Source organism: Diabrotica undecimpunctata, chromosome 8 (genome assembly GCF_040954645.1).
Source record: "Diabrotica undecimpunctata isolate CICGRU chromosome 8, icDiaUnde3, whole genome shotgun sequence".
NCBI classification, from domain to species: Eukaryota; Metazoa; Arthropoda; class Insecta; order Coleoptera; family Chrysomelidae; genus Diabrotica; species Diabrotica undecimpunctata.
This window is the reverse complement of record NC_092810.1, coordinates 48,355,705-48,427,793: the sequence shown is the minus strand read 5'-3', so window position 1 is coordinate 48,427,793 and position 72,089 is coordinate 48,355,705. Positions and strand designations below refer to the sequence as shown.

Here is a 72,089-nt window from a genome sequence, read left to right as displayed (position 1 = left end):
TCAGATCATCTGTCCATCTCATAGGAGGTCTGCCTCTGGGTCTTTTGTGTTGGTATGGTCTCCAGGTTAAAATTGATCTGTGCCATTTGTTTAGATCGCTCCTAGCTACATGTCCAGCGTATTCCCATTTCAACTTTAATGATTTTTGCACGACATCGGTGATTTTGGTTTTCTGTCTTATCCATGTGTTTGTTTTCTTGTCCTTAAGTGATATACCTAGCATTGCTCTTTCCATCGCGTGTTGAGTGACTCTAAGTATATTCATATTCTCTTTTGTGATTGTCCATGTTTGTGCCGCATAAGTTAATATCGGAATAATGCATGTATCAAAAACTTTAGATCTAAGATGTAATTGAATTTGTTGATTTCTGAGTATATAGTTCAGTTTACCGAATGCTGCCCAAGCTTACTTTCTTCTTCTTTTTATTTCTTCAGTTTGAATTTCCCTATTTAGTATTATTTTTTGTCCTAAGTATATATATTCTTCAACTTTTTCTCTCCTTCTAGAGAAAGTATTTTGTAATTTTTTATTAGACTGACTTTATTTAAAGATGTATAATACTAAATTTTTGAGAAAATCTGGATAATTTTACAGTTTTTACATGACTTTATATACTATTTTTCTTTTTGTAGGTGTTTTATATGGTGACTCTAAAAGAAACAGAGGTGGCAAAAAAGAAGGAAAATCTGTTACCAAAAACGACAATGCCGAACAAGAAATTAAAATAAAAACAGACAAACTGTACTCCAAGTCAGGAATATATATTCCTGTAAGAAACTTGTTTTACAAAAATGATCACACAAAACCAGAAAAGTATGGATACAGAAAACTATTTTCGTGGGAAGACGAAACTGAAATCATGCAAACTTGGACTTTGGACGACACTCTTGAAAAACCTGTTTATACAATAAATGTCACGGACGAATTATTGCTATCAATTAAAGAGTACGTGATGAGTAAAAATCGTTTCGAAGAAGCCATATTGGCGAGACAAAAATTGAGTGACGAAGCAAAGGAAGATAGGCAACAAAAGCATGAAGCAGCATTAACAATGCTTAAAGAATGTTATGATAAAATTATAAGTGAATTAGAAAATATACAGCAAAAGACTCTTGACATGTTTAAAGAAAGTACAACTTTAATGGAAAAAGTAGTTGAAAATCAAGAAGCAGACAAAGAAACTAAAACAGTAATAATTACAAAACTAGAAAGTGCTCACAGTGATATTTTGGATACTAAAGGAAAACAGGAAGACATTTTAAAATCAAACGAAGATATTAAAAATAATATAGTTGCAATAAGAACTAACCAAGAGGAATTAGCTACCAGTACACTTAAACATGAAGATGTTGAAAGCATTGTTAATGTTAAAGTTAAGGAAGGTGCCAAAGATGGCGTTAAAGAATTCATTAGTGAAACGTTAAGGAAAAATGATCCTGGTCCTACAATTAAACGAGAAGTGGAAAGAAGTTTGGGCAAGACTAAAAATGAATTAAAAAGGTTCGAACAGAGAATAAGAAAGTTTAAGTGGTAGTTAGAAAAATTTATACAATGGTAATTTATTATATTAAACTTTAACAACCTAGCATTTTGTCTTTTATTTTTTCCTATACTAAATAATGAATCAATCTCATTGTTCTTTCCATCAAATATCCTTATTGGACCTTGGCGATCATCCTGACCCACATTAGTTTGTCTACAGCAGTTCTAAGAATATTTGACCCGTCCACTCTCTCAGATTTGTCAGCAAAGAGATTCGTCGTTTACCTGGCCCACTGCCTACTTTTAATTTACCCTGCATGATAACTTGTAGAATGTGCTATTTATCGTTTCTCATCATATGGCCAAAATATGAGAATTAATAAATGGTAGTGCCACGTATGTCTTAGAGTTTGGTTGGCCTTCTACTTCTAGATTCTATAGGGCTTCTGCTACTAGTTTATGGTTAACAGGTCGGCTGGGATCCTTTGTTTGAGCCTTCGTTCGTTTGGTTGTGTCGTTACTTTTTGGGCTAGATTATTGGAATGGCCATATTTGCATATTTTGGATAAATTGTATAAGTGCATATGCATTTATTAAAAGTGCATATTTTCGGGTATACCACAATATATACAAATATCTGAGAACGCAAATAATACAATTTAGTGAGGTAGGTAAAAATATCCCTCGGAAATACTCCTTGGTATTAGCATAAGAATACGGCCGGTTTGCGCTCGACCGTTGTGCGCCCTTATCTGAAATCGACCGGTTTGCGCTTTGCAATTTTCATAATAGAAATATCTAACTACTATAGTTTCCTTAATCGGCCGATTTGCGCTCTCTTGCATTATAATTTTAATTTCATTGTACAATAATAATCTGGTGAACCTGCAATGAACAAACTAACATGTCAAATAAACAGAAACATCTTTTTCCTCTAGATTTGAAAAAAAAATGTCAAATCAAAACTAACAAAATTATTAAATTTTTCTAATACTGTCGAACAACAGAGTGTTCTTTAATCTTTAATACCTCTAATTACTATTTAAATGGGAATAAGCCACAATTAAAGGTTAAAATACGTTTATTGCCGTTTCAATTTCCACTTCGGAAATCGTTCTCAAAATACAAACATTAGTAAATTGTATTTTGAGAACGATTTCCGAAGTGGAAATTGAAACGTCAATAAACGTATTTTAACCTTTAATTGTGGCTTATTCCCATTTAAATAGTAATTAATTTAAAATGCCACAAGAAAATAGCTTCAGAACAATTTTAATACCTCTGTTTATAATCCTTCTACCTGGAAGTTAATTGTTTAGATATAATTAGTAACTAGAATTTTCAAAATGAGAGATCGCTGGAACTGGAAAAATGTCGAGGCCACATAATTATGGATAATAACACAATAATTAAGAAAGATGAACATCTGTGTAAGCCGAGTGTTGCAGCGACAGAAGTAAAGCAGTGTGTCTTCAATGCTCGAAAAAGAGCTAGGGAAGACAATAGTTATTTGCCGATATCAAAAATATATCAAGATAAATCTCAAAGATAATATAGTCAAGGACTGGATTTCGAGCGACAAAACGAAATTTTTATTTATCGACAAGACCACTCCCTCGGGATACAGAATCTTGGTGTTTGCCAGCAACAAAGCTAGGCAGATTTTGGTTAACAGTAAGGGCACTGTATTTATGGATGGAACATTCAAAAGCTGCAGTAAGCAATTTAGTCAAATATATACCGTTCATATCGATATTAGTAGTACGTCAGAGGAGACAAATACAATTCCATTGATATTTGCGTTACTTCCTAACAAAACCAAAGAGACATACCATATGTTATTTTCATCAATGAAAGAGAAACTACCAAATTGGAAACCATCTCTTATAAAACTGGATTTTGAACAGGCAGTGATTGGTGCCTTAGAAAATTATTTTCCCGACGCCAAAATTACTGGTTGTAATTTTCATTTCAATCAATGTATATGGAAAAATGTTCAAAATATTGGACTTATTTCTGAATACACTGACAACGAAGAGATACGTTTGCACATAAGAATGTGTGCTGGGTTAGCGTATCTACCCATAGAAGATATCGATGATGGCTGGTTATGCATTCAAGAAACCTCTCCTATTTCTGAAAAAATGGAACAGTTTTATGACAACTTTGTCAAACAATGGTTAGAAAATACTCACATTACCAAGGAAATGTGGAATTGACATGATCAAAGACATCGCAGTAATAACGTTTTAGAAGGTTGGAATCATCGTCTGAATACATTAATAAGACCACATCCCAATGTATTCCAATTAGTGAAGTGCCTGGTTAAAGAAGCAGAATATTGTGATCACCTTTATGATTGATTTACTTTCAATCTAGAAGGAAAGCGGTGCAAGAAAACATATATTAATCTTGATGAAAGATTATCCACAACTTTACTGTAATAAATAGACAATTTTTTATTCCCAAAAATTTTTTATATTTTACTGTATAAAAAATTTAAAAAAAAAACAAAAAAAAACAAAAAAAATTAAAAAAAAACAAAAAAAAAATTAACAAATTAAAATAAAAACAAAAAAAAAATGAAACAATAAAAAAAAACATCTTCTAAACACGCCAATGTTTATAGTATGTATAAACTATGACAGTCCTAAGCCTGAATGAAAGTATAAAGGGAAGATGGTTTATTTTTATTTTTTTATAAGTTTTATGATTTTTTAAAACTAACTTTACTAACCTAACCGTTACCTGATCGTTATGGTAGAATAAAATAAAACGTCGATTACAAGAGAGCGCAAAACGGTCGATATAAGAAAATAATTAGCTATACACGTTGATTATACATCTCCATTAAGAAAGTGTAAAGACTTGTTTACACGAGTAGAGTTGTGAGGAGAGTAGAGTAGCGAGTAGAGTCGACTCTACTCGCTACTCTACCAAAAATGGCTTGATACCGTTCACACGAGGAGAGTTACAAGTATAGTACTTATGCTAGTATACTGTGGAGTAGGTGTTTGTTTAGTACAAAATGAATTCAAGAAAAAGAAAATTGATTCAAAATTGTTTAGCTACTGTTGCAAATGCATTTGTAACTGAGGTCGCTTTGTAACAAAGAAAAGAGTGGATGAGAGAGTGGCTTAAAAGAAGGAATACACACGGGGCCTCAGCTCTTTTATCTTGATAAGAATACATTTTTTATTTTTTATTGTATTTTTTATTAACAAGTAATAAAAACCTGTAACTTGCCCGTGAGCCTTCAGTTTTCTTGTTTCTTTTTGCACCTTTCATGATTGCTTCCATAGGAGTGAACCATTTCACGTTCGGAACGTATACATCGGCTGAACCTGAACCCCATTTTTTTGATTTTTGTATTTTTAAACACTCTTGATTATAAGTGCACCTTATATTCTTAATTTTTTGCTTGAGCTCGTTTACTCCAAAGCCACCTTTTGCCATTCTTTCGACGATTTCATCCTCCGCAACTTGCCTCATACTTTTATTTCTGTAGTGTACACTACCTAAATTCCATAAACACTGGTATTCGCCATACATCTCTACAAGTTTTAAAGTGAAAGTGAAATGAAGTTCATCTTCGGTGAACTTTATTTTCACTATTTACACAAAACACAACTCCAGACGGAATGACAGCGTCCCTATGCACTCTCCTACCTACTCTACTCTACCAGAATTGACAGCGTTCCATGGGTAGAGTGCGCAGACGAGTGGATATTTTGGCGGTGGTGGTGGTAGTAGAGTTACTTTGCCTTGCCACATGTTGCTAGTCACTCTACCACGTACTATGCACTCTACTTGCTACTCTACTGCGCTGAGCGTTTTTACGGGTAGAGTTACTCTACTCTACCAAGTACTTGCATCATTACTCTACCCGTGTAAACGGGTCTTTAGAGCGCAAACCGGCCGATTTCAGGTAAGGGCGCAAAACGGTCGAGCGCATATCGGCCGACACCTTAGCATAATATGATAATGTGAACAGTAAAACGCGATAAACCGGTTGCCAGCATTAAATAAAATCATAAATCAATATGGTTTTCCCCGAAAGCTTAACAAATAACAAATTAGCTGAATTTGTATTAGCAAAAGACAAAATGCAATTGGCATTCTTCCATAGTTAGAGTTAGTTCAGTTTGGTGTATTCTTTGGTTCAATAAAGTTGTGTTTAAGTTTTTAACAAAAGTGTTTGAAAATGTCAAAACAAAGTGCAAGTATATCAATTCTTCTAAAAAAGTGGATTAATAGTAAAAAAGAGTTCAAATTCATTGATGACAACCATATATTTTGCACGGTTTGTAACAAACCGGTATTATGTTTAATTTAATTATTGTTTTAATTTTTAACTATTTTTATAAAATTATAAGCTAAATATAATTTTACTTTAAAATCTAAGTTTTAGAATAGGAGTGTATAGGATTTCAATATGAAAAACTTGTTTTAAAATTATTTTTAGCAAAGGTGTAAACATGGTTTTGACACTGACTTTTTCATCATAGATTAATATGTTATTTTTTACTATAAAAATGTAACATTTCACGAAAATCTCTGATATTTTTGAAGAAAAATTCTTTCTTCTTCTTCTCATTGCGCCGTCTCCTTTCGAAGGTTGGCGATCCAAATGGCAATTGTAGTTTTGGAAACTGCTGCGCGAAAGATCTCTGCGGATGAGCGGTCGAACCAGCTCCTCAGGTCTTTCAGCCACGAGTTCTGGCGTCTTCCTACTGATCTTTTGCCCTGTACTTTTCCTTCCAGTATAACTTGAAGTAATTCATATCTTTCGCCTCTCAGCACATGACCCAAGTATTGCATTTTCCTCTCTTTGATTATTCTTAGTAATTCTTTTTGTTTACACATGCGACGAAGTACCTCAACATTAGTAACTCTTTGTACCCATGGAATCCTCAACATTCTTCTGTATATATACATCTCAAAGGCATCTATTCTTTTTTCTATTTCGGAGTCCATTGTCCAACTTTCACAGCCATACAGTAAGACAGAAAAAACGTAACATCTGATCATTCGGATTCTAAGCTATAGACTAAGGTCTGATCTTGTAAAAAATGTTTTAATGCTCATGAATGTTTTCCTTTGCTTGTTCGATTCTTGATAGGATTTCTTTTTTTGGATTACACTGGCTATTGATATTTGTTCCCAAATATTTTATGGAATTTACCTGTTCTATTATTTGACCCTTGGTATACACCTGTACGTTTATTGGTGTCTTTGAAAATACTAAAGTTTTAGTTTTGGAAACGTTTAGATGTAAACCGAACATTTCGCTGTGGTGAACTACCGCATTTATTATATTTTGTAGTTCTTGTGCGTTGCTTGCTATTAAGACGGTATCATCAGCATATCTGATGTTGTCTATGCTGATTCCGTTAATCCTAATTCCGCCTTGGACCTCGTCTAATGCTTCTCTGAATATAGACTCCGAATACAAATTAAAGAGTAGCGGTGATAAGACGCAACCCTGTCTCACTCCTCGTCGGATTTGTATGTCTTCGGATGTTGTGTGCTCTATTTCAATTGTTGCCGTTTGGTGCCAGTATAGTTCTGAGATAATTCGCAAGTCTTGTTCGTCAACTCCAGTTGTTCTCAGAATTTCGATCATCCTTTGATGGTTAACGCAGTCAAATGCTTTTCGATAGTCAATAAAACATGCATATACATCTACATTCATGTCTCTGCATCGTTGCGTTAACACATTTAAAGCAAAAAGAGCCTCTCGTGTTCCCAATCCGTTCCGAAATCCGAATTGAGTGTCGCTCATCTGGAACTCGCACTTCTTGTAAATTCGTGTATGGATAATTCTGAGAAAAGTTTTAAGGACATGAGACATCAAGCTTAATATTCGATAATCATCGCATTGTGAGGAATTCGATTTTTTTGGTAATGCTACGAATGTTGATTTTAGCCAGTCTGTTGGTATTTTACCTGTGTCATATATCTTATTTAATAGTGCTGTTATTAAATCTAGGCTTTTACTTTCGTTATCTGCCATTAGTTTAAGTATTTCGACATTGATATTGTCTGGACCGGTGGCTTTTCCATCTTTCTGAGATTTTACTGCATGAATTACTTCTTCTTTGGTTATTTCTGGGCCTTTTTCATTTATTCGATTATCTGTGGATGGTGGAGAACAAGGTCTATCGTCGTCAAAAAGAGTTTGTATGTATGCTTTCCATCTCTCTAGTTTGTCTTCTGTACCCATAATTATTTCGTTATTATCATTTTTTAATATTGTTTCTTGTCTCTTTTTGTGTCTACCTGTCATTTCTTTTACTTTTTTATGGATATTAAAGGTGTCGTATTTTTCCTGAAGTTGTTCAATTTCTAGGCATTTTGTTGACATCCAGTTTTCTTTCGCCTCCCTGCACTTTTTTCTAATGATTTTGATGATTCGCTTGTATTCTATTGGGTTAGTTTTATGTTTTCGTCTTACGTCCATGAGGTCCATGATCTCTTGCGTTATCCATTCTTGTTTTTTGTTGTGTTTTATGAACCCGATGTCTTCTTCTTATATCTTTGTTATTTTTGTTTTTAGAGCAGTCCATGTTACTTCAATGTCTGTCTGTACCAAGTTTTCGATCGTTTTTATTTCTTTCTCAATCTTGATACTTATTTCTTTTTTCTGTTCAGGGTTCTTCAGTTGTGAGATGTCTATTTTTCTTGTCACTGTTTTCTTTTTGACTTTGAGAAATCTTTTTAATCTAAAATCCATTATAACTGGATTGTGATCGCTATGTATATCAGCTCCAGGGTATGTTTTCGTAGATTGTATGTACTTCTTAAAGGTGTTATTGAGCAAAATGAAGTCAATTTGATTTCTAACAATTCTGTCTTTTCTGTCTGCAGGTGATTTCCATGTGTATAGCCTTCTAGGATGTTGTTTGAAGAAGGTATTGGCAATTAATAGATTGTTTTCTACGCAGAATTGTACAAGTCTATCTCCTCTATTATTTCTGGTACCTAGACCGTATGCTCCTATGTGGTCTCCTTCAGCACCACGACCAATTTTAGCGTTAAAGTCACCCATCATCATCGTTATCTCACCTCTTTTTGTCAGTCTCATTATTTCATCTATGTTGTTATAAAATTTTTCGATTTCTTTGTCTGACTTGTCACTTGTTGGAGCATAGACCTGAATAATATTTAGTTTTCTGTGAGTTGTTTGTAGTTTTAACATTGCTACTCTATCATTTAGAGGGATGAAGTCTATGACTGATTGAGCAATTTTGTTCGACACTAATATAGCAGTTCCATATTGATGTTCTGGGTAGGTTCCACCTGAATAATATATGTATCTATGTTTTGTTTTTTGTATTCCTGATCCAGGCCATCTTACTTCACTCATCCCCAAGATGTCTATTTTCAATCTTACCATCTCGGCTTCAGTGTTTGCCAGTTTCCCGGACATAAATAAGCTGCGTACGTTCCAGGTGGCAATGCGTACTATTCGGTCGTATATTTGTATTCTCTGTGCACTTTCTTGGGTAGTTGACGGTCATGCTTGTGGTAATCCAGTTTCAAGCCGGTCCAGGATCATTTCCTCTACGCCTTGAACTGGTACTGATGATCGCTGCTGCCCTTCACCAGGGAGGGATAGGAAGTAGGTAACTAGATTTTGGAAGGATAAAGGAATGGGACATGATTTCTCTCAGTAAGGAATTGAGAGCAAAGCATGGCTCGCGTGGGCAGGGATGCTTCCCTGAAGTAGACCTATTTTCTACCAGGATAGTAGAAAAGTGTCTACCCGCTACCCTTAAAAAAATTCTTTGATCAAAACTTAAAAAATAGTGTGAGTTAGGTACCGTCCAGTGACGGTTCTCTATTGCGGTAGGTCTTCTGGCCATACCCTCCTCAATCTTCTTTCGGCAAGTGGTTGGGTGAATAAATTATTTTTATCAGTTCGTTGTTGTGATCAGTGGTGCGATTTTTATATTTTATTGAGTGATTCTTCATTGTGTCCTTAAGTAATGGGATGTCCAGATCATTGTTAAGTGTTTGGTTAGATACATACCATGGAGCTTTACTTATCATACGAAGTATTTTGGATTGGAATGATTGAAGTATTTGAAGGTTTACTACAGCCCCATAGTTCTATTCAATATAACCAAACTGGTATTAGAATAGCTTTGTACAGAAGCAGTTTCTAATAAATAAGATCAATATAATGTAATTGTTGTACAGTGTGTAAATATTTGGTGATATTATGTAATACTGAGTCAGTGACAGCTAAGTAAATAAAACTACCAAACGAATAAGTTCATATTTAGTACAGTTCGTTATACCATTTATTAGAATTGCACGTAGTTCTATTTACTTACCCACCCTTCATTTTCTAAATAGAATGTGGAAATTTAGATATTCTTAGAAAGCAAGTAAAAAAATTATTTTACTTGTATATAGTGACGAATGGGTCACAGCTGATCTAAAAAGTCAGGCAGCTGTGCCAACAAATCCCACCTCCTACGCCCACAAATACATAATGTAATTCCCGGTAATATATGGGGTATTACTTTATGATAACAGGATTATAGCGGCAATGTCATGATTTTGATTCGGTTAGGAAACCATGTTGGAGTTCTATTACCCATGACTTCCACCTGAAGAGCATTTGGCTGATATTTGTGCCTGTTTGGAATTCACGGACAATAAAACAAAGTAGCAACATTGTGCGCCAAACTCGGTACCAGCGTTTTGAAGCGACGCAACTGCGACCGGCGAAGGGGAAGGAGAGATAATCAACAACCATAGACAATACACAACGCCTTTCATTTAATTTCAGTTTAAATCAGTTTTTTTATGTAAATATATCAGAAATAAAGTTTATTTTATAATCACTTCTCTTCTAAAATTAATAACTTCGAATATTTTGTCAACAGTGCCCTTATCGCGCATCAGAGTACTACAGGGGGAAAGGGATGGTCTGGAGTATTGGAGCACTGTGGAGTGACTCCTGTTTTTACTCGAGTTAATACATCTCGCCCCAGTGAATTGTTGCATCCGAACGTAATTCTTACACACCAGCCAATCCTTACCAACACCGACTGAGGCAGCGTGGTGAGGTACGTCTCATAACTCCTAACATAAAAGATACATTTAAATCATGGCTCTCATTCTCCATAGACTTTAATGGCCCTGAACTGGGTAACTTTCGGGATCCAGCCAGCAGGGCAGAGGTTGCTAAGAATCTGCGGATTCTAAACTGCTACCCAAATAAAACAACTACGCTTTATATAGCGACATATAACTGCCACTCGCTATCAAATTAATCCATACTTGTAAAACTGGAAAAATAAACTGAAAATATAAAATTGAACGTCATAGGAATCAGCGAAGTAAGACGGAAAGATGAAGAGTTCAACGAGAAATGGAAATAAAGAGTAGTAAAAATAACTATTATTTTGGATACAGTAGCTAGCCTAACCTTAAAAACTATCAAAGAGATCTTCTTCTTATGGTGCCTATCCGTTACGAATGTTGGACACTAACATGGCTATTCTGACTTTGTTGACTGCTGCCCTGAAAAGTCCGGTAGTGGTTAAGTTAAACCATTGTCGCAGATTATGCAGCCAGGATATTCTTCTTCATCCTGGACCTCTTTTCCCATGCACTTTACCTTGAAGTATGGCCCGAAGTAGTTGTATCGTTGCTCATTGCGCATTATATGGCCCAGGTATTCTAGTTTGCGACGTTATATGGTTATGACTAGTTTGAGCTCTTTACCCATTCTATGTAGTACTTCTTCGTTGGTAACTCTGTCTATCCAAGAAATCCTCAACATGCGTCTATAGCACCACATCTCAAATGCTTCGAGTCTCTTTAGTGATGCTTCAGTTAAAGTCCATGACTCCACGCCATATAAAAGAACGGAGAATACGTAGCATTTTAGTAAACGAATCAAACGAATCAAAGAGATATAAAATACAAATTATACAAATATACACCCCAACTATTACTTACACTGACGAAGAAATAGAGGAAATCTACAGTAACATAACTGAGGTATTAAATAACAATTAAAGTCACTTCTAATATTTAATCGGTGGCTTTAATGCCAAAGTTGGAAAGAGAAACGGCAACGAACAAGTCATGGGAAAGTATGGAGTCGGTGACAGAAATGAAAGGGAAGAAAGACTGGTTTAATTTGTGTACTACCAAAACATTCCTATTGCAAATACATTTTTTAAGAAACTTTACAGAAAATAGACTTGGTAGCACCAAATATAACCACTAAGAATGAAATGTACTTTATTCTAACCAACAATATTTGCTACAATAAAAGATGTTAGTGCAATAAATAAATTTTAAACTGGCATCGACCGTAGACTAATTAGAGCAAAAATTGTTCTAGATCTGAAATTAGAAAGAATAAAATTAATCATAAAACCAACAATCACCGGTATAAATACTAACAATTTAAAAGAAAACTCGAGTTACTACCAAAGGGCAATTGATGAAAGATAACATGAACAAATGGACAGCTTTCAATTATTAGAAATCGTCGTTAGTGCCAAAGAAATCGGACGCCTGTAACAACAAAATGAACATAGTAAACTGTCTAATATACCAAAATAATGACCAAACAAAGAAGAGAAATAAAGTAAGTAGCAACATACAGAGAATACAATACACAAAATGTTGTCTCGGTTGTCAAAAGTCAATAAGGAAAGGTATTACGGAAGACATAAAAAAATACAATAAAAGACTGGTAGAACATGCAATCGAAAACAGAAAAAAACTATAAGAAAATAAGAAAAGCAATAATCATTGGAAAAAAGCAAATCGTCGCTCTAAAAAACTAAAACACCAGAATTACAGACAGAAATAAAATAATACAGCTACTGCAAACTATACAAAATCCTTGAAACACTTGAAGAAGTAAACAGTAGCCAAGAAGATGTACCAGAAGTCCTTCTGGAAGAATATGAATCGATAATTGCAAAAATAAAAAGCGGTAAAGCCCCTGAAATAGATGGAGTAACAGTGGAACTGTTTGAATACACTGGTAAAAAAACCTGCAAAATCTTAACAGGAATATTTACAAACGGCTTAAGATCTAGATGCATACCAGACCACTGGAAAACATAATTCTAATTCATAAGAAAGGTAGCAAAGAGAAGATCAAAAACTATAGACCTATATGTCTACTACTAATCATATGCAAGATATTTACAAAAGATCACAACAATAGATTAACAAATGCATTACATGCTGCACAGACAAGAGAGCAAGCTGACTTCAGAAGTGGATTAAGTACCCTAGATGATATCTCTACGCTGCGAGAACTAATGAATAGAGCTAAATAATATGAAAAACGGATAGCATTAACCTTACTATATTTCGAAAAGGCACTGGATTCTAAATATCATAAGTCAGTAATAAAGGCTTTGACCAACTAAGGCATTGACAAACTGTACATAGAAACTTTAGCAAATATATTCTTCTTAAAGTGCCGTCTCCCTACGGAGGTTGGCAATCATAACGGCTATTTTTATTTTTGAACTTAGTGCTCTAAACAAATCAATCGATCTGCATTGATACCAATCACATAGATTCTTCAACCATGAGTTCTGCCTTCGGCCAACAGATCTTCTTCCTTAAATCTTTCCCTGTATTATGAGTCTCAAAATTCATATTTTGGTCCCCTCATCAGTATAGGTATTCCAGTTTTCTGGTTTATATTGTGGTGATTAGTTCTGTCTCTTTACCAACCCTCTTCAGTACTTCTTTATTTGTAATTCTATCAGTCCATGATATTTTTAATACTCTACGATATAACCAGAGTTCGAAAGCCTCGATTATTTTTAAATTGCATTTTTTTAACGTCCAAGTCTCAGCTCCATATAATAATATTGAAAGTATATAACAGCGAATGTTACGTAGTCTGATCTCCACATTTAAATTTTTGCACGTTAGGAGTGGCTTCATTTGTATAAATGCTGATCTAGCAATCTCTATTCGCCTGTTTATTCCTGCAATATGATTATTGGTTTCATTGATCAAAGTTCCCAAGTACTGATATTTTTCTACTTGTTCTTTCACGTTACCATTGATTGTCAATAGGTGATTTATATTTTTTGGTCTTTTTGTAATTAGCATGTATTTCGTTTTTTTAGCGTTTATAGTAATTCCCATCTCATCTCAGCAAATTTATACAGAAAAGCAAAAACTGAGGTAAAAATTTACGAAAACATTCCAAGATTTCCCACTACCAGAGGAATCTGACAAAGAAACACAATATTACCAAAGCTCTCTTCACTGCAACTCTACAAAATATATTCAGCAAAATGAACTGACAGAACAAAGGTCTATCCATTGATGAGAAATAGCTCAGCCATCTAAGGTTTTCAGATAACATTGTTCTGATCCCTAATAATTCTCAGCGTATTCGATAGAATACGCTGAGAATTATGATTAAGTTATAATAGTGAAATTTGGAGGGAGGTAATAAACAGACGTAGGCTTCTCAACTAGTCATAACCTGTGACGTAACAGTGACAGATAAGGTTACAGCGCCACTGTGACAGATAATTTTTAATGGGACCTTATGGCAAGTAATACCTCGTTTGAAAAGTTTTGAAAATCCCTATTCAGTCATTTTGTATGAGGTTAAGCTCATTTTGATAAATAAATTAAATAAATACTAAAATTGTAGCTTCTTATTTAATTAAGAAATATTTAACAACCAGTTCTTATAGTAAGTGTTTAAAATGTGCTCTACTTCCTGACAGTAATGCATCCTATTTCTAAACTCTTACCGTACTCGTTCAAATGTGTCGGGGGAAATTGCCCAACATTCTTCAACAATTCGTTGTTTCAAAATGTCAACACTGTCGGGTGCTGTAGCGTAGACTTTAGATTTCAAGTATCCCCACAGAAAAAATCTAATGGTGTGAGATCTGGTGACCGAGCTGGCCATTTTGTCGTATCTCGTCGTCCAATCCATCTACCACGATATTCCTCATCTAGGTAACGTCTCACTGCACCATAATGGTGTGCAGGAGTACCATCTTGTTGAAACGTTATTTCCAAGTTGCCGAATTCATTTGGATTGTCCTCAAGAATTTCAAGTATTACGGTTCATCATTCATACATTCATTGTTCATACAATTGCATTTTGTAACATCTTCAGATACAGTTTACCGGTAAAGTTAGTATTCAGAAAAGCAGGCCCAACTATGTGGTTTCCCAAAATACCTGCCCAAACATTTATTTTTTTTGGAAATTGAGTATGTGTTTCACGAATGACGTGAGGATTTGTGTCACTCCAATAACTCACATTGTGTGTGTTAACATTTCCATTGAGAGAAAATAAAAGAAATTATTTTTATCTAATCAGGCCGTTGGTTAATGTTATTTAACATATTTTCACAGAATTCTAGTCTTCGGTCGGGGTCATCATCTGAAAGTTGGTGCACAATTTTTAATTTGTATGGATGAAATTTGTTTTCATCCAACATTCAGCGTACTATCTTTTGACTGATTCCATAGATATATGCGACTTGTGCTGTAGAAGAAATAGGGTTCACTACCATTTCTGAAATTATGTAAATTTTTTTTGTCATCACTAATTGTTGGTCGACCAGAACGTTTGACATCTTAAACACTAGCTCTTTGTTTAAACTTCCGAAGAAGCTTCTTCAAATAAGCTCTAGATGTAGGGCGATCGGGGTACCTCTCATTAAAAAGACGTTCCGCAGGATGGAATTTATTTCCACATTCACCAATTATTAACACAGCTGCTACTTTGTCCGCTACAGTACGTACCATTCTGCCTTTGTAAAAATGTAAACGTCTCGTTAAACAATAATTAAGCTAAATGTTAACTAAGAGCAACTAACTAAAAATAACTTGCCTAAACTTGAATTGACTAAACTAAGCAGAAACGAATACTAAATATTGAGCTATAAACGTTTTTACAAACTAAACACAACTAGAAAATTGAAAAATGTCAACTTTTTTGACAAATAACTAAAGGCAGACGTTGGAATTTTTATTAATTAAATGCCAAACTAGAATTTTAGTATTTATTTAATTGATTCGTTAAATCCTCTTAAATCCAAACAAAATTAGTAAGATTGAATAGGTATATTAAAATAATTCTAATATATTCTATAAATATTCTAATGTTTGCCTCTGATTGATTAGGGAGTTTTTGTAACTACTTAACGTAACGTATCTCCCTATACGTAAAGAACTAACGTATCGAAGAAGATGAACGTTAAATTGAGAGTTAAGTTCTGCACGCAACGTAACGGTGGTGTTGCCCTCATCGAATTAGTGATTAACTAATAAAATTGTCAGTGCCAGTCTTGTCCTTGTCATTTAACCCTATTTTTGATATTCAAAATAAATAACAAATATTTTTTTAAACAATTTTTAATTCTTGAGATGGACGCGATATTAAATGTAGGTGCCTTTATGGATGATAAAGAAGACGAAGACATAGAAGATGCCCTTCTTCTCCACATCTTACACGACTATACGGCCGCCTTAATTTTGATACCATGTCTGATATAAAATGTAAAAATATTTTTCGCTTTTGGATTAAATTTCACCTTTCTGGATGGTCGTAAGGGTTCTTGTCTACGACTTCCTTCAACAAGAATAAATCATCTTCAATGCTGAAGTGAAGTCGTTTTCTACTGCTCTCCATTATTTATAAAAATCAAAACAAATATACTTAACCACAAATGTGAAAAAACACGTACCACAGGTGCTAATGAAATGTGGATGTTGAAATTTTGGTAATCGGGTAAGATCCCCTTGTGCATTCGGTTACCTTCGGTTCGATAGGGATGCGTATCAACGTAACGTACCAGCCCGTTACGTTAGGTAATACGTATTGTATCTAGATACGTTAGTTCAACCATTAATGCGCATGCTTATATGTCAAAAAGATACGTTACGTATACGTATTTGCTTGCACAAAAACTCTCTATTGTCAAAAAAGTTGACGTTGACGTAAAAACAAGCAATTAGAGAATTGAAAAACGTCTACTTTTAACCACAGGCAGATGTTTTAATATTTAGTCATTAAATAAGCATAAACTGAAATAAAATAAGTATGGTTGAATAGGTATTTTCAATACCTTTCAAACGAGGTATCACTTGACATAAGGTCTTAAAATTACCTGTCACAGTGGCGCTGCTACGTCTGTTTATCACCTCCCTCAAAATTTCACTGTTATAAGTATAACTATTTAAAAGATACGAGGGGGGAAACGGATTTTTGACTAGCACTGTATATGTATATGTTTTTTCATCATTGATAAAGAACAAAAATAAAATAGAACCAGATTTTTCTCTAATTTTATTACCAAATCATTACCTAGTACCACGTGAGTGAATCATTGTAAAACTTAAATCAGTTATTTACATCATTGTTCTATTGTAGCATACCTCTGAAAATGGCTTTGTAAGCCGAAAGCGCTCAGCTAGGATTAAAATTGATTACAGACTTCAAAAATACTTTCCTTTTTCCATCTTTTGATTTGTCATAAGTGTGTACAAAAATATATCAGTCTTTTCATTTACATAAATAAAATTTAGGGGTTTGATGTCCTCCCCCCCAAGTAAAAGCAATCCTGGGCTCAAGTCAAAAAATGAAATTAAGGTTGAGAGGAACCTAAATTCAAATTTTAAAGCAAATCATGTTGCAAAACAAATTTATGTTGAGGATTTTACACTGATTATCTTTTAGTAGCGGAGTCATGATCTGTCAATGACTTCTAAGTATATATAAAATTCTAAATAATCTGGCTCCATCTTATTTTTAATTCAGATTTGCATGAACATTTGACTAGGTCAATAAACCAGATACATATTTACAGAACCAATAGGCATAGTTCAATGAAATTTCTTGTTTTTACTAGTTTTAGTAACTTTAACTAATTATTTAGCTACCATACCATATTAAACACAACTACAAATATTTTTATTTTTTAAGAAAAAACTCATTAACTATGTTAATTAAATGATTTTATCTTATATGTTGCAGATTTTATGTATAATTCGTTTTTTCTTACTTTAGAATTATACTGGTATTGTATACTTTTTGCAAATTCTATGTAGTGTTTTAATGTTTCTAATATTTTAATATTAACGTCCATATTGTGTGTAATGATAACGTTCATATAATGTATTACTTACTTGTACCAATTGCGAAATATTAGGGTTTCCTAAAACTATATCTTTATATTCATAGAAAACTATATCTCTATCTTTACAGTTCAATTAAGATTTCATTCAAAAAAGAAATCGGTATTTGATCGCTAGCGCTGACTACCCGACAAATATACACATGGGAATACCTACAATGCGCGTGTATATAATAATTGATGTTGCGTTCTTTTTGCTTAGTCACATTTTATATATGGTTTGTACAAGAACGATATTTTTTATATTTTGTGACTGGAAGTTATTTAGTTAATTTTGTTTTTATTTTCGCATCTATCTGTGATTATTTATCAGGTGAGTTTTAGTAATTATAAATATATTTTAACGCTTATTCAAGGGAATTATGTACATATTTCAATAGATTATGAACAAATATAATTATGTATGCATATTTTTTAGTATCTGACAGCCATCTCAATAGTAAACTTCAATATCTCTTGTAAAATAATCATAATCATCATTATTCTCTTTGCCTTTATCCCTATGCGGGATTGGCTACACTAAATTAGATTTCTCCGTAGGATTCTATCTTGGGTCATATCAATATCACTCCCCGTTAGCGACATGGCATGCCTAAGTCTCCCCCAGATCTTCTTTGGTGTTCCTCTTCTACTCCTTCCCTAGGAACCCGCAGATCCGCAATTCTTTGTGTTGGGTGATTAACGTCTTGTTAGGATGTTCTTCTTCGGCCTGGGCCTCTTCTTCCGGCGATCTTGCCCTGTATTATGAAGTGTAGAGGGTTATATCCCTCTGGATGTCACATTACATGGCCAAAATATTGCAACTTAACTTACTTAACAACGATACTTAACTGTTCTGATGTTATTTGCACCTCTTGTGCTATAGTTATGTAAGTCAGAGTGTTTAATTAAAGTATCATAATGTTGGTAAGGGAATTATCTTATATTTAATAAACAACGGTTTGCACGATTCCAAGTAGCTAACTTTTGCAATTATTCTTATTGCTTTTTTTTGCAATTTAAATATTGTTATGGCATTGCAAGAATTTCCCCACAGAATAACACCATAGCTTAAAAATGAATGGAAAAGAGAAAAGTACGTTATTTTCAAGGTATCAACACTTGTAACAAGTTCTAATTTTCTGAGTAAAAATAAGGTACTACAATAGAAAGTTTACTAATGTTCTGAAGCTATTTTCTTGTGGCATTGTAAATTAATTACTATTTAAATGGGAATAAGCCACAATTAAAGGTTAAAATACGTTTATTGACGTTTTAATTTCCACTTCGGAAATCGTTCTCAAAATACAAACATTAGTAAATTAAACAAATTTTGTTTTTTGTTACTTAAAGAAAAATTCTTCTAATAATTTAATTTTATCTGACTCATCTATATTGACAATTCAGACATATCTTATACATTTTAAAGTAGACGACTTTAAAATGATATTGCCAATATTGTTGAGTTGCGTTCCTGGGACGACTTTACTTATAAGATAGTTCATTCGATTAGATGAAATCAACTTTAACTTGAGAATATCCGTCAGAAAAGATCATAACATGTAATTCGTCTTTAAAAAGACAAATACATGCCATGATGACAGTAAAACCTCATAATACTATCCCGACATGGTAAGTATTTGATCGTGCATTTAGTTTACCTTCAATAAACACCAAATTCCGATTTTATATAAATTAAATATTTAAATACCAGTATTGGTAAGTCAGTAACATATAGAGAATACATCATTTATGTTTTTTAAATAACAAACATATAAAATCGGAATTTGGTGTTTATTGAAGGTAAACTAAATGCACGATCAAATACTTACCATGTCGGGATAGTATTATGAGGTTTTTTTCCTGGTTTTTCCCTCATAATTTACTATGGAATCACTAACAGGAGAATTTTACTGTCATCATGGCATGTATTTGTCTTTTTAAAGACGAATTACATGTTATGATCTTTTCTGACGGATATTCTCAAGTTAAAGTTGATTTCATGTAATCGAATGACCTATCTTATAAGTAAAGTCGTCCCAGGAACGCAACTCAACAATATTGGCAATATCATTTTAAAGTCGTCTACTTTAAAATGTATAAGGTATGTCTGAATTGTCAATATAGATGAGTGAGATAAAATTAAATTATTGGAAGAATTTTTCTTTAAGTAACAAAAAACAAAATTTGTTTAATTTACTAATGTTTGTATTTTGAGAACGATTTCCGAAGTGGAAATTGAAACGTCAATAAACGTATTTTAACCTTTAATTGTGGCTTATTCTCATTTAAATAGTAATTAGAAAGTTTACCTTTGAGATGGTCAATATGGTTATACCAAGTCAATGTGTTGTCAACTGTTATGCCCAACAATTTGACATTATTTTTTTCAACACTCACATGGAAGGTAGACGAAAAAATTAAATTTTGAGTTTTGTTATCATTTAGTTTAAGTTTATTTGCTAAGAAGCATGATTGAGCATTGGAATTTTTCTCAAACCGCAAGATTTTTATCAGAAAAAATAAAAGTAGTGTCATCTACAAATAAAACTGTTTTAAATAGAGCCATGAAATTGGGCAAGTCGTTAACATATATTATAAATAATAGAGGGCCCAGAACTGTTCCTTGTAGAACTCCATTCTTTATCTGCTTAAATTCACAGAGACAATTTCCGTAGTTGACTGCTTAGTATATATCCTTTAGATACGATGAAATTAGTTCCAAAGGAGTACCTCTTATATCGTAAAAATGCAGTTTTTTAGCAAAATATCATGAGAAACACAGTCAAAGGCCTTTGGAAGATCACACAGCGTTATGGCAGAGTAATTATGCTTCTCAAGGCCATCAACTATGGCACTCATCACATCTAAAAGTGCATGTGTTGTGGAACGATCCTTTCTAAACCCATATTGTAATCTAGTAAAAAAGTTATTTGTTTCGAAGTACGATATAAGACGTTCCTTCAGAATTTTTTCGATTATTTTACTGAATATCGAAACGGTGGAAATTGGTCTATAATTGTCTACAAGGTCACGATCGCCTTTTTAAAAAATAGGAACAATCTTGGAGTATTTAAATGAAGTTAGGAATATCCCGATTGAAAAATACTATTAATGAGATGTGTTAAAGGTTTAGTAATTATTTCACTAGTGCTTTTGATAAAAGATGCGTTTAGCTCATTAGTATCCAAACAATTTGAATTTTTTAATGCTTTTATAACCGTTGATACTTCTTGTTGATTGGTTGGAGACAGAAAAAATGAATTCGATTGAGCTGGAGAATTTTGATAGTTCAAAATTGTGTCGTTTGGTGTATTTGGAAGAGATTTTATAATATTCTTAACAATTCCAACAAATAAGTTATTGAAAAAGTCACAAGATATGTTGGTTGTTGAATTATGTAAACCATTTGTTTTATTTCGCTCATAGTTAATTACCTTCCAACACATTTTGGATCCACTCTTTGAAGTTAATATTAATTGATCATATGCCAGCTTTTTCGTTCTTTTCAACTCAGCATTGTAATGATTTTTATATCTTTTATATTCGCTGTAATGTATTGGGTTTTGAGTAGAATCAGCACGTATTTTATATGTTTGCAAATGATTTCTCATATTTTTTAAGTTGTCATTGAACCTGTTTACCGGACATCTTCTGTCTTTGATAACCAGTTTTTTAGTGGAAAATATTGCGATACTGCAAGATTTTAATTATCTATTAGAAACTTTGCTGGGTAATTTACATCAAGATTTTCGTTAAAAATGTTCCAGTCTAATACGGATGAAAAGTTCTGCATTTTTAAGATACTCTTTTGCGTAAAGGCTCTAGTACAAACACTTGACTTTTGCTGAATTGATGCTAAGCTTATACTGATATACTGGCCGCGATGATCAGAGAAACAAGGTTCAAGAACATTTGCCCGAAACTGATCTTCTTCAACATTTGTCATAATATTGTCTATACAAGTGGCAGATGTATCAGAATTCTAGTATAGTCATGGATTGTTTGTTTTATTCCAAATGATGATATTATAGAAGTCAGCTCACTAGTATTTGCCGTTTTCGCAATAAAATTAATATTAAAATCTCCCAAAATTATTACTTTTAAATTTGGCCTCATAATGGAACCTAATAAATTTTCGAAATTTGTAAAAAAAAGACTTAAAATCGTTACATTTATTCGATCTATACACTGCCAATACAACCGTGTTAATATCTTGTAGAACAATTAAACAAAATTCAGATGTTTGTTCTATAATAAATTTATCACAGTTAATAGCTTCGAATTTTAAAGTATTTTTTACATATATTACAGTACCACCGTCCTTTTTATTTTTCCTACAGAAACTGTTAGCAAGTAAATACCCAACGATGTTTATGTATCGGAGATTTGCTTCATTCACTCTGCCAGTGCTCTGAGAAGCAAACAACATCGATGTAAATTCCAACAAAAATAAATCTATCATTTGTACTTTATTTTCTAAACATTGAACATTAACATGGAACATACTCACCAGGCTTTCGCTATTCAAAATATGAATTAGTTTTTCAGGAACTTCTAAACTTCCTACGCCTAGATCTAGATTGTTTCCATTTGTGTGGACTGCTGCATTTTCACTACAGTTTTGTAAAATCTCGATATGTTTCATTACAAAGGAGTTTTCTTCCCGTGTCTCTGCTGCAGGCACATTTGTAGCTGTAGTCAAAGTTATGAATTGTCTGCTGACTGCGTTCTTTCCCGAAAATGTTTAATGAATTTGAATCTTCTTACGACAGATCCACTGGGCCATATAGATGGGTTGTATACATTGTCTAGACTTTCTAAAGGGAAGGACACTTTATAAGATGATTGCTTATCAGTTCTATTCCATTCCTCACAATCAAAACATATTTCAGACGCCGCGCCGTTTCTTTTAAAAAATCCTTCATATCATTTGAATTCATATCGGCACCGACACGTAAAACGTGCAGATGCATCCGTCGAGGATGAGAAGAAATTTTGCTACCGAAAATCGGTTTGTTGTATTTATTTATTTATTTTATTTTGTGTCGGGGAATTCCTTTAGGAATCTCCTACCGGTTTTGCATTTGAACCAATATTTTGTTCAGTAGCTTTTTGTTCAGGTTCACTAGCCGACACAATTTTTTGCTCGTTTAATTTATATTTACTTTTTCTAGAATTTGTATTTGTTGTTGATGTTTTAATAGAATCTGATATTTTACTAGTAGATGGCGGTACATGTTGCAAAATTGAATTAGTATTTTGTAGTTTTAACACTAATATTAAATCTTCTTGTTCTTGAGTTCTTTTTTCAAGGTAATAAGAAAGTCTACTTACGATTTCAAGTTCTTTTTTAATAACGTCTTAATCTTTCGCAAGTCTTCCAGAATCACAAGATAAATTTTCACTCGTGTCATGAAATTTGTCTTCTTTATGACTGTTTATTAAGTTCGTAGCTTTATCACTAAGTTTATTTACATAATTTATTAACTGAATGTTTGTCACTGTCACTGGTAACTTAAAATTAACTAAAATGTGCACAAGTTCGTTCTTTTTCAATTTATTTAATTCCGTCGTTATGATGACTGTTAAACTACTGCCGCCATTTTGAAACGAATTTGCATTCCACAACATTCCTCCTCATCTAAGGAACGCCGTTCTGTTAGATGTAGCCAATTGTTGAATGGCGACTAAGGACAAATAAGAGAAGTAGAATTAGACCTTCAAGCAGATGGGCTAATGCCATTTAGGGGACGGCTGGTCACGAATGGATGCAAAAAACAACGAACAAAAATAGATAAACCTAAGGAGGCTTACATCCGACGATGGATGCAATAGCTGTTAATTATGATGATGATGATGTGAGATTATGAGATATGTAAGATGGAGAGTAACAAATTGAATTCTGATAGATCTGAGAGAAATTTATATTAAAGATATATTAAAGTGACCAGAAATAGAGATTTTTTAAGACGAACAATACATGACGATGTACCCTCACCCAAGGAAGTGTAGTGATCATCACGATGATCACTACACTCCCTTGGGTAGGGGGGGGGGGAAGGTCAGGACTGAAGAGAGATATATGAAATTTATATAGAAAATTAATTAAATTCACTTATCAATATAAATCTCTGAGTTGTAAGTTATTGGAAGGACTAGGAGAGAAAGACCAAAGACCACCTTACTTAGTGGTAAGTGCTTAGCCAAAAAAATCCGTGAAAGTGATCATTGACCGAAAATGGTTATTGGTATAATCAAAGACCAAAATTTATGGAAAATGTAAATAGAGAAACCGACTTTGTCTAGATCTAAAGTATCCGCACTCTCACCAATAACCGACCATTACCATCGATGTGTATTGGAAATAAAACACCGACCAAGAGTATAAAATGCCATGCAGATCGAACTAAGGTCGATTCGAAGAATTGATCTGGCAAGAACTTCTACCCTAATCTCTGGGTCAGAGCACATCGTCCTTCACGTTACTTCGGTTGAGTGTTGATCGATCACTTCCGTCATCCTTCCGTACCTCATATCACCTTAATCGCATATTAATCTGTCGCTCCACGATCTTTGGGTATTGACTAAAGTCGTTTCTTCATCCTATCCAACCGAACACCGCTACCATTTATTTCTGTTGACGGACAACAACGTCGAGGATCGAAGACCGTTTGGTTTCATTAAGAGGATTCATCTTTATATTTTACGTGTTGTATAGAAGTGAGTTTAGAGTGAGTGAGAATATATTTTTTTTAAACTAAACTTGTGTTTTACCGAGTGTGATGTCTAATATAGATACCCGTCAGAAGGAAGAAAATGAAAATGTGACTAAATCGTCAGAGGTCGTTCATAAACTACTTGTAAAATATACTGATGGCCAAAAAAAAGCAACGCTTTATATACGGTTATTTATTTGGATCAATAGTATTTCTTTGTTTTTTTTTTAAATATTTATGCGATAAACTTTTTACCTTACTATCTTTTGTTTAACTGAAGTTTATTTTTTATTATCAAAAACCAGAAAGATAAGAAAGTTTATTTATGTGTATTTAACTTTAGTTTATTTGTAATTTTGAGTTATTTTGGATTGTATTTCATTTATTATAACCAAAACATTTATAACGCCAATAGTTCGCAGTCGTTGGCAATTTTAATTTTAAGTGACTACGAATACCAAGAGTTGAAGCTAATCCATCAAAGGTAGTAAAAGTTTGGAGAAGGTGCTCCAATGATGAGATTTAATAGCATCGTGGAGCGTCTGGACTTCCTAGAATATTGCAAGGCCGTGATTTGCTCCATTTTCGACTTCTTGCTCTCAGAAATAGACGGGACAGTGTACATTTTTGAGACTACCCTTCCTGTAGCTGCAGCTAGAGGAAGGGTACCGTAGCTTACCGTTTACTTTTGGTGTTACCTTTAACATCACAGCATAAGGCTCGACGCTTAGAAGGGTGTCTGCTTCAGTGATGAATCTAGGTTCTCTTTAGGTGGCTCTGATGGGCGCATAAGGATAAGACGTTTTTTTCAAGGTGAGAAATAAAATATAGACTTGCATAAGCATTATAGTATGGGGTGATATATGCTTGGGAAGCAGATCACTTCTAGTTCTTACTAACGGCACTTTGACTCTTCGACGGTATATTGGTGAAGTACTGCATACCTACCTATAAACCATTCCAAATGCGATTTTTCAACAGGATAATGCCAGACCTCATAATATTGCCTGTGAAATTATGAATTTCATACAAGAATTTGGTATAGAGATTTTGGAGTGGCCATCAAGATCAGCTGATTTGTCATCCATCGAATATGTGTGGGATATGGTAGGTCGAAACCTAAATTGATTTCCACGTTTTCAAGCAAACTTTATAACCTATGGCATACCATAAGAAGAATCTGGATGAGTATTCCGTAATATGATATGGACCACTTAATTTGATCAATGCCCAATAGAGTAACTGAGTGTATGGAAAATTATGAACGAGCCACTCATTATTAATTTTTTGACGAAAATGACGTTGCAAATTTATTTATAATGTTATCAAATAATAAGAATAATATAATGTGTACTTTCATAAATAAATATTTAAATAAATATTTGTCCTTCTAGGTGTTACATTTTTTTTGCCATCAGTATAGTGAGTGCATAAAAGTTACCACTATCTCCGGATGTTATGTACTATATATATTTATACTAAAATATTAATCGTTATAAATAAATTTTAAAAATAAATAACTAGATACTAATCTAGAGATAGTGGTGTTAGTCACAAGAAATGTATCTATTTGTTTATGTTATCTTACGATTTATTGATGATGCAAGCATTGATTATATTAAAAATAATTTAGACTTTTAGTTTTCATAATACCTGAAATTTTTTGTAGCTATTTAAAAATGGATTCCACAACCTTAGCGGACAATTTGCCAGGTATGTAACTCTTTTATATATTCAGTAGACTCAGCACAATATCTACGTCCCAACACAATATTTTTGTTTACTGCTTTTTCATATTTGATTTTCGTTTTTATTTTATTTTTAACTGCAAATTTATAATCTTCTCCATAACAGCTGTAAGCAAATGTATAACTCAAGTATATACATAATATAAGTATAACTCAAGAGAGGCTATCCAGTAATATATTTATAATCTCATTATCAGATTCTTAAGCAACTTTTTCTTCTTATAATGGACGGTTCTGCCAGTGGACTAATTTATTCATTTTCTTTGTCATTTTTTTATTTCCTCTTTCACATAGACATATCCAGATCATTATGAATGGTTTTGTTGTAGACCTACCAAGAAGTGTATAATTCTAAACATTTTAGAAGCACATATACAGAGAGATCCTCTAGAAATTATACAAAAAGAAACAGTAGATACAGAGTGTTAATGTTGAAATTTAAAATTTAATTTATTTCTATAACTTTCATGTTTGTATAAATTTATGTATAAAAATGTATACATACTTCTGAAGATTGTGAGTATAAGAAATTATAAGTTGGTGCAAACTTTTTTAGCTGGTAGAGTATAACATTCTTTTACATAATCAGCTGAATCATTAATAAAGTATTATAGGATCTTACATCAAACATTTTACATTAAATTAAAGTCATAATAAAATACATTTTATTTAAAAACCAAACTAAAAAATAGTTAAACTGAATAACATTAAACTTTTTGTTAAAGTAAGTGTTCGATATGTCCACCATTTTTTTCAATGCATTTATCAGTACGTTCCATAAAAGATCGTCTCATATTAAATAGCATCATTGATTTAAAAGAAATTGCTGCAGTATTTATTTCTTTCCAAAATTGGTTGCGAGTGTTTATGGGATTCCTGTAGACAAGTTTTTTCATTGTGGTCCATACACCAAAATCAATTGGATTAATATCTGGGCGTGATGGCTAAGGAAAATGACTACCAATAGTCAGCGTTCAGGAAAGTTAATATTTGAATATGCTATCACTAACCTCGTATAATGTGGGGATTCACCGTTATGCGTGAGTCACATATTTTGCCTTAAATTTAATGCCAATTCTTTTAAAAATCAATAAAATCATTTTATAAAAATGTTAATAGTTCTCACCATTCAAATTACGAGGTATCTTCCATGGCCCTAAAAAATAATTCCCAATGATTTCACAGTGTACTTGTATTTTTAATTCATGTTGTAAATTTTCAGTGTCCCAAAAATAGTTATCAAAATTTTGCCTGTTTTGGATATCATTTGCAAATCTGCATCTTCAAGGTAAATCTGCTGGCAAAAGATTTCGCACAGGTGTAAAATGGTAAGGGTGAAAATGCTCAGGATGTAGAATTTTTAAAACTGAAGTGTTGCTGATTCCTGGCGCTAAAGATAAACGTCGTGTACTTTGTAACGATAAGACTACCAAAGAAAATTAAAATACTAATATAAAAATAATACCTGAATCAACCATGGGAGCTTATCGTCTACGCTTCGCCTAGCTCAGTCTCTCAAGTGTGAATTCGTCTTGTCTTAAACTATGAATTAAACAATTAACTAATCATGTTTATTTAACACATAAATCATAATATTTAAATAGCAAAGACAACCCTGCCTAATGCGTTACATTAAATAAATTTGAACGATACTTGTGGCATCGATGGGCTGCTTGCTTCTAAATATGTGTGGCCTGCAAATTATGTGGGCAGGTCTTGTTGCCGGCTCCAAATCATGTGAGTAGGTCTTGGAGATAGCTGTTTAGGTCCACACCACTCCATAAAGTATTTTCCATAAAATGTTCTAGAAATATCCCATAAAATATTTCAATAAAATGTTCCAGAAATATCCCATAAATTCTCCAATAAAGGCAATAAAATCTTTAATAAATGTCCCATAAACTAGAATATGTATTAGAGAAACATCAAAGGGGGTTAACTTCCATGCCAATTATTTTACCAAAATTACAATTAAACAAATAGCAAATGGCAAGGATAAAATGAAATAGAATTACTATTAAAATTAGCTAAATTCTGTTAGATTCCTACATGCATAAAATTGAACACGTGGCTTTAAAGGAAGTGAGGTTACGAATATTGAAAATGCTGTCAGAATTATAGAATATCGATTACAATGAAAGTACTTACCCCAAGAGAATTCTGCAGACGATAAAATGAACCTTATTACAATTCTTACCTTCTTTTATAAATTTCAGAAACAGACAAAAAATAGTACTTCTTCTTCTTCTTTCGTTTTATGGCCTCCACCTCTTAGGTACGTGGCCAGCTATGTATATATTTTCATTTCAATTATAGAAGGGAATTCTCCACACAGAGATTCTGGAAATAACCATATTCCCTTCAACTATTTTGGACAATTTATAATGGGTATTCTAAAATAATTCTATATGTCATTAATGATATAGATTTTTCTTGTTCCATCTATTAAGCTATGAATGTAAGGTATATCTGGAATTTGGCATCTTGGACAGGACATCAGTGGTTAAAGGATAGGTTAGGTTGGGTATTTATTTATATTTTACTTACACTTTAATTTGGAAAATATTGATTAACTTACCAATCGTTTTCAAGGTTTTAGCATTGATATTGTGGAAAATATTTTGTACTGAAATAGGTGTTGAACATCCATCTTTAATAAGTTTTTGATATAAATCAAATTGTCATGTCTTATTGATAGGACACTCTAGCAAGATGTGTATTATACTTCCTATTTGCCCACACTCACAAAAAGGGGAATCAATATAGATAATTTTAAATAGATGATGGTGCCAAACAATGTCTTGTTCGTAACCTAATAATTGTTGTCAGGTGTCTACGGTCTACAAAGGCAAACTTATGAAACCATGGTGTTATAGAGAATTCGTTTTGACATTGTTGGTACCACTTTGCCTTTTGTTTAAACTGTTTAGGTTGTCCAACTGTAGGTTGGACACTTATTTCTCTGTAGTAGTTAGGATCTTTTCGATTACCCTTTTTAAAGATGGACACTTGGTGAGCGGTGTTCCATTCAGATGGTACTTTATTCTGTTGGCAGCATTGAGTTATTAGAAAAGTTATTCATTCTATTAGGAGGGGACCTCCTGCTTCAAGTAACTTTACAGAGATATTGACAGGTCCTGGAGATCGCCCGTTTTTCATTTTAATCAACGCAGTACGGACCTTGTTGTTAGTAGTATTATTGCTACTATTTGTTTGTCTCTCCATGTATTCCAATCTGGACTCTTGGAGTAATTTTTGTTAGTGATTTTCCCACTTTTCCACTTTTCTGTAGGAATTAAGTTGCTTAAGGAGTTATGGGTGTTTTTCTTTAGATTAGTGATAGTTCTCCATGCTTCCGTAGTCTGAAAACCACCAATTAAATTTTTAACTTGGACACATTTTTGTTCCCAGAAATTTTACTTCTTTTATTTGATTGCGTACTTCTCCGTTTTTTCTTTGATATGTTACTCTATTGCTAGATATTTTATTTGTTAGCCATTTCTATATATATATATATATATATATATATATATATATATATATATATATATATATATATATATATATATACAGTCACATGGTTCATACCTATTTCTTTATACATTCTGCTTCTCTCCACTTTCCCTCTATTACGCTCTAGCATTGTGTGAGTTACAATGTCAGAATATTCGCACTATAGGTACCTATTTATCTGTATCTGTCTTTCTGAACCTATGAAGATACGCCCTAAAACAGACAATCTACCCAGTCCCTTAGGCTCAGGATCAGCATCTTGTTCCACTGAGCATTATCTTACTTGTTGTTCCACTCTTCTTGCCATCTTTCCATTGATATTTTCCTTTCTATTTTTTTATAGTTGTTGTCAAATGCTCTCTTCCCTCATAGAGAGGTCTCTGTTCTACAGCTAACACATACAGAGGAAAACAATCCATCTACTTTTGTCATGAGCCTAATATTGGGTATCTATATCTAAATATAATGAAAAATATTATTAATTATTGTGTATTAATTATTATGTATTTATACAATAATTATTGTATTCTACATATTTAAACTGGTAATTTAATTATTAAATTAGCGTTTTGGATTTTTTGTATTGTGTGTGAAAGGCAAGTTACATTTTCCTACTATTCTTTATATATATTTTTTACGTTATATGCCCTGGGGAGGGGGGTTTAACCCCCAAAACCCCCCTGGGTGCGCCACAGACGTCCAGGGCCCCCTCTTATCCTCAATGTTGCCTTATAGAATCAACTGTAAAAGTCGGTATTTATTATTACGCATTATGTGGCCGAAGTAAGCCAATTTTCGGTTCTTTACGGTGATATAAACCATAAAGATAATAAAAAAAAGCTAATGAATAAAATGCAAATGCATGATGTAATTTTTAAAAAATACCTGCCTTTTTGTATCACTTAAAATTAAAAAGACATTAATGGATTACCTACGCCAAATTCAACAAAATTTTTCTTGCTAATGACTATACTATTTGTATACTACAGTTAAATAGCAAAACAGATCAAATTTTTCTTACATTGGTATTTAAAAACCCATTAAATTCATGACCTTCCTAATAATACTGAATTCAGATATTATAATAAATTAAAATAAAATAAACTTTTGAGGAAGACTGTACCGTTACCATGAATTCGAGCGTCTACCTGTTCGCACTCTCTCTCTCTCTCTCTCTCTCTCTCTCTCTCTCTCTCTCTCTCTCTCTCTCTCTCTCTCTCTCCGAATACTTTCTTTATCTGTCCTCTGCGTCGACAGCTGAGATTTTGAAACTTTTTCCTACATTTGACAAAAAATAATAAGTTAATTACTATATATTTATAAATTAAATACTGTGTTTAAATAATAATTGTATTTATATGAAATTTAAACAGATAATTCGATATTGTTTATAATCGGATCACATTTATGGCTTTTAAATTTTGACAATCATTGTGAATCGAATCTTTTATTGACAAATATAGTGAGGGAAAAGATTTATGCGAAATTTTAAAAACCGACCTGCTAGTAATCCGATATTGATCCCTATTGTAACACCGACTCCCAGACAGACATTTACAGAGTTGTAGGTATAGTTTGTTTCACGAAAAATGGTTGAGTGCTTAATGGTTACATGAGTTGATCCTATTGTGTATACAAGAATCTCGCAATAAACTACCGAAGTACACATGGTCGCACTTCAGAAAGTTTGTTATTTAATATATTTCATTGGTAGCTGTGTAATACACGATTATAAAAATTTATTAAATTATTTCATATGGTATTTTCAGGTTGTTCAAGCGAATATACTTGATAATTGAACAATTTTTAACATGAAGAAAGTAGTTTTTTTGTTCTACGTGAATAATTGTAGTATATGGATCTAAATTCAGAAAGGTACTTTCCTTCACACTTTTTACAGGCACTTTTTTTAGGACTGTCAGCAAAAAACTGGCGTGTTTAAAAGTTTTTGCTTTTCCTAATCGGATATCGTTAAAAATGTACAGTAATAATAGTTCTATTTACAGTATATACATACAAACGAATACATAATGTACAAAAAATAGATGAACTCAAAAAAAAGAAAAATATATACAAGTTAATATTTACAAAAAAAATACCCAAAATAACCAAAATATATTTATGAATTCCTAAATATCTAATTCTGTTTCGCTGTCGCTATCCTCTTCAAGATTAATAACAATTGGTTTAATTATGTGATTCAAAGTAACATATGAATTTTCTACGTTCATTACATGGCGTACTGAATTTTTCCAACTTTCTGGGGAGATATCACCAACACATTTCCTTATTAATTCGACTACACTACCACTTAAAGTCGGAGAAACATTTTGTGACCTAATATTTGACTTTAGATGGTGCCACATATGCTCTATAGGATGAAATAAACAATAGTAGAGCGGAAGCCGTAACACTGTATGTCCCATGTCCTCGGCCAATGCGTCACAAACATATACTTTTTTAATAGAAAATGATTTTAACACTTTTAACAGTTTATTTTTTAAATTACTTTTTTTAAAATATAGGTATATCGTTTTTTAACAGGTAGTTTTGAATTTCAATTTTCGTGTTATCTGCACTTGGAGACTTATGTAATTAACGAATGTGGTAACTTGCATTGTCCAATACTATCGCACTATTTTGAGGAAGGTTAGGTATAAGACAATTCTTAAACCATTGCTTAAAAAGCTCTGCCGTTGCATCTTCATGGTAGTCCACGCAGGAGGCTTTAACGTTCTTTTCAGAAAGCCATAACGTATGTGGGACCCAACCATTTTCTGATCCTCCATGTAAAATTTTTATTCTTTTCCCTTTTTTTGATAAAGCTTTTGTTTGACACCTGTTGGAAGAATCGGACCATCCTTTGGATGGTGTTTCATGAGTGTCAAACCATGTCTCGTCCAGATAAATTATTGGTCGATCTTCTGCACGGTACTTTCTTATGGAAGTTATATATTCAGTACGCCACTTTTGTAAACGATGGGACTGCATAAGCACTTGCCTTATGTCAATGGTACGATATCTGAAGCCCATTTTAGACAAAATCCTCCAAAGACTAATGCGGCTACAGTTTATTTGTGTATCATCATTAGTAAGCCGTTGTTTTAATGCATCTAATGTAGGTATCCGTTGCTCTTCGTACATTGTGTAAATTTTTCGTCATATTAAGTCCGTATTACTTTCGCCAATACATTTGGTAGAACCGGCATCCTTAAGCTTCCTTCTTGACTTAATGGGATTTGATGTAATTCTTTTCACTGTGATTAGAAGTGCTTTCGTTAAATCAGATATTTCACTGGCATCAGTATTAGCAGTAAGTCCTCTTGAAAGTAAAGAACTATACTATGCGGTCGGGTTTTATTGCAATCATTAAGCACTCAACCACTTTTCGTAAAATAAACTATACTAATCTGTATCCAACATTCAAATAAAATTAAAGGAGAAAGTATTGAATTTCGAATTATTAATTTGTGTACTTAAATGTTTTTCCCAATTGATCAAAATACTGATTATTTTTAAAGTAAACTACCTCATAATATAGTATTTAGAAAAATTTACTTTCACCTTTATTCAAAATTAAGACTGGCAAAATAAAATATTTTTTCAGTTACGAAAATAAAAATTTTCTTTCGGTGGATTTACGAGTTTTTTTATTAACCGTGCTAAGTTCATCAATGAACATTTAATATTATTATATTATACAGTAGATGAAAACAACTAAACCAGTTCGATTTTTATACACAAAAAATACATACTTATACAATATACAAAGCATGAGTAAATATCTGTCACCGTCCTAATATAATCAAATTAACAAAAACACCAATATATTTTTTACACTTTATTTGCATTAACACCTAACTTAAATGATTTAGATGTAGCAACTAACTTCATGCTGTGAATGTGCGCGTACTTCATACTGTGAATTTTATTAAAATTCACTCTCATCAATTTTTCCCAACCGCGCCTAAAGAAGTATAACTTCAAAAATAGTTTTTATTTACTTACATTCGACGCCACAAAAAGTTACTCATTGGTTTTTTTAGTATTATAAATTAAATGGTATACTAGCCACTTCCGAAATTCACATTCATTTGTGATCTTCCAGTTAGAGTTAACAGTTATTTCAACTCATCGTCATTATCGTTCTCTTCATCACTCTCAGCCAAATTAATAATAATTTTCTTCAAGGCTGGGACATTTTTCATGTAATCTTTTTCAATCTTCTTTACATGTTCATGTAAATATAAAATTTTTTCGATTATTCATTCCTCCATTTTATTAGGCGGCTACTTTCCATTATGGTTTGTCTATTATTGACACTTTCATTTTAAAACCATTTTTGGTCAAAAAATCTTCCCAAAGTCTTTGTGAAACAATCATTAACAATATGTTTTTCTTTTAATTTTGCCATGATATTGTTTAGGTTAGGCATAACTTTAGCTGCATACATATTATATGTTGTCTCACTAATAGGTTCCAAGGGGTGAGGTTGAATTTTTTTAAAGCTTCTTAAATCCTTTCTTGTTGTTCTACGTTTCGAACATGTCTTCATTAAACGGTACACTGTTGCACAAGAAATTTTTGTTAAAACCGCCGTTTGCTTAACAGCTTCATATTTGGTCATTTTTTAGGAAGTCCATCAAATACATCGCCATACCATATTTTGCTCAACTACACACAAACTCTTCCTTTGCTGAGTACTTGGCCTCGCACTTTCATCTTCATCTTCTAAATTATCCGTAGGTTCATTTTCGTAAGGTAAACGCACATCACTTTCCCATGGCCGTCACATATTTTTCTTTGATAAATACTAAATATATCACAACACTTTTTTTCGACAAATTTTGGCAGAAAGAACCACAAAATATACTGCTTAAGAATGACTAATTCCGTTATATATATATTGTGACAATGATCCCGCCCTATTTAATTATTCTACGAAAATATACTTATTAAGTACTTAGCCATTACCGGAAATATAAAATTGTTTATATTTAGGACAACCGCAGGAATTTCTCTTAATTATTTTTAAATGTTTTAAACAAAGACATCATATTTTTGACAACATTTCACAAAAATATTTAATGACGATGATTTGGAATAAGTTTTACTTCTTTTTGTGTATATTAATAATTAGTGTTCATTGACGAACCCACAAAACAAAATGTCTACTTATTTTCGTAACTGAAAAATATTTTATTTTGACAGTCCTAAGTTTAGAAAAATGATGAACGCAAGTATTTTTTTAACATTGTTCCGATCAATTTGTAAAAACATTTAAACAAACTAATAATTCAAAATTCAACACTGCTCTGGTAATTTTATTTCAATGTTGGATAAAGGTTAGTACAACTCTGTAATATCTCTCTAGGCGTCTGTGTTACAATAGGTATCAATAGCTGATTATCAGCAGGTTGGTCTTTAAAATTTTGCGTAGATCTTGTCCCCCATTATAATACTTTTAATTTTTACTTCTCATTTAATATCTGTATTTTGATTTAGTTATTTTGCATAGAGTTTTTAATTTAAACCTGCTTAGAATAAATATATGATGACTAGACACGAATTGATCGAGAGTAGTGAATTGATGTGAAGAACCGTTATTTTGTGACGGTACCCGTCTTATGGCGCTAGTTCCACGACGCTAACTTATGGCCCTAGTTCAGTGACGCTAGCCTCAGCATTTTACTATAGAGAAAAAAAGTATAATGCCAGTATAGAAGCTTGTCTTTAAAAATGGCAAAAATCGCGCAACGTGTATTAATTTAACACCTTTATAAAAACTGACTTTATTTACGGAAAAATATAAAAGTTGTATACGAAAGCTGCACTTTTTACCTTTAAAACACATTTTGATTCTGGTCGATAGGACACTCCAATCAAAAGATATCGAATTTTTACCGTAGAGTTAGAAACAAATTATATTTAAAATCACCGGTCGCTTTAAGCGTTGTTTCTGAGAGAACGGTTCATTCTACACAAAAAGTTCTAATAAACATTTTTGTATACAATTGTCTCAGCTACATTTTTATTTAAATACTTTTTTTCTACGACATACAGATTTTTAATAAATCAATTTTTATCGATTTTCTTCCCATACGAGGGGACGTTTTAGAGGAAAATTGACATTCTCATCAAAATTTAGCTTGTTCGTATGATTTTTTTAGTGGTTCAGTGATGTTTTCGTTTCAGATGACTGGAGTATATTTGAATTTCATAAATGAAAATTTAAAGGTCTAAATAAGCGTATTTTTAACTGAAATTGTGGTTAACTTTCATTAGAAATAATAAATAACATAAACACGCCACAAAAAAAAATAGCTTTAGAACCATATTTTTAGGATTTGTTGAGATAGTTCGATTACTAATTCGTAGGTGAGTTTTGGCACTATATCTTTGGCTGTTCACTCGAAAAATAAATCCTTAACTGTTTTTATTAGTTGATACTATACTTGCAATAAACTTTTCTCTATGTTTCAGACGACGAGTTCGATATTGAGTCGACAACAGCTTCTGATGCAGCTACGACTGTCCAAAGACTGAAAGAATTTGCTTATTACCTAGTAGATAATATAGAATTTAACTTAACTTTTTTGCTCAAACTATTAGAAGAACGACAAGTGTCACCAAAACCGACCAGTCAGACTGTTGCTGTCATAAGTACACTGTTTTCAGTGATACCAAAAATTGGAAGCGGAATTAGCAGCGGACTGAAAACTGGAGAGTCTTATGTTTTTCGAAAAATAGACAAAAAACATGCACGCGCTTTAGCTGAACTTATTTATCACTTTAGCGATAATAAACAAAAATTTAGGTACGAATTTTAAAAAATATATTTATTTATTTAGTCCGTTTAGTTGTGGATTTGCTTTTTTACTAGACAGAAATTATGAATGTACGATTTATTTATAAGTTTCAAAGGTTATTTTTAAATTTAGGACAGACTTATTGACAATATTGGTTTATTGTGACACTTACTGATTCGTCAGCTGTCAGTTCCTTTTTTGTCGCCAGGGCGCAGCGTATTTTTTATTACGAATCTAATATGCGTCTATTGTTATTATTGTCGTTTGAAAAATTCTAAGTGAGATACTAACTGCATTACAAAATTACCGAACTACATTTTTTAATGTTTTTGCGTATCTTAGATACCGACAGTGCGATAATGCGTTTTTAATGGGCGATCTTAATAGCAGACATACTCAATTTGCTGATATCTCTACAAATATTCTCAGCAGAATGCTCTCAGACCTTTTTCTAGAGCTGCATATTTCTAGAATTACCAACAATGAAGTCACGTTCATTAATAACCGTGGAATATCCATAGTCGATCACATCCTATGCACTAACAGAATGCTGGATAGGTTCAGCATTATATTACTGACTTCAATAATTCTCCTCCCCAGAATAGAACTTCTATCTATATGCAAGATTTTTGTAAGGCAAATTGGCAACTATTCTAAGAACATATCAGCCAAAACCTCCTTAAGTTAGGTAACATATCAACACATAATCAAGTTGAAATCGTAATTTCAAAAATTTAAAGACTTCTTCAAGAAGCTTCAACCCTAGCAATTCCAATAACTCGATACAATCCATATACTCCATTTCTTCCACAAAGAATCATAGTAAAAGAGATCCCTTTATCAAAACAGAATATAATCGCCTCTCGGCGTCAGTAAGGTTGAAAGTAAACAAACTGAAACAAAAACAGTGGATACGAGTTACGGCCAACCTAGACTAACGAGACGGTTCAAAATTCTGGAACTAATTTAAAATCCTAACTAAACAAAAAAGTCAACCACGCTCACATCTCAAAGTCAATGACATCATTATAAAGAGCAAGATAAGTCCGAAATATTTACAAATACGCTCCAGGCCGCACTGATCTCCACAAATAACACCAACTTCAACGAAAGATCCAACAGGTTAGCCGAACGGAGAGTGGAAGATACAATCTACTATCCTCAGGCTCACATGGGGCCCCATCCTCATCCGATGGTAGCTCCTCTGACAGAGGACACCGTCAGGCAGATGTGTAACTTAAAAACACATCTCTTGCTAATATAATCAATGCATGTCTCACGCTGAAATACTTTCCAAACTCATGGAAGGTGGCCAGCACAGTGATGATTTCCAAACCAGGGAAACCCCCAACCAACCTTAAATCATATAGACTTTTTTCGCTACTACGCACCTTAGGTAAAGCCTACAAAAGGATCCTTAAGGAGAGACTCGTAGAATTTCTAGACGCTCACTTCACCATTTTAAACTAACAATTCGGATTCAGGGCTGAACGTTTCACTCCAAATGCATTGATTGAAGCAGAAACCTTCATATTGAAATCAATTAATGGAAACAGATACGTCATAGGCATCTTCCTAGACGTTCAGAAAGCCTTCGATCAGATCTAGCATACAGGTCTGATTGAAAAACTCCACAACTCCAACTCCAAAGTTGCCAACACGCTATCCACACCATTCACTCAACAATCTGGAGTCCACAACAGTGACATTCCCCACCCTCAAACTAGATCGGAGTCTTTATTGCTATTTGCTGAGGATACTGGACTCATTGGAGGCTCATATAGAGCGACGCAGAGACAACTTCTGTATTCAAAAGAGCTCAAAACCATCTAAATAGAATTGTAGGGTGATGCAATAGATGTAATTAATATTTCCCTCCTCTTTTTATTCTTTTTAATCTAGCTAATTCCATAATTACTTAATTAATTGTCCTTTTTTTATTTGAAAACCGTTTTGTAGAAGGTATTTTTTAATGTCTCATGGTAACACTTATTCCTTGCTTATCTTTTTGCAGTCTTGTTACCAGGGTCTTTAAAGTACAGCTGGTTGATTTGATCATTTTGAGCAGTGTATTTGATTGGTCTGACATTATATTATATTTATTATTGTTATAATTTAAGTTAGGTGAAGTTCTACTTCTAGTTTGAAGACATCAAGAGAAAAGGAAATATGCACCAATAAACGTCTGGCCATCAACAATTATACTTTATTCCTTCTTACATACAGAACAATACAAGACTTGACTGACAGTAGTTTATGACCTATTTTTGACATTACTCATTGAATTGTCATCAATGTCACTTCATATAGAACAACTATAGGACAACATCCACTTTTTATGTTGGATATTCTAACAATTATAACAGACACATAATAAAATAAATAAACAAACAACAAACAATTGATTACATATGTTAATTCATAAATTGTAATAATTATTAAGGTCTAAATTTTGATATTATTTTGAATTCCCGCATTTTATAAAGAGTATATGAATGATAGTTTTTACATAAAATAAGGTTGTTGTTATTATTTTTATTATTATTAAGGAATAAAACAAACGACTTAACAACATATTAAAGCAAGAATTGTAAAAAAATTAAAAGATAACTGGGCACTATGTAATAAGAGGCAGCAAAACATTTTAACATAAGCAGAACCACAGTTTATCTATGGAGGAAACAAGAAACTCTCAAAAGAAAACGAGGGTCTGGAAGACCACAACTATACTAAATTTAGGTATGTAAAAATAAAATTAATATTTTGTAATATCTGCATCAGCATTGATAACAGCTTGTAGTCTTCGGTCCATCTGCGTGAAAGGAACTATGAAATTGTCTTCTTCAGAGAGCTCTTACCAAACCTATTGTATACCGTGCCATAGCTCTTCAGCATTTTGAGGTATAAAATTGCGCCGATACAACCGTTTTTTAATAACCCCCCACACAATCTCATTGGGTTTAAATCTGGACTGTACTTGGGCCATGGTAAGGTTTCGATGTTGTTATTCTGGAGCCACTGGTTTATTATATGTATTTGCAGTGTGAACAGGACAATTATCTTGCTGGAGGATAAAATTATTTTCTGAATACAACCGTTCTACACTGGGAAACATGATGTTTTCTAGAATATTCAGATAAGTCTGTCCAACAAACCGCCATACCATTCCCATTCCTCTAGATGAAATTCATCCCCATACATTAGTGCTAAAATTACCAGCTGCTCGATATCTATCAACGTATAGAGGATTAAATCTATTATTTTCTGGTCTATACACCCCAATTTTGCCCTTTTTAGAAGATTGAAAAATTTTGTCATCTCTAAATATTACTTTGTCCCAAAAATCTTGATTTTGTAGCTGATGGTTTAAAGCAAATATATCGCTTGATTGCTTCTGTTGTGGTGAAAGAGCATGTTTTTTTTTTGCTGCAGTTCAGTACCTAAGACGCGATGCTTTAATTCTGAGCCAAGTTGTTGTCTTTCTTCCTGGAAACTTTGACATAATTCTTTCAGTTTTTGCATTTTCAAAAGAATTCTCTTCTAATCTCTCCAAAAACGTACGATCTTCATGAGCGGTAGATATTTTTGGTCTTCCAGAACCTTGCTTTCTTTCGAGAGTTTTTTGTTCCCTCAATCTTTTATTAATATAAAAAACTGTTGTTCTGCTTACATTAAAATGGTTTCGTACAGAAGATAGTGACCAACCATCTTCTAAATTTGTTACAACTTTTGCTTTTAGTTCTTTGCTAGCATGTGGAGCCATTTTTAGAGGTTGAACAGAATAACAAATTTTATTTGGCAGTGACAGTGACAATATGTCAATAATAAGTATTTATCCTTCAAAATACACTGCTGAATTTTCTACAAAATAGGCTATAAGAGTCGTTATCAGTTATTTAGGAATGATCGAGGAAGCCGAAGAAGAAATAATCCCCAAATTACGGCACAACAAGTATTAGTTTGGACCACATAAAAACCATTGATAATATTTACTATAAAAATATGGATTTTAAAACTTTTTCGACTTTTTTAGACAATTAATTTCCGAATGATGACGATTACGTCAAGTTTGTTATATTAGATTTATTCGATAATGTGTGCTACTAAAAATTCTTTGTGATGTTTTTAACGGCTATATCTTCTATTCGATGTGTATATATAACTATAGTCGTCTGTCACCTACCAGAAATTATTATGTGACGAAATAACTTTGTTAATTCGTTTAAATGTCTGAACTTTTATACGTTATTAAATTATCCATTTTGTTTTTATCTCTACTGTTTATTTCGAAATATTATTTTCCCATTTTTTTTAGATATACTGTGATTGAAGCCGCTGTAGAAGCTTTTAGTAATTTTGAACTCCAATTTATGAAGCTAACTTGCAATGGAGGACCAACGAGAGCAATGCAAAAATTAGCTAGAGATGCTTCTGATAGAATTTTTGATTACTTTCTGACAACAGTGCAAGACAAAAATGTTACTAAAGCAGAATTGACTAAAGGTTGGTAAAAGTCTCGAGATTTTTATTAGCTTATCTTGTCTTAGTTGTGTTACATGGTATTAGTGTGCTGAATCCTTTACCATTCTTGCCCATTAACTCTGCAAAATTAAAAATATTTCTGTTGCAAATTTTCTTTCTTCCATATTTTTTTCTTTTCTTGTTTTCTGGATATTTTTTTGTTAGAATAACCTTACTCCGAATAGCAAGTAGAAAACCTTCTATTTCGGGAAAGACTGCCCTTTCTGCTTTCTGAAACAGTAGGTAGAAAATAGCTCAAAAATAAAAATTTACTTTATGCAAATAGGTGCTTTTCCTCTGGGGTGGTTACGACCCCAACTCAAAAATGAAAAATGTTGATAAAAAATTTTTTTTGTAAAGTTTTTGTGAAGTCAATATTTTTGAATTAATTCGTGACTGAAAGTTCACTAATTACACAGAAAAAAGCATGGTTTTAAGTTTATTATTTTACAATAAAGTAAATTTTCAACGATAAATAATAATTAATATGAAAATAATAGAAGTTTATAATAATACGTAGACTACAATAAACAATAAACAATTTCAATGACTTACCTTTTAGAAAATCAGAAGTATATTTGAATATGACAAATTGCCCACCATTAATGCCATTTTGTTACAGTTTTCTCTTTTATAACTCGAAACATAATATTTATGAAAAAAAAAGAGTTTACCATGGTGGGACGATAAATGCGAGCAGTTGATATTAAAAAGAAGAGAATCAATTAAGAATTACATTGAAAATCAGACGTTGGAAAACTACATAAATTGTAATAAAGTAAAGGCTTTTGTGAAAAGACAACTTCAAATTAAGAAAAGGATGAGTTTTAGAGCATTTTGTGGGACCCTTAATCGACATACACCAATCAGCAAAATCTGAAATACAGTTAAAAAATTTAAAACATATTTTGGCAGTTGTTTTTTTTTTTGAGTTGTTCGAAATCATCGGTCTCCTCTACGGCTATGGTCTGAAGCACATCTAAGGCATCTCCCCGAAGAGCGATAGTCAGGTTTACAGCCTTTTCTTTTTCAGACCATCCATTTGCTCTTGCAGCTGATTCGAACTGTTTCATGTAGTTGTTCCATGACGATTTTCCGTCGAAAATTGGGACTTTCACATGGACAGAACCTCCACTTCCTTCAAATTTCGGCCGTATTTCCAACTTACATTTCGTCTCGTCTTCTTTTGTCTCTATTGTAATCGGGTTGTTTCCTCTCTCTGCTGTCCCTGTTTCCCCCATCTTCCTTTCCATCTCCTTCCATATCTTTTCTTCGAAGGCCAACATATCGGCAGCAACTTGGTCTTTTAACGAAGACATTCTATCGTCGAGGGCAAACATCTCAGAAGTGACTTTAGAGATGTTAGCAGAAACTTTACTTACCAGAGAAGAAATCTCGTTAGAAACTTTGTTTTCTAATGAAGCGATGTCGCCGGATACTTTGTTCTCCAATGATGCGATGTCGCCGGAAACTTTCGAAATATCGCCGGAAACTTTGTTCTCTAATGATGCGATGTTACCAGAAACTTTGGCTACATCACCAGAAACTTTGGCTACATCACCAGAAACTTTGGCTACATCAGAAGAAACTTTCGAAATCGACGGGAGGACAGCATCTTCAAATATATAAGTCTCTGGATCTAGACCATCTTGCTCCAAAGCATTCTTTAGTCGTTGGACCAACTCAGCCTTTTTTCCGGTAGAAGGTAATTCTCTATCCTCGAGATGTCTTCTTAAATTCGTCAGTGTGAGCTCATAAATCGTCGTCATTTTCACAATTTAAAAATATTCTCTTCGGAACAACACTTGTTGTGATTATTATCTAAGTCTAAGTCTAATTTACTTTTATTTCACTTCTTTACACCACTGTAGTATTTCTAATAATTCTAATTTATCTATTATTTATTTCTTAGAAGGTTCTATTTATAACACTTATAAATTTATTAAGGTCTTTATTAAATAATTTATCTGAATTATACAATTTATTATAATTCGTGCGTACAATTTAAACGCGGCGCGAATCTTCAAAATTAACTGTTCTTCCATATAAAATGTTTTATTTATATACATAAACTGCCGTTATCTCGAAAAGTCGACAACCCTCTCGACCAGACTGAGCAGCGAAATGGTAACGGCAAACTGGTATGTTCATATCGGCTCGCCTCCAAAAGTTTCGAACTGTTGTTTTTATAACAAAGTGTGTTGTCAGGTAGGCATTACCTAGAAAATACTCGAATGAATAAGCATATTAGTGATAAACATGTTTACCGTTCTGAGTCATACGACACGTCACCATCTATCGTAACAATATTTAAAACGCCACGCTTGCCGAGCGGGTTGACGAGTGATTCTATACAGTCCCTAAAATCAGGGGATTGCTACTTCCGCCATCCACGCCGTTCCCGTGTAAGGTATTTTTCTCCGCCGTGGCTGCCGTTGTGGACTTCATCCCGTTACCCAACATTATAAAATAAACCCTAAAAACCCTGATAGTCCAGTCGTCAGAGAGTTGACCCCTAAAAATCATACGAACAAGCTGAATTTTGCAGAGAATATTATTAATATTATTATTTATTTAATAACGGATATACCATTTACATTGGAACACAATATAATATATAAAATTTTTCAAAGTAAGCATAACATTGGAAAATAATTAGTAAAGTTTAACAAAAACTAATAATTAACTTGAATACAAACTAATATCACACAAATAGCAGTCTCTTTATCACATTTTTAAATTGTTCTAAGGACTGGAAAAATAAGTCCAGATCACTTTGGTACTTATTATATAGTTTCACCATATGAGAGGCTTGAAGCATTCATAATTAAATTGATGAAATGGTAGGTGAAAGAACGGAGTATGCCTAGTTCCATGAAGAGTGTTAAAACCTAAACGATTTAAAAGTCCAGGGCAATTTATCAAATTATTAGCAATTTTGTAAAGGAATATTAGGCAAAAATAATCTTTTCACCGATTCATAGAAACCATTTTCAAGTGATCAGCTATCATACTATAACTTTATGGGACAAAGAGGTCATGAAAAACACTACGGTAATAATAGTGTTTACCAAATTTATGCTGAACACGATCAAGCTTGTCTATAGATGTTTGATAGTAAGGTCACCATACAACTATTGCATATTCTAGTCTGGAGCGAATGAGACCATTAAAAAGAATCGGTAAAACAAAACATGAAAACTGAGAAGTGTTTCTAGTTATAAACCCTAATTGTTTAAATGCACTGTTTACTGTGACCTCTAGATGCTTACGAAATGTTAATTTACAATCAAAATAAACACCTAAATCCTTAACACAGCCCTGCCTAGACAGCTGAGTGTTATCAATGCTATAATCATAATCTAAAATTGTTTGCTTCCTTTGAAAAATAATAACACAACACTTATCAATGTTCAATTTTAATTCATTTAGTTCGCACCAATCGCTAAATCTGCTGAGATCCTTTTGTAGCTGAATTTGATCATACTGACAAGTAATGACTTTATAAATTTTTTTATCATCAGCAAAGTTGAGAAATTTTGAATACTTAATGACTTTCTCAACATCGTTAACAAAGAGGACAAAAAGTAGAGGACCACAATGTGACCCCTGCGGTACTCTAGAGAGCACGTCAACAGATTGAGACAACACACCATTTATCTTAATGCTCTGGGTGTTACCCACAAGAAAACTATCATACCATTCAAGCCATTTGCCAGCTTTACCAATGGCTCCTAATTTACTGATTAAATAACGATGATTTACTTTATCGAATGCCTTTGAGAAGTCAGTATAGATGCTGTACACCTGGTACTTCCTCTCAAAGGCACCCAATATATCATCTTAGATTAATTTTGGGACTCAAGAAAATATGCAAAAAAGTTTACCACTTTTACCCCCGGGCTTTATTAAATATCAAATGTTTACCGTCGAGCTGATACAAATTTTATTCAACATTGATTTCGTGCACGTAACTGACATTTAAAATCGACGGTCGCTTCAAACGTTGTTTCTAAGAGAACGGTTCATTCTACACAAAAAATTTTTCTAAATATTTTGTTTAAAATTATCTCAGCTACATTTTTTATTTGAAATATTTTTTCTACAGTATACAGATTTTTGGTAAATTGATTTTTTTGCGTTTTCGCCAGCCCTGCGACTGGGGTTTTAGAGGGAAGCCCAGTGGTAAAAGTGGTAAACTTTTACATCTTTTGTGGGGTCCCAAAATTAATATTCTCGGCAAAATTCAGCTTGTTCGTATGATTTTTAGAGATTAAATGGCATTTTCGTCTCTGAAAACTGGAGTATTATTATGGGAGATTAATTATTTTTAGTATAACATCCTATTACATGTTCGGCTACTCCACGTAATAATATGCTATACTATCTAATTTTTGCTATGTATTAAATATTGTAACATGAAATATTAGAATAATATTATCTTAATTTTTAGGTATTATTTCTGGGGAGTCCAAAAGAAATAGAGTAGGCAAGAAAGAAGGAAAAGAAGTTTCAAGTAAATTATCCAAATGGAAAACATGCAAGCTCTACTCGAAAGTGGGTATATGCATTCCTGATCCAGGAATATTTTATAAAAATAATTTTACTAATACTCAGAAATATGGATATCGCAAAATGTTTACATGGGAAGAGGAAGACATTGTTCGTAAAACATGGATTTTAGACAGCCATTTTGAATTTCCAACATATACCTTAAAAGTATCCGAAGATTTATTGACGGATATTAAAGAATATATTATGAGAAAGGCTCCATTTGAAGAAGCGCAACTGGATCGACAAAAATATCACATGAATGCAACGGAAGATAGACAAGTAAAACATAACCAAACAAAATCACTATTGGAAACACTTACTGAACAGATTTTAAAAATAACTATTGGCACCGAACAGTACAAGAATCTGCTAGATGCTTTATATAAAAATCAAGAAAATAGTACTAAACAACAGTACCAGATTGTTACTAAATTGGAACTAGTTCATAACGATGTTTTAGATTCAAAAGAAAAACAAGAAAACTTGAGAAGAACAAGCGAAAACCTTCAAAACGATATCCAAGAGTTAAAAAGTAACCATAATGAGATAACCACATCTCTTATTACTGTAGAAGAGATAGAACAATTAGTAAAGGAGCAAGCCACAAAAAGTGTTTTAACAGATCTAAAAGAATATGCTGGAAACTGTATAAAAAGCTTAAACCCTAGTCCCGTAGTTAAAACGGGGGTGGAAGTTGTAATACCAAAAATAATAGAAGGTGTAGAAAAAATGAAGCCAAAAATAAAAGAGGGAGTAGACGTATTGATTCCAAAAATTGAAGAAGGAAGGGACAAAGTTATTCCAAAAATTAATGAGGCAGTAGAAAAGGTTCTTCCAAAGATTCAAGATTTAAGTAATGATTTTTCTAGTAAATCTCGCGTTAGTAGTGAAGTTTTTAAGAAAGGACTTGAAGAATCCGTACAAAATGTCTCAAACAGCGTAGACAATGCTAAAGAAAAAATAAGAGGCTTTTTTAATTTTTAAGAATATAAATTATATTATATATATGTATATATATATATATATATATATATATATATATATATATATATTCGAATTCGAGAAATTTTTACCCACAACGCGTTGTAAATTTCGTTTAGTTCTCACATCGCGTTTCGGATATTTTCGACGTGCACAGAACGCGAAACTGCGAAGACCGTCGGACACACACGACGATTTTTCACGTTATGGACAATACAAATACCCACAAAGCGACACGTCTAATTTTATTAAAAAAATGCAGATAACACAAAAATTTTTAGAACCAAATTTCTTCATTTATTTTTGCATGTCAACGATCCATGACAGTTTAAATTACATTGTTTGTTCCGTTGTTTACAGGAACATTTATTGTCGCCACAGAATCTTTTACAGTTGTATCTGAGAAAACCTTGATAAGAACCTTTGGATGACATATTTGCTGCAGTTCGCAAGGGTATTTTCTTACTACTAATATCATTTAATTTAAACAATAATTGCGAATAGGTTTAAAGGAGTTCATTTCTTGAATATAATCTATCCAGTGGCCCATTCTCAGTACTGAGTTTGTACAAGCCATCATTAATAATTTCAGAAACAATGGCTAATACATTTCTTGGAGTTAATCGACCTCTATCAACATAAGACACTCGAATCAAAACAAGAGTACCTTTTTTAAAGAAGTCAATCTTTTATTTGACGCACATATCATCTTTGATGCCTGAACTCTTATCATTTTATGTGATTATTCTCTCTCATTTAATATTCTCTTACTTCTTTGGGTTAATTGATCATTGAAATTGCCGTCAACTTTGCCTTCTTGTATATTGGGTGCATCTTCATTATACTTTCCATTTTGTATTATTATATCGTTACATCGTATTATCGTTTAACAGGTAATCAACATATCCCGGACATCTTGATTAGCCCTCTCTACAGAGCCTTGACTTTGTGAGTGTCTTGGTCGACCGTAAACTATTTTCAAACCAGACCACATTGTAGTTAGTTCTACAATAACCGAGTTGGCAAACTCACGGCTGGTATCACTTTGCAAGATATATAACCTAGACCTAACCTAACCTAACCTAACCTAACCTAACCTACTAGACAAAACCAAGTGGTCAATCACTTCAATTGCTACTTTGGTTTTTAATGGTCTCAAAAACAAAGAATTAGTCAATTGATCCTGGTAGTTTAAAATAAAGTTATATGGACCATCGGGCTGTTGCATATCTATCAGGTCAACCTACAATATGATTAATATTATTTTTTCATATCTAAAAATTATTAGTTCTTTATAATAACCTGACATCTACAGTTTATATTATTAAAAATTATTAGCTTGACAACCAATTCTTTGAAATTTTTTCTTGCATTTGCTAAGGTCCATAATTTCTGGGGTTATATTCGCGTATTTTTTTTCTTTAACTCATGCTTCATTCCTATAAACAATAAAAAAATGTTTCAAGACTTTTAACACGAACTTGCTAGAGAGAGAGAGAGATAGAGAGAGAGAGAGAGAGAGAGAGAGAGAGAGAGAGAGTGAGAGAGAGAGAGAGAAAGAGAGAGAGGGGGATAGAGAGAGAGTGAGAGAGAGGGGTACCTAAGGACTGTGCCTAACGCATAGTTAAAAAAACGAAAATATGTACCTACCTTTTTTTCTTTTATGTTCTATATTTATGTGGGCTTTATGCACAATATCAAAAAATTGCTCACGAGATGAACAAAAAATTTGATTTCCTCTTCGTTAGTGCGTTTTTTGGCTATCAGATGTTAATTTTCTCCAATGTTTAATGATTCATATCGATTGAGTCTTCGATAATGTAAAACTTGATTTCACGTAAAGTTTTATTCAAACCATTCTTGAATCATTTTTTAAGGTTTTCGATTGATTTACCCATTGTATTAGAAATTATCAGAAACTACACTGAATAAAACTCGTGTTACCGGTAAGATTCGATATGCGATTTCTGTATTTCTGGCGAAATTTCTCGTGTGTTTCCGACGGCCTTCGTAGTTTCGCATTGTGGGTCATTGTAATTTATCCACAACGCTTTCTGTGCACGTTAAAAATATCCGAAACACGATGTGAGAAAGTAAAAGAAATTCACAAACTTCACAACGCGTTGTGGGTATAAATTTCGGTATATACATATATATATATATATATATATATATATATATATATATATATATAGATATATATATATATATATAGATATATATATATATATATATATATATATATATATATATATATATATATATATATATATATATATATATATATCTTCTTCTTATGGTGCCGTGCACCTATATTGCGTTGACGAATTATCTTAAGGTCAGACGTCTGTCTTTTGCGGCATGCAAAAGTTCGCCAGTGTTAGTTACGCCTGTCCAGTTCTTTATATTTCGCAGCCACGACATTTGTTTGCGACCTACTCCTCTCTTGCCCTCAATCTTTCCTTGGATAATTAGTTGAGGGATTGCGTATTTTTCCCCTCTCAGGATGTGGCCCAGGTATCCAATCTTTACTTAGTCTATATATATATATATATATATATATATATATATATATATATATATATATATATATATATATATATACATATATATACCTATATATATATATATATATATATATATATATATATATATATATATACTAACAACACAGTTTATTAGGGTTGCAGTCAGAAAGTTGGCCGGGATGTTAATGAAACACTCTTATGACTTTTTGTCTAGCTTTCGGAATGGTTTTATTCCTTTTTCAAGACACTGTAATAAGAAAAAGTGTAAAACATCCAAAATAAAATTAATATCTACCTGTACCCGTACCCACACAAATTACAGTTTATATGCATAACATGTTGCATACCATTAAGACAGGTTTAAAAATTAAAATCACCTAAGATGGGCCTCTAGTATTTCTTAAAAAGAAATATGATATTAAGTACACCTAATTACTTTTTAATCATAGGATTTTTTCTTTTTGTTCTCCATGTGCCAGAGTTAAAACACACCAGTAAAAGATGACAACAAAATTTTTACTATTTTTACCTAAATTTTAAAGAATTTTAAAATGTATTTTGTCCACTATTTTATATTTTATGTGTGTGTTATTAATGTTGAGTGTCTATGCTTTTATAAATAATCTCAACGACTAGTAAGTTGCACTGAAGATTTGTGATATTTTATAAATATTTACACTTTTTCTTCTTACAGTGTCTTGAAAAAGGAATAAAACCATTCCGAAAGCTAGACAAAAAGTCATAAGAGTGTTTCATTAACATCCCGGCAAACTTTCTGACTGCAACCCTAATAAACTGTGTTGTTAGTTTATATTGACAGTCACGAATATCCAGTAATTCTTATATATATATATATATATATATATATATATATATATATATATATATATATATATATAATTTATAAATAAATGAACAATGTCTATCCATATTTTTTGTTTTGTTATTATTAGAGATTAGAGAATTGATCAGAGTAGTGAATCGATGTAAAGACCCGCTATTCCATGACGCTTCTCGTGACGACTGCATCTTGTGACGCAAGTTAAATGACGCTCGCCTCAGCATTTTACTATAGAGAAAAAAGTCAAATAAAACGACAATATAGAAGCTGTGCTTTAAGAACTACACGTACTCTTCTTTCTTTTCACATACAGATATTATTGTACCAAATTCTAATGAAATCGTACATTTAAATAAAAATATTGTTCTATCCAGAACGAGCAATTACAAAGAGTCAATAGCTCTATATACAGATGCGTCTAAATCTTTAGATGGAACCGGATGCTCTTTTTTTATACCATCGGGACATATAGAAAATAAATTCAAACTGAAATCAGAGACTTCGATTTATATAGTAGAGGCTATTGTAATATATGAAGCTTTATTATATGTAGCTGAAGTTGATTGAGCAATGTTAAAATCTATTGGTAAATATGAGTCTCCAAACTTACAAGACAGCTCATACTCGTACATTGATAGAATTAAACATACTAAACAAATGTTTTAACCAAAGGGATCAATGTCCATTTTCTATGGATTAAACCACATACAGGATTTGAACATAATGAATATGTCGACTTGTTAGTCAAAGAAAGCATTTTAATTGATGCCGGTATTCTACAAAGGTAACGTTTTCTGATAGTATCATCTCTTGCAAGTCAACATTGCTTCGAGAGTGGAGCTACCAGTGGAAAGAATAATCTTTTGTGAATCAAAATAGATACTCGTTAATTCAGCCAGATATTTCTACATTTCCTTGGTACAAGTCTTGTAGAGCTTTTGTATAACTTGGCTCTGTAGATGTATACAGCTTCTTAATTAACTTTTTAAAAGACAGCAAATGATCATTATATCATTCTCTAAAACTTTTTAAGGTAATCTTGTTACCTTTGTTTTAAACCATTTGTATAACTTCCTTCCCTCTGTGGCCCAATGTTGTTGTGTCTAATATAAATCAACGCCTTGATTGGTCCCTAGGCGAGAAAAGTGTGTACCTTTTTCCCTCATGTTGATGTAGGTAATCCTAACTTTATGTTAAGGCATTTAGGTAATGATGGATACTGTCTTATTCCTTTTGTGTCTGGCTGTGTGATGGTCTACGACAAACAAAAATCATTACCCAAGTAGCAAAACTGAAGGTACGTCCAATTTATTTTCTTTTTTCTATGTTGGACCCCTAGTCCGTCATACGTAACGATACAGAAATCCATCATAGACAAATAGACAAGGCAGTCAATTTCATTCTGTTACTTTTGTTTTGTAAATTTTAACCTAAAACAAAGTATAGTATTTAAGTAACATATTGCGTACAAAACGATTTAAAACCATACTTAAAACAAAAAATAATTCAAAAATTGCAACAAACTTGGAACAACACTCCATCAAGGCTATATTAAGTCAACAAACATCCACATCCAACTGCCATTTTTTGTGACCTCAGTCGTGCTTTTGATTGTGTGCAACACGATGTACTCCATGATAGATTGTACAGATATGGTGTTAGGGGAGTTGCCCATAGTTGGTTTGGTTCCTATCTGAAAGACCGGGACCAAATAGTTATAATTAGAGTGAAAAATAACTTCGAGATTTCAATGTCTGATCCGATTGTTAATAAGAATGGAGTACCACAAGGCTCCATATTGGGCCCGATATTATTTATTTTGTATATTAATGAACTACCATATGTAATGTCTGATGCATTTGTATCAGTTTATGCTGATGACTCAACAATGCTATATCGCGATAAAGACATAAATTTTTTACAAGATAAAATAACAAACTCACTGAAGACCTTCTCTGATTGGTCCAGTAATCAGTCGCTCCTGTTCAACGTTCACAAAACTAAATTTTTATCATTTACATCCCGTTCAAATTCTACTAAACCTGATTTAAGTATTTTCAACAATGGTGAGGGTATTTTGAGTTGTAGTGAAGTGAAGTTTTTAGGAGTGACTTTCGACTCTCATTCATCTTTTAAGACTCATTGTTGGAATGTATGTGAAAAACTCAATTCTAAATGTTATCAATTGAGAAATTTGGGTAGAATACTTAGTCTCCAACACCTTCGTCTTTTTTATTTTGCTGAGGTATAATCGACAATGAATTACGGTATAACTGTCTGGGGTGGCTCTTCTAGTATAAAGGATGTTTTCAAGGCCCAAAAGCGTATTGTCAGATGTATTGCAGGTGTTCCATATGGTTGGTCTTGTAAAAACCTATTTAGAGATTTGAATATATTAACAGTGTATGGAATTTACATTTTGGAATTATTGATACTAATTCATAAAAATAAAAGAACTTTTTTATGTAACAGTGATATTCACCCACACAACACAAGAAATAAGAGACAGTTTGTAGTACCCTACCGACATTTTAGAAATAAGTAGGAAGTCATCTACTGTCTGTGGTTTACAACTGTATAATCAACTAACTCAATAATTTAAAAACATTCATTCAACTACAGCTTTTAAAAACCAAGTCAAAGAGTACCTAGTGACCATGTGTCCTTATACATTAGGTGAATATTACCAGAGTGTATCTGTGAATGCCCAAGCTGCAACATAACCAAATTTAATATTATTTTTATTATATTATGATGTCCATATTGTACGTTTTATATGTATTTTAATATTTTAAATATTTTTAATGTATTGTTTTCATTTTGTTGTAATGATTAATATTTATAATTTTAGTTTGACTTGCTGTAAACCTTGTTGTAATATACAGTCAAATAAACTATCTATCTATCTATCTACATCTTTGGAAACCAAAAATAAAAGACAGAAGACAGCATGTGACACTCACCCGTCTCCGTATCGGCCATACACGACTTACTCATGACTATTACAGCGCAAAAATAAACCAGTGTGTGAATTGTGCAACAGTGTTCTAACGGTAAAACATTTTTTAATACAGTGTCCTAAATATACCAGTGAACGACTAAAATATAGCATACCCAACTCTCTAAGAGATGCTCTAGAAGAAAATACATATACCCAAAGAATATTTTCTTATCTTAAAGACTGTCAACTTCTTCAACAGATTTAAAACATACGTTGTAATACACATACATATTATTATTATTGTAAACTAATGTAAGTATATACACATACACTAATTGTATCAACTGTGACATTAATCTAAATACGCTAATGACCCTGCGTGATTGATGCGTTATTAAAAAAAAAAAAAAAGTATAGTATTGGACAAAGAAAGTGTAGTAATTTTATGCAAAATGGAAGCAACACTTAGCTTATCGTATGTTCCCTAAATGCGTCTATATTCTTTGGCTTAATTTTAGAATTCTTGCCCCCTTATTTTTTTTTCGCCGAAAAATAGCTCCCTCTAGCCGGCTTTAATTCTATCTTAGTAAGGTCATAGGGAGTTCGAGCGCTAGGTTATTTAATAGAACTCTGTGGTTTAGACAAATCATTGAAAAAATTAAATTGCAAGGCAAAATACTGCTCTAATATTGTAATCATTTCAGTTTCTCTTTGTTGTCCAACCTAAACTTTGCCAACGACTCCGTTACCTCTCATCGGCTTAACACTAACAAAATACCACAAGGCATAATGTAATTATTATTGTGTCAATAATATATACAACACATGCTTTGAAAATAGACAATAGTCACGTTGTAGACTTGATTTATAAAGTAAAATAAATAGGGTATCTAAATACCAACTTATTGCAGCATAATACTGGACAAATAGCAGCATTCGATAAGTATGTTCCATCGCAAAAAATACTATCAATACAATAGGTAATTAATGTTACCCTCATTTATTGCCATTCACGATACACAGAATCATTTTCCTACCCATCCTATCATAAAGAATATCGAACAGAAATTAAATCTACTGCAGTTCAGGAATAAGGAATAATGAATTTGTATGTATTTTCCCCCTAATAACTCTTAGCTTTAAAAATATAAAATTCATTATTAGTGGCACCTGAGAGCAGATGTTTAAAACTTTTGTGTATCTTTATAGAGTTCCTTCGAACTTCCTTTGATATAACTACTTGAACATAGATGTCGCCGATAGACACAAAACGAATTAGCCAGAAAAAACCAGGGATGCTTAAAAAGATCTGTTGGAAAATTAGGAGTTGTAATGTTTAAAATGAAAGAAAAAAGAAATTAATGTGATAAATTAATCAAATATATATTAATAAAAAAATCAATTAAATTTTTTTAATGAAAAAGTTTTTGAATTACGTAGCTAATAATAAAATAATATAAAACTAATTCAAGTATCAGCTATGAAACTCAGTACAATGGTTTAATAAAATTTTAGAAAAAAAAATTAAGATAATAAAAGAGATGCGGTAAGATACAGGTTAAATGCGGTAGGATTTTCTCCTGGGGAAAATGATTCAAACTCCGATCAAAACAGCTAAATAGTTTTTGAAAAACAACAAAGAAATGTCTAATCGTTCCAAATTTTGAAAAAACAGGAAATTTTCTCGAGAAAAAAATGGAAGTTGTACCTTTAGTATAAGAACACATTTATAGGCAGAGAATATTAAGATAGGGTGAAATGGGGTAACTGTGGTTTGAGGTAACTGTGGCACCCATTAATGTTCTTTTTTATTAACAAGATATTATAAAGTTTACCTTCTGGACCAGAAAGATTCTGGAATGGCGACCAAGGCAAGAGGCATATCGAAGCAGAGGACGACCACCGACTAGATGGACGGATGATATCAAGCGCATCACCACAAACTGGATGCAAGAAGCACAAGATATAAATAGGTGGAAAATTTTACGGGAGGCCTACGTTCAGCAGTGGACAAATATAGGCTAATTGATGAAGTAAGACAGTAATGTAAGCTTTTATTTTAATATTTTTTATGTATAATCAGATATGCTAATGTACAGTTCAGGCAACCGAACCTTTTTACCAACCAACTTTTAAGACCTTTAAGGAAGGCCTTTAAGGTAGGTTTTTCACATTACGTCTTATTGTACGTTTTGTGGGTCATATAAAACGTACGACAAAATGTACGTTTTGTCCAGTGTATACACACTACGTTTTTCCTTCCGTTTTCTACCTCATTTCTAATTCAGATTCTTGAGTTGTGTGAAGTTTGTTTAGTGTTTTTTTTTATTATGGAGGAAACACGTCTGCTTTCTTTTATTTTTTCAACTATAAAGATACTACGACTAAGGAAAAAGGGGATTGAGAGGGAAAAGACAAGATGGTCAAGAGAGTGGGCTTCTAAAAAGAAGCCAGTATTCCCACAGCTCGTTACTAAAAGAGACGAACCAGATGACTGGCGCAATTATTTGCGAATGGACACCTCAGCCTATTGTCAATTGCTAGAGTTGGTAAGACCATACATATTGAAATAAGACACCTCATGAGAAAAGCCATTACACCTTATGAAATACTCACAGCAACTCTCAGATATCTTACAACAGGACGCAGCGTCAAGGACTTGGATTTCACAATCACAATATCCAAACCAGCGTTAAGCCAAATAATTCCTGAAACCTGTAATGCAATCTACTTGGTTTTAAAACATAACTACTTAAAAACTTTTATACAATTCAATAAATTCCCCGAGAAAATCGTGGGTGCATTGCCGCAAATCTGACATTATTAGGCTTTTTTTGGGAAAAATGAAACGAACTGCAGTGGAACTAGTCGTCAAATAAGTCAAGATCGGACGACTTGTCTGAACATGTATTTTCACGTAACGTTTTATCCTATCAGTTCTTGCAAAACTATGCTTCTCCCATCATTTCTACGATGTGACCTTGGATTTCATTTCGATTCGACAAGACGTACGTTTTGCTGTTTACATGCCACGTTTTATTGTATAGGATTTGTCCTATCCAACAAAACGTACAATAAGACGTAGCGTGAAAACCGGCCTTTACATCGATAACAACTTTCTAAATAATTTTGCGGAAAATTTTGATACAAGAAATTTTAATTGCTTTTCAATGGAAGAAATTATGAACATTACTATAAACAATACAATTAGCACTAAGGACCGGAAAAAAACTTTGGAAAATTTTAGACAAGATCATTTAAATGTTGGAGAGAAACGTGCATTAAAGCTATTAGTGGAAGAATGCCAAGATATTTTTCATAACCCTGAAGACAAATTGACTTTCACAAATCAATTAAAACACAGCATTTAGACCACTGATGAAATTCCAGTGTATTCCAAATCATACAGATATCCCCACATACACAAGGAAGAGATAAGAAAACAAATCAATAAAATGTTGGAAGATGGAATAATCAGACCATCACAGAGTCCGTGGAGCTCTCCCATCTGGATTGTTCCTAAAAAATTAGACGCTTCCGGCAAACAAAAATGGCGAATCGTGGTAGATTATAGAAAAATAAACGAAAAAACTGTTGACGATCGCTATCCATTACCTTCAATTCAGGATATACTAGATGAACTTGGCAGATGCCAATATTTTACTACAATTGACTTAGCTTCTGGATTTACACAGATAGAAATGGAGAAAGAGTCTATTCCTAAGACAGCTTTCAACGTCGAAAATGGCCACTACGAATATCTTCGCATGTCATTTGGCCTTAAAAATGCACCCGCGACGTTTCAAAGAGTAATGGATAACATACTGAAAGACATTTTAAATAAAATTTGTTTTGTATATATGGATGACATAATAATATTCTCCACTTCACTTCAAGAACACATAATTAATATAAAACAAGTCTTTAAGAGATTAAGAGAAGCTGGTTTAAAAATACAATTAGACAAATCAAAATTCTTCTGCAAAGATGTAGAATTTTTATTTTAGGACACGTCAATACCCCAGAACGCATTAAACCTAATCCGAAAAAAGTAAATACAATAAAAAAATTTCTCATTCCAAAAACTGCCAAAGAAATTAAATCATTGCTGGACTCATAAGCTATTACCGAAGATTTATAAAAAATTTCGCCAAATTGACTAAACCGTTAACATCATGCTTAAAGAAGGGAATGCAAATCAAACACACTCCTGAATTTATAGAAAGTTTCGAACTTTGTAAGAACATCCTGATGAATGATCCTATCTTACAATACCCAGATTTCAACAAACCTTTTAATGTAACAACAGATGCTTCCAATTTTGCAATCGGTGCAATACTATCTCAAGGACCAATAGGAAACGACTTACCTGTTGCTTTTGCATCTAGAACTTTGAATCCAGCGGAATGTCACTACAGTACTATAGCAAAGGAACTCTTAGCTATAGTATATGCTGTTAAATATTTTAGACCATACTTGTACGGCGCAAAATTCAATATTATCTGTGACTATAAACCCTTACAATGGCTTTTCTCCTTAAAGGAACCCAATTCCAAACTAATTAGATGGAAGCTTAAACTAGAGGAATACGATTACCAGATTATTTATAAGAAAGGCAAATTAAATACAAACGCAGATGCTCTCTCTAGAGTAGAAATTCATCCTGTAGAAACCGAAGATAACGACAAATTGTCCATTATAATGAACTTAGATCACAATGAATTTATTGATCTTGAAGAATCGACAAATGAAATGTCGAAACTTAAAGACTTCGATTCGAATGATATACTAAAACCTGCTCTTGATCAGAACGATATACAAGGTATTATAAATATCAATCCCTACCAAAATATAACGCAAGAATTTATTAACGAAACAAGTGACAAAGAATTACCAATACCAGAAGAAGATATTCTAGAATCTACAGAAGAAACCATCCAAAAAGAAACACTACCACTAGAAGATACCCAAAAAGAGACAAAAATAAAAATTCTTCAAAATAAAGTAATACCAAATTCAGAAGAGAAATCTGACGATTTAGAAACGATGCATACTAGTCTAGAAGATCTCATATTAAATATACCGTATACAGAAAAGGCCATAAATATATACAAAAATCAAATAATAGTAACTTTTGCAAATATATCTAAATCAAAATATACATACGAAAAAATATTCGACAAAAATAGATACCATTGGCAAACACCAAAAAATGATTTTGATGAATCACAATTTCTATGTTTAATTAAAGAGATCATAAAACCCAATACAACCTATTGCCTACTATTCAAAAACAAAGACCTCGAGATACCTTTTATTCTTTTTATGACAAACTTATTTAAAAATAATGCATTTTCCCTGGTCATTTCTAATAAAATTCTAACAGATATAACGGAAGAAGCAGAAAAACAAGAAAAGTTAAAATTTTACCACGAAACGAAAACAAACCACAGAGGCAATAATGAAAATCTCGCAGCAGCCAAAAAACATTTGTACTGGCCTGACATGGACAAAGATGTCACAAATTACGTTAACACTTGTGACCTATGTCAAAAGTCAAAGTACAAAAGACATCCCAACTCACTTATTCCCAAACCAACACCAATTGGCAATTCTCCTATGGAACACATATATATCGATACATTTAAATTTAGTAACCAAAATTTCCTTACCATTTTCGATAGCTTTTCTAAATTTGGTCAAGCCTATCCTATAAATTTAATAAACGCTATGGAAATTGTTAACAAATTGACATTCTTTATAAGTCACTACGGAATACCCAACAAAATAACATGTGACAATGGCGCAGAATTTAGAAATAAAATCTTTTAAGATCTCTGCCTCTTACATCATATAGATGTCCATTACGTAACCGCCTACAACCCAAATGGCAACAGTCCGATAGAAAGATTTCATTCTTCAGTCATAGAAAGTCTGAGAATACTTAAAGAAGAAAAAGAAAATATCATCATTTCTCAGTTGATGAGTTACGCAATATTAGCTTATAACAATAGTATTCATAATGCTTCAGGATATAGTCCCTTTCAAATAATGCGAGGCAAACTAGATTATAAAAATCCCTTCGAACGAGATGAGAATAAAAGGATAACCCATTATATTCATGATCACTCAAAAAACCTAAAATACTTAATGATCTTATTCTTAATAAACTAAATAAAAACTAAACATAAAACTTAGAACGTGCAAATAAATCTAAACAATCAGAAATAAAATTAGACACGAATCGTCCCATATATCAGTTAAAGGGTTCAGAAGAAAGATTAGTGAAATATAATCAACCTTATCAAAAATTAGTAAATCCTAAATTAGTCGGAGATAATAAAATATTATCCAACAATAAAGTATATCACTTACGAAGTATAAAACCTCAACGTATTGTTAAGTAATCAAATAATTTACAATGAAATAATAAACTTAAGAGAGCCTATTAAAGTAAATAGTCACTTTTCTATATTAATTACAAACAAAATAGATCACGCTATATCACTAACAAAACTAAATATTCTTCATAGCTCAATTATTAATCCTTTACAATTAGAATCAATAATACTAAATTTAAACAAAATATATACGGTACGAAATGTACCACAACTTCAAAATTTAATGAATTATTATAATCTCTTTTCAACTCAGGTAAATATTCATGAGAATTTGGAAATTTTCAAGATTCATACCTTAATAGTTAGTAATTCCTTAAAATATTTCCGAATATATCCTATACCTTTAAACAACCTAAGAATTATACCCGATCAACCATTCCTGCTTCTCAGCAACGAAGAAAATTAGACAACATCTGAACAATGTCCCGAAATCGAAAACTACTATTACTGTCCAAAGAAGTATCTACAAGAAAATACACAACCTTGTTTAAGCAAACTCATCCGAACTGGCAAGAATAACTGTATAAGCACGAGTATCCATTTGAAGAAGACTACAATAACCACAATTAATTCAAACCAGTTAGTCGTCATACCCATCAATCCCATAAGAATAGAAGCAGATTGTGAAAAGAACGGTATATACGAAATAGACAAACCTTCCATCATAACCATCGACAAATGTAAAATAACCATCGACAACAAAATTTACGAACAAGAAGAAACAATACATGAAGAGTATGTATTCGATTTACCCAAATTCGAGTTTCAAAGTAACTTAACCCAAGTTCCAACAGTAAAACTAAAAACATTGGATGACTCAAAAATCAAGCATATCCAGACCATAGCAGAGAATATCGAACTTCCAGAATTAAAAGAAGCCCCGACGTACCATAATTGGACCAACACATCTCTCATCATCTTTATTATACTAATAATCTCTGTTCTAGCATATTTCAAAGTATTCAAGCCCAAAATCAACTCCATCACAAGAAGTCAACCAAGAGAGGCACATGGCTCAGAAAATCCAACTCCCTTGTTTTCCGAGCTTAAGGAGGGAGGAATTATATAAACATAAAAGAGATATCTAAATGTCATAGTCCAAGTCATTAGTACGATATATATAGTGCAGCCACGGCTGTGAACATTCACTCTTGATTTATTATTGTTATTGTATACTTGTTTTGATTCGTTGTTTTACCTTTGTATTTTAGTTAATTTTAAATAAAGTGTTTTTAAAAACGCGAGTCTGAAAACGAGTTCTTTAATTCGTTCGGAAAAATATTCCCATAAGATTTTTTTGCATAATCACTTTCATGAGACACCCCAAAATAAGGTTCAAGAGGTCGCCCAGGCATAAAGTTGCCCAGAAATTCTCATTATACAAATAAGCGCCCGCCCTGCCATACGCGCTTCATTGTAAATTAAAAAACAATGGTTTAATAGTTGTTTATGCACCAAGGGTGTTATTAAGATGTTTGCGTCCGAAGGGCAACATAATCCAGCCAAAAAACCTCTGGCCCGAGGGATGGATGTTGCTCAATAGGCGTAATTATTCGGTAACAACAGTGGTACATACAAGATTTTATTTTTCACTTCACATAATATAAAAACTAAATTTGACGTTTTTACTTTTTACTTTACTGCACCTACAAAGTATATATTATGTACATTTTGAATGTACCATTGGTGTTACCGGATGATTAAGCCCATAGAGCAATGTACAGTCCTCAGGACAGAGATCCTCTGGCTGGATTATGTTGCTCTCCGGCGTAATCATCTTAATAACATCCTTGGTGAATAAATAACTATTTAACCATTGGTTTTTAATTGATAATGAAGCCCGCATGGCAGGGCGAATGCTCATTTGTACAATGAGAATTTAAACCAGCAAAAATTGTGCAATAAATCTTATTTCTCTCTCTTATAATAGCTCTGTCATAAGCTCTTCATAACCAATTAAAAAACAATATTTTAAAATAAAATTTGCCCAAAATACTTAATAGAAAAAGATAGAAAAAGGTTTGAGCTTGAATTTAGGTCTTTGGCGAATTTCAAAATAATGTTTTTTACTTGTGTTTTTGAGCTTGAAGATCGTAATTTTGCGTTTTTCTCAGTTTTAAATTATTTATAACTCGAAAACGATCAAGCTTACAGAAAAATTACAAGAGACCTATTTTATTCAAAAAGATCCAAAGAATTAAAAAAATTGTCCGGACCGAAGAAATTAATTGTTACAATTTGTTTAAAAAAATTTGATCAAGACCTTTTAAACCTTATTTTGGGGTATCTCATGAAGGCGATCTTGCAAAAAAATTTTATGGAAACATTTTTCTGAACGAACCCGAGCTTTTTGAATTGTCTATGAAGCGACCGGTGATTTTCACTGTCAGGTACGCGTGCAAATTCAATTTGAAATAAAATTTGTATTAAGTTGGCTTTAAAAATTCGATATCTTTTGATCAGAGTCTTCTATCGTCAAAAATCAAAATGTGTTTTATCAATCAAGATCAAAATTTCTTTCGTATGCAATTTTTGTATTTTGCTACAAATGAAGGCAGGTTCTATAAACGCTGTAAATAAATAAATGTTTAGAGATTTTTACCATTTTTTACGATTCTCGTGATATCAATCAAATTTAGCACTTCCATTGGTCGGTCACAATGAAATTTTCATTACTAGAGCCTAATCTTCAAAAGATTTAGCCCAAAACTTCGGTATTGAGTTTTGGTAACAAATGTGAAACATTTGAAACAGGTCTAAAAAAAGCTGAATTTAAACTTTCACATTACAAACGATTTAAAACATTTAAAGCTACCTCTTTTTAATTATACAAGTACTTTTTTTGAAACGACAAAACTTTAGCTACAAACTCCATCTAATAGCGTCTTCGTGGAAGCATTTCCCATGACGTGCGATCGTTTGTGATGTAAATATTTTAAATGATTCATATTTTTTGCCAAAACTTAAAATTGAAATTTCATATTATAGGTTTTGAAGATTAGGCTCCAGCAATGAAAATTTTATAGCAACCGGTCAATGGAAGTGATAAGTTTTTTTGATCTTATGAGAATCGTAAAAAATAGTAAAAATTCCGCAACGTGTATTTCTTTAACAGATTTGGAGAAACTGACTTTACTTGCGGCAAAATACAAAAATTTTATAAGATAGCTGCACTTTTCACCTTTAAAATGCATTTTAATTTTTGTCGATAGGACACCCTGATTAAAAAGACCGAATTTTTACCGTTGAGTTGATATACATTTTATTTAAAATTGATTTCGCGCGCGAACATGACATTGAAAATCACCGATTACTTTAAGCGTTATTTCTAAAATAACGATTCATTCTACAGAAAAAGTGCAAATAAGCGTTTTTGTTTAAAATTATCTCAGCTACATTTTTTATTCAAAACATTTTTTTCTTCGGCGTATAGATTTTTGGAAAATCGATTTTTTCTGTTTTCAGTTCTGGAAATCTGTTTTTCCGCCATACGAGGGAGGGTTTTAGGAGAAGTCTTGGGGTAAATCGATAAACCTTATTTGCATCTTTTTGCCGTCCCAAAATTGACAATCTTAGCAAAATTTAGCTTGTTCGTATAATTTTTAGGGGTCGAATCTCTTACGACTGGACTATTAATGTAATACTACTGTTAATTAATATACATATACCCTTTTATTCATACACATAAAGCAGACGAAACAGATAAATAAAAACTTTATTCTATTGTGAAATAACAGCACACAAACCTATAAAAAGAGAAAAAACTATTCCGAAAAATGATAAAGTGAGACAAAAGTTCGTACGAATGTATGCGGAAAGGTTTAGTGCTGAACGATAGATCCGGACAATGGCTAATCCGCAAGGCAAGGCCCGATTCAAATCATTTTCTATTGAGTTCAGTATTTGCTCTCAGCTTGGCGCCGCCGTTTCGACGTTTACACCACTTGCCCATATCTATTTAAGGTCTCACACTGATTCCTTTTATCACTTTCCATTGGCGGAGAAGAAATGTTATAAGTTATTATCTTTATTTGTTTCTTAATTTGTCGAATACATGACGAAATCTAAATATCCGAAAATCAGTTTGGATTTATACAAAGCAGATGCAATTTTAATTATAAACAGTTGATGGAAAAATAAAGGAATAGAGAAAAATATGTTCTTATGTTATTCATTGCTCGTGCGCTCCTTTCCGATGAGTATGTGAAGATTGTGAGAGATATAAATGATGATGATGTGTAAGTAAAAAATACTAATGGAATTAAAGCAATAATACTGGAACAAGACTACTGGTATTCTACAAATACTAAATAGATAGAAGTGGTTGAAAAAAGGTTTAAAGCTTAGTAGGCAAAAACAAACTATTGATTGTACAAAAATATTAGTCTTAAGTAACTATTATTTACAAAAGGATGGATAACGTGAAAGAAGGAAAGACGATAATGAAAATTGTGGTGTAATGAAAAGGTGGATAGGTAGCGGGACAAAAAAAAACTAAAATTAAAGCTAAGAGCAACAAAGATCTATGGGGACATGCTTAGACAAGGCATTTCTATGAAGAAGATTACTATTAGTGATCCAAAACAGTATTGTATAGATCTTCTTCTTCTTATGGTGCCGTGCACCTATAGTGCGTTGGCGAATTATCTTAAGGTCAGACGTCTGTCTTTTGCGGCATGCAAAAGTTCGCCAGTGTTAGTTACGCCTGTCCAGTTCTTTATATTTCGCAGCCACGACATTTGTTTGCGACCTACTCCTCTCTTGCCCTCAATCTTTCCTTGGATAATCAGTTAAGGGATTGCGTATTTTTCCCCTCTCAGGATGTGGCCCAGGTATCCAATCTTTCGTGCCTTGATCAAGCAGAGCAATTCTCTCTCAGTATTTGCTCTTCTTAGGACTTCCTCGTTTCTCACCCTATCTGTCCATGGTATGCGGAACATTCTTCGCAAGGTCCACATTTCGAAGGCTTCCAACTTGTTAATGGAAGATATTTTCAACGTCCATGTCTCCATGCCGTATAACAATATGGACCATACATAGCACTTAACCATTCTGTAACGGAGATTGAAGGAAAGATTGCGGTTACAAAGTAGCGGTTTAAATTTAAGAAAAGCTTGTCTTGCTTGTTCGGTACGGCATTTTATTTCTTGTTGAGAATCCCATTGGTCATTCACCATCATTCCCAAGTATTTGAATATTTTCACTTGCTCGATTGGAGCATTATCTACGTGCAGTTGTACTCTGAAAAATGCGCCCTTTCTTATTGTCATGCATTTTGTTTTTCCAGCATTTATCTTCAGGCCATATGTTTTTCCTGTGGTGTTTATTTTATTTAGTATCAACTGCATATCATGCTCGTTATCTGTGATTATTGCGGTGTCGTCAGCGTAACGAATGTTATTTATCGGGTACCCGTTGACCTTTATACCACAATCAGTGCCTTCAAGTGCCTCTGCAAAAACATTCTCCACATAGAGGTTGAACAGCATAGGAGACAAAATACACCCCTGTCGCACCCCTCGTAAAATTTCGAATTCCTCTGTGTTTGTTGATTTGTTCAGCCTCACACGTGCCTTTTGATTCCAATAGAGATTCTGGATAACTCATATCTTTCTCATCAAAATCAGCATTGTGTAGCATTTTTATTATTTCATCGTGTTTTACGGTGTCAAAAGCTTTTTTGTAGTCGAGGAATGTGATGACTATATCTTTTTGTTGGTCCATACAGTTTTGTACCAGGGTATTCAAGCAGAATGATGCTTCGCGCGTCCCGAGTCCCTTCTTGAAACCAAATTGTGTCAAATATTGACAACAAAACAGATAATGTAAAAATAATGGATAAAACAGATAATGGAGAGTTGGACAACAGTACTCGGAGACATTTACAATAAACAATGGACTAAAACAGGGGGATGCAGTTTCACCACAACTCTTCAACTTAGCTCTGGAAATTACCGACTACAATATTCCATAGAAAAGGACCAAACCTACTGTTATAATTTGCAGAAGATATAGAACACACCAGACAAGGGTGAAGAAGACTTTCGTCAGGTTCAAGAACGAAGCAGAGCTCCTAATCAATGAAAACACAACTAAATATATGCAAATTAGCCACAATAACCGAAACAGAGATAGAATCGGATAGAACATTACCATCTATGGCTTTAACTTTGGGCGTATCAGAGGATTTAAGTATTTTGGAACAACAGTATCTAAAGACAATAACGGATCACAAGAAATAAACAATGAGATACAAACCGGCAACATTCAAAGATACATACAACTATAAAAAATAGTCATAAGACCCGTAATGATGTATAGTAGCGAAAATGGAAGGTAATAAAAAAATCAAACGAAGAGCGACTACGTATCTGGGGATGAAAAATCCCCAATGGGAACAGCAACCTGGAATGTTCAAGGAATATTGCAATCAGGCGAACTGCATATACTACAACGAGAAGTCGAAAGAGAAGATATAGAAATATGCTGACTTTCGGAGACTCATTGGAAAGGACAAGGATACTTCCGATCGGCAGATCATGTTGTATCGGGAGCAAATAACACAGGAAGAAATGGTGTTGCAATTATGTTGACTAAAAGAGTTTCACAATACGTGTATGATTACCAACTGATAAATGATAGACATATAAAAATAACCTTACTAGCATCACCAAACAAAATGCACATTCTTTAGGTCTATATGCCAACCACAGACGCGTTAGACAATAAAGTGGAAGACGTATACTCTGTTATTGAAGACACAATAAGAAATATTTCATCTAAAGAACCACTCATAATCATGGGCGATTTTAACGCTAAGGTAGGAGAAACAAGAAATGATAACATCCAAAATGTAGGAAACTATGGGTTAGGTATTAGAAACAGCCGAGGTGAACGTTTAATAGATTTTGCAACCGAAAACAGTTTGGCCATTGTAAACACAATGTTCAAACATCATACCCGTCGTTTATCAACGTGGATCAGCCCAAATGGAGAATACAAGAACCAAATCGACTACATATTGATTATAAACAGATGGAAAACATGTTTTACAAACGTAAAAACTAGACCAAGAGCTGAATGTGGATCCGATTATAAATTTTTATGGGCTTGCTTCAAGATAAAGCTAAGAAGAACAATGCCGCACCAAAATCAAAACAGGCTGAAGATTTCAAATCCGAAAACATTTAGCGATGCATTAAAGGAAACTAGTATGTTGAACACACAAGACAACCCAGAAGAAATGTGGAAAGGTTTCAGAAATGCCATAGAAACCTCTGTAGAAAGAACCAAAACCGAAAAAAAGATCATCAAGAGAAAACACTGGATGACAGACAGAACGCTGCAACTTCTCGAAGAGCGAAGGAGAATCAAATCTCTCATATATCAAAACGACAGCAACAAAAACGAATTAGCAAGGTTATATAGAGAAATTAAAAGAGCACGTAGGGATGATAAAAATAAACATATAAATGAAGAATGCAAAGAACTAGAGAGACATGTAAACCGGTATGAATCTCATGAGCTATATAACAAAGTCCGATATCTATACAGGGAAATTAAACCAATCACACAAACAATAATGGATCAAAACCAACATTTTATAAATGACGAGAAAGGTATTGCGGAGGTATGGAGAAAATATTGTCAAAGTCTATACGTAGATGATCTTCAGAATGCAAATCACGACGAGTTCACTGCAGAGAGAGAACCAAATATTCTAAAGTCAGAGGTAGAAAAAGCAATCAAAAAGATAAAAAATAGAAAATCTCCTGGCGCAGACCAGATCACCGCAGAAGTTTCGAAAGAGACTGGAGATGGAGTAAATGTTATGCATATGATCTGTGTGAATCTTTGGAAAACCGAAAGACTAAAAGCTTTTCTATTGTCTCAGATATCAGAAGAACAAGCGGGATGTGTCCCAGGAAAAGGCACAAGAGAACACATCCTTAATGTCAGACAGCTAATCAAAAAAACTCGCGAATTCATTACTCCTATGCTTATGTGCTTTACGGATTACACAAAGGCCTTTGATAAAGTAAAATGGTAGCAGTTATGGTCCATACTAGCGGAAATGGGAACACCCCACCACTTAATTCAACTAATTAGAAGTCTATATGAAAATAATAAGTGCACAGTAAAAATAATTTTGTTTAATATCTACAGCAAACACATTATGCGGAAGGTACTAGATGGATAGAAGGGTGGAATATCAGTAGGAGGTCAAAAAATCAGTAATTTGAGATATGCTGATGACACTTTAATAATCGTGGCAAATCAAGAAGAAATGGAAGATATAGTGAGATGTCTGGAGGAGAAAAGCAAAACATATGGACTAAAGCTATATAGGAGTAAGACAAAGGTCATGATAGTAGACAGAGCTCGGAATAATCTTTAACACATTAAAGAAATTGGGGGCTTTGAAGTAGTAAATAGTTTTATATACCTGGGGTCCCTAATAAAAAATGACGGAGGGTGTGACAGAGAGATACGTAGAAGGTTGACTATTGCCAGAACAGCTATGATGAAGCTGGTAACCATTTGGGAAAATTCTAGCATAACAATACACACAAAACTAAGGCTGGTAAGGGCACTCATTTTTCCCATAGCCCACATATGCATCCCAAACGTGGACCTTAAAGAAAGCGGATAAAAATAAACTAGACGCTTTTGAAATGTGGGTATACCGCCGCATGTTAAGAATATCCTGGATTGATCATCGCACTAACGTATCGATATTAGAACAGCTTAAAGTAAAGGATAGATTGCTTAAACAAATACAACAGAGATATTTGCAGTATTTTGGATACATTGCTAGAAGAACAGGTACGATGGAAAAATTGATAGTCGAGGGCAGAGTTGAAGGAAACAGACCTAGAGAGGGAAATCGTGAAAAAACTGTAAAGGCCTGATGGTGTCACCACATCCCAATAGGGATAAGGACTGAGGAGGAGGAGGAATCATTTAAAACGCAAAAGGATGCCTTTAATTATAATTACCCGAGGCCTTTAATAAGTTCTTTTTGTATGCCTAACATAATAAGAGTTTTGGGATTTCTATCATACTTATTACAAAATATCCATGTATTTACAATACATGTGACAAGATAAATTTGAAACTAAAATACTTTATACTAACAGTTATTGTGGATGCGGTGTTAATACAGATAGCCTGAGACTCTGCACAGTGAGTCCACAGGGAGTCTTATCTCCTCTCTTCGCAGCTAGACTTAGCAACGACAGACAACATGTTCTGGGTTACACGAATGACCGGTTCACCGGTCGGTTTATCCCCCATATTGTCTGGAGTTTCAGGATAATTTCCGATCGCCGCTCGTGAGGAAGAACGAAGGTATTTCGATTCAATCCTCTGTTTGCTCGGGAAATTATGTATCTTCGACTTACACTTAGCGAGAAGTTCACTGAAGGCTCTGTTGTTAACAAGGTGCTACCGGCAGTATAGAATACTTTAAAAGTTCGAATTTCTTTTACTTGAATGTATATATTTGTCTTATATTAAATATTAGGACTTCCTCGTTTCTCACCCTATCTGTTCATGGTATGCGGAACATTCTTCGCAAGGTCCACATTTCGAAGGCTTCCAACTTGTTAATGGAAGATATTTTCAACGTCCATGTCTCCATGCCGTATAACAATATGGACCATACATAGCACTTAACCATTCTGTAACGGAGATTGAAGGAAAGATTGCGGTTACAAAGTAGCGGTTTAAATTTAAGAAAAGCTTGTCTTGCTTGTTCGGTACGGCATTTTATTTCTTGTTGAGAATCCCATTGGTCATTCACCATCATTCCCAAGTATTTGAATATTTTCACTTGCTCGATTGGAGCATTATCTACGTGCAGTTGTACTCTGAAAAATGCGCCCTTTCTTATTGTCATGCATTTTGTTTTTCCAGCATTTATCTTCAGGCCATATGTTTTTCCTGTGGTGTTTATTTTATTTAGTATCAACTGCATATCATGCTCGTTATCTGTGATTATTGCGGTGTCGTCAGCGTAACGAATGTTATTTATCGGGTACCCGTTGACCTTTATACCACAATCAGTGCCTTCAAGTGCCTCTGCAAAAACATTCTCCACATAGAGGTTGAACAGCATAGGAGACAAAATACACCCCTGTCGCACCCCTCGTAAAATTTCGAATTCCTCTGTGTTTGTTGATTTGTTCAGCCTCACACGTGCCTTTTGATTCCAATAGAGATTCTGGATAACTCATATCTTTCTCATCAAAATCAGCATTGTGTAGCATTTTTATTATTTCATCGTGTTTTACGGTGTCAAAAGCTTTTTTGTAGTCGAGGAATGTGATAACTATATCTTTTTGTTGGTCCATACAGTTTTGTACCAGGGTATTCAAGCAGAATGATGCTTCGCGCGTCCCGAGTCCCTTCTTGAAACCAAATTGTGTCAAATATTGACAACAAAACAGATAATGTAAAAATAATGGATAAAACAGATAATGGAGAGTTGGACAACAGTACTCGGAGACATTTACAATAAACAATGGACTAAAACAGGGGGATGCAGTTTCACCACAACTCTTCAACTTAGCTCTGGAAATTACCGACTACAATATTCCATAGAAAAGGACCAAACCTACTGTTATAATTTGCAGAAGATATAGAACACACCAGACAAGGGTGAAGAAGACTTTCGTCAGGTTCAAGAACGAAGCAGAGCTCCTAATCAATGAAAACACAACTAAATATATGCAAATTAGCCACAATAACCGAAACAGAGATAGAATCGGATAGAACATTACCATCTATGGCTTTAACTTTGGGCGTATCAGAGGATTTAAGTATTTTGGAACAACAGTATCTAAAGACAATAACGGATCACAAGAAATAAACAATGAGATACAAACCGGCAACATTCAAAGATACATACAACTATAAAAAATAGTCATAAGACCCGTAATGATGTATAGTAGCGAAAATGGAAGGTAATAAAAAAATCAAACGAAGAGCGACTACGTATCTGGGGATGAAAAATCCCCAATGGGAACAGCAACCTGGAATGTTCAAGGAATATTGCAATCAGGCGAACTGCATATACTACAACGAGAAGTCGAAAGAGAAGATATAGAAATATGCTGACTTTCGGAGACTCATTGGAAAGGACAAGGATACTTCCGATCGGCAGATCATGTTGTATCGGGAGCAAATAACACAGGAAGAAATGGTGTTGCAATTATGTTGACTAAAAGAGTTTCACAATACGTGTATGATTACCAACTGATAAATGATAGACATATAAAAATAACCTTACTAGCATCACCAAACAAAATGCACATTCTTTAGGTCTATATGCCAACCACAGACGCGTTAGACAATAAAGTGGAAGACGTATACTCTGTTATTGAAGACACAATAAGAAATATTTCATCTAAAGAACCACTCATAATCATGGGCGATTTTAACGCTAAGGTAGGAGAAACAAGAAATGATAACATCCAAAATGTAGGAAACTATGGGTTAGGTATTAGAAACAGCCGAGGTGAACGTTTAATAGATTTTGCAACCGAAAACAGTTTGGCCATTGTAAACACAATGTTCAAACATCATACCCGTCGTTTATCAACGTGGATCAGCCCAAATGGAGAATACAAGAACCAAATCGACTACATATTGATTATAAACAGATGGAAAACATGTTTTACAAACGTAAAAACTAGACCAAGAGCTGAATGTGGATCCGATTATAAATTTTTATGGGCTTGCTTCAAGATAAAGCTAAGAAGAACAATGCCGCACCAAAATCAAAACAGGCTGAAGATTTCAAATCCGAAAACATTTAGCGATGCATTAAAGGAAACTAGTATGTTGAACACACAAGACAACCCAGAAGAAATGTGGAAAGGTTTCAGAAATGCCATAGAAACCTCTGTAGAAAGAACCAAAACCGAAAAAAAGATCATCAAGAGAAAACACTGGATGACAGACAGAACGCTGCAACTTCTCGAAGAGCGAAGGAGAATCAAATCTCTCATATATCAAAACGACAGCAACAAAAACGAATTAGCAAGGTTATATAGAGAAATTAAAAGAGCACGTAGGGATGATAAAAATAAACATATAAATGAAGAATGCAAAGAACTAGAGAGACATGTAAACCGGTATGAATCTCATGAGCTATATAACAAAGTCCGATATCTATACAGGGAAATTAAACCAATCACACAAACAATAATGGATCAAAACCAACATTTTATAAATGACGAGAAAGGTATTGCGGAGGTATGGAGAAAATATTGTCAAAGTCTATACGTAGATGATCTTCAGAATGCAAATCACGACGAGTTCACTGCAGAGAGAGAACCAAATATTCTAAAGTCAGAGGTAGAAAAAGCAATCAAAAAGATAAAAAATAGAAAATCTCCTGGCGCAGACCAGATCACCGCAGAAGTTTCGAAAGAGACTGGAGATGGAGTAAATGTTATGCATATGATCTGTGTGAATCTTTGGAAAACCGAAAGACTAAAAGCTTTTCTATTGTCTCAGATATCAGAAGAACAAGCGGGATGTGTCCCAGGAAAAGGCACAAGAGAACACATCCTTAATGTCAGACAGCTAATCAAAAAAACTCGCGAATTCATTACTCCTATGCTTATGTGCTTTACGGATTACACAAAGGCCTTTGATAAAGTAAAATGGTAGCAGTTATGGTCCATACTAGCGGAAATGGGAACACCCCACCACTTAATTCAACTAATTAGAAGTCTATATGAAAATAATAAGTGCACAGTAAAAATAATTTTGTTTAATATCTACAGCAAACACATTATGCGGAAGGTACTAGATGGATAGAAGGGTGGAATATCAGTAGGAGGTCAAAAAATCAGTAATTTGAGATATGCTGATGACAC

The 72,089-nt window shown here is 33.1% G+C and overlaps 2 protein-coding genes across 3 annotated transcripts in view; both read left to right on the top strand.

Moving 5' to 3' along the window:
* Window positions 1–1,586, top strand: part of LOC140448402 (uncharacterized) — a 20,213-nt gene extending 18,627 nt beyond the window's left edge. For both annotated transcript variants that reach the window (XM_072541487.1, XM_072541488.1), the window contains one exon: window positions 634–1,586. In XM_072541487.1, coding sequence (XP_072397588.1) covers window positions 634–1,535 — 902 coding nt within the window. In that variant the 3' untranslated portion in view covers window positions 1,536–1,586. The remainder of the gene's footprint in view (window positions 1–633) is intronic.
* A 16,216-nt stretch (window positions 1,587–17,802) lies between these two features.
* On the top strand, window positions 17,803–47,781 carry LOC140447521 (uncharacterized). Its single transcript, XM_072540218.1, has 5 exons — window positions 17,803–17,977; window positions 26,032–26,075; window positions 36,107–36,440; window positions 40,748–40,935; window positions 45,407–47,781. The coding sequence occupies exons 2-5, from the start codon at window positions 26,042–26,044 to the stop codon at window positions 46,489–46,491; spliced, it is 1,641 nt and encodes a 546-aa protein (XP_072396319.1). The 5' UTR covers window positions 17,803–17,977; window positions 26,032–26,041; the 3' UTR covers window positions 46,492–47,781.
* The last annotated feature ends 24,308 nt before the right edge of the window (window positions 47,782–72,089 follow it).

Excerpts from the sequence above, each read along its gene's own strand:
- LOC140447521 (XM_072540218.1), top strand. The coding sequence starts at position 26,042 with ATGGATTCCACAACCTTAGCGGACAATTTGCCAG. Across the intron at positions 26,076-36,106 it reads CTTAGCGGACAATTTGCCAG|ACGACGAGTTCGATATTGAG; the intron begins GTATGTAACTCT and ends TCTATGTTTCAG. Across the intron at positions 36,441-40,747 it reads GATAATAAACAAAAATTTAG|ATATACTGTGATTGAAGCCG; the intron begins GTACGAATTTTA and ends CATTTTTTTTAG.